The sequence below is a fragment of the Puma concolor genome, chromosome A1 (genome assembly GCF_028749965.1).
Source record: "Puma concolor isolate L17-30 chromosome A1, mPumCon1.1.hap2, whole genome shotgun sequence".
Classification (NCBI taxonomy): Eukaryota; Metazoa; Chordata; class Mammalia; order Carnivora; family Felidae; genus Puma; species Puma concolor.
Genome location: NC_141667.1, coordinates 66,834,870 through 66,905,140, shown reverse-complemented (window position 1 = coordinate 66,905,140; position 70,271 = coordinate 66,834,870). Strand labels below are relative to the sequence as shown.

The 70,271-nt window shown below is 46.8% G+C and overlaps 2 protein-coding genes across 13 annotated transcripts; both read right to left on the bottom strand.

Annotated features, from left to right (window-relative positions):
• Positions 1-11,532: 11,532 nt before the first annotated feature.
• FGFR4 (fibroblast growth factor receptor 4) lies at positions 11,533-22,006 on the bottom strand. 4 transcript variants are annotated; one of them, XM_086677769.1, is made up of 18 exons: positions 21,849-22,006; positions 19,323-19,466; positions 18,371-18,634; positions 18,199-18,279; positions 17,909-18,075; positions 17,218-17,341; positions 16,517-16,707; positions 16,246-16,384; positions 15,727-15,920; positions 15,473-15,618; positions 15,265-15,386; positions 13,988-14,098; positions 13,711-13,901; positions 13,190-13,312; positions 13,030-13,100; positions 12,669-12,806; positions 12,315-12,420; positions 11,533-12,216 (listed from the first exon to the last, which is right to left on the bottom strand). In XM_086677769.1, exons 2-18 carry the CDS (start codon positions 19,411-19,413, stop codon positions 12,070-12,072), a joined length of 2,406 nt encoding a protein of 801 aa, XP_086533895.1. In that variant the 5' UTR covers positions 19,414-19,466; positions 21,849-22,006; the 3' UTR covers positions 11,533-12,069. The 4 variants fall into 4 exon arrangements, with proteins under 4 accessions (XP_086533895.1, XP_086533772.1, XP_025779963.2 ...); XM_086677646.1 differs by having other exon boundaries at positions 19,323-19,850; positions 21,849-22,002; XM_025924178.2 differs by lacking the exon at positions 21,849-22,006 and adding an exon at positions 19,804-19,821.
• A 15,201-nt stretch (positions 22,007-37,207) lies between these two features.
• Positions 37,208-68,183, bottom strand: ZNF346 (zinc finger protein 346). Of its 9 annotated transcripts, none has more exons than XR_015241415.1 (8): positions 67,962-68,183; positions 55,098-55,201; positions 54,434-54,526; positions 52,538-52,682; positions 48,480-48,713; positions 42,428-42,518; positions 41,331-41,424; positions 38,566-38,641 (listed from the first exon to the last, which is right to left on the bottom strand). XR_015241415.1 is itself a non-coding variant. In XM_086679446.1 (7 exons), exons 1-7 carry the CDS (start codon positions 68,134-68,136, stop codon positions 38,554-38,556), a joined length of 966 nt encoding a protein of 321 aa, XP_086535572.1. In that variant the 5' UTR covers positions 68,137-68,183; the 3' UTR covers positions 37,208-38,553. The 9 variants fall into 9 exon arrangements, 7 of the variants coding, with proteins under 7 accessions (XP_086535572.1, XP_025780258.1, XP_025780259.1 ...); XR_015241401.1 differs by lacking the exon at positions 42,428-42,518 and adding an exon at positions 40,174-40,696 and having other exon boundaries at positions 38,566-39,942; XM_086679446.1 differs by lacking the exons at positions 41,331-41,424; positions 42,428-42,518 and adding an exon at positions 46,499-46,625 and having other exon boundaries at positions 37,208-38,641.
• Positions 68,184-70,271: the final 2,088 nt, after the last annotated feature.

The window sequence follows — 70,271 nt, the reverse complement described above, 5'->3', positions numbered from 1 at the left end:
CAGCCTGGGAAGAGCTCCCTGGACTCAAGTTTGAGGATTGAGAATGTGCTCCCTGCTGCCAGTGCCCTCCTCTGCTGTCCTAGCTCCCTTGGGCCTCCAAGGCCAGTGCTGTCACCTGTAGAGGAGACAGCATCCCACCCCTGGGTGTAGGAACTATCTGCACCTTCTCTGACTCCAAAATTTTGGGGGCTCCTTGATGTGACATTCAAGGCCTTCAGAGCTGGTGCCCTTGACACCTGCTCTGTGCTTGGAACTCAGGGCATCCTAGCTCCAGACTTGCTCTGAGATGCTCCCTTTGCTTTCTTCTCCCTTCCCAGCTTGTCCCCTACCCCACAAGCTTTGTTTGTCCTCCCCTGATTCAAGACTCTGAAACACATTTCCCCAATGAGCATGTTAAGTTCCTGTGACAGTATTCATGTGAACAGCAACCTTTTATTGAGCATCTAATATGTGCCTGGTGCTGTGCTGGGCCCCTTATGGACATTTTATTTCTTCACAGACCCCATAGAACAATTTACTGTGATTACTCCAATTTTGTAGAAGACTTGAATAATCTCTGCTGAGTCAGAGAAAGGTAAAGCCAGCCACCTAAAATCAGCCAGCTGTGAGGTGACAGAGCCCTGCCAGTAACTGCTAGGCCACCTAGTGTAGTGGAGGAGGCAGATGGGCAAACAGACTCTGGTTCATCATCTTTGCCACTCAGTACTGACTTCCCAACTTTGAGCCTAGTGTCCTGTCCTGCTCTAAAATGGGATGGCAGCTCCCACAGTACACAGGTTCTAGGTCTGAGGGGCGGGCAGCACTGGAAAACTAGCACCAGGAGATGAGAAGTTGGGTGCAGGGGGTTGGAGCAGGCAGCCAGAGCTGGTGTGGAACACACTGAAGTAAGTAGGGATCCCCTCTGGGAGGCTACGGCCAAAAACTGGGAGTCTCAACTCAGAACCCAGACAGCAAGAAGTAGGGGTTCAAAGGTCCACCCATCATTTCCCACCTTGCAACCCCTGCCTGTTCTCCCCACACCCACTTTAGCCTCTTCAATGCCTTTCTCACTTGGCATTTCTCACCTGGCTTTGGCTTACTTTCATGTGGGCCTTTCCAAACATACATCTGATCAGAAAATCTTGTCACTCACCAGGAATCAACCCTTCAACTGGCCAGGCCATGTGGAGGTCTGTGGCTGCAGTGTGCCAGCTCTGTCCTTTTTTCTGGTCTCTAGCCCCCTCCCATTTCCTTGAAAGCATTGTAGGCTTTGCACATGCCATTCCCACCGCCTGAAACACTCTTTCCCTCCCCTCTTTGCCTAGTTAATATTGGGGTGCTGGAAGATCTCCTCCTGATAGATATGGAATTTGAGATCTGAAAGAAGAGTAGGAGTTTGGAAAACCAGTAGGGAGAAGGAGAGTGTTCTAGGAAGAGAGAACAACCTGTAAAAAGGGGCGGAGATGCTTGGGGGAGTGTTGGGAAGGGGGGAGGGAGAGCAGAAGGAGGAGGTTGGGATTGAAACTAATAGGAATGAAGCGTTTCTAAGGCCAGGTCCAAATCCTCAAATGCTTTGTTAAAGAGCCTGGACCCAGGGGTACCTGGCTGGCTCAGTCGGAAGAGAATGCAACTCTTGGTCTCAGGGTCGTGAGTTCGAGCCCCAAGTTGTGTATAGAGATTACTAAAAAAAAAAAATAAATAAACTTAAAAAAAAAAAAAGATCTTGGACCCAATTCTGAGGGCAGTGGAAGGTTTTTGACCAGGGATAATTTAAATTTTTAAAAAATGTTTATTTATTGTATGGAAACCAATTTGACAATAAATTTCATATATTAAATGAATAAATAAAAAGTTTGTTTATCTTTGAGAGAGAGACAGAGTACAAGCAGGGGAGGGGCAGACAGTGGGAGACACAGAATCCGAAGCAGGATCCAGGCTCTGAGCTGTCAGCACAGCTGACGTGGGGCTCGAACTTGTGAACTGAGAGATCATGACCTGAGGTGAAGTCAGACAACCTCAACGGACTGAGCCACCCAGGCGCCGTGAGCAGGGATAAAAATTATAGTAGTTTTGCTTACCAGTGATTCCCCTGGGTGGGGTGGAGAGGAGCTTATCAGCACCACGCTTAAAAATACAGCACCCAGAACTGAATAGTCCTCTAGGAATGACCTGATCACCAGCAGGAGAAGACATCTCTTCACAGGATCCCCTCATGAAACCTCTGTATAGCCCAAGGGACGCAAACCTCACTCCACAGGATGAGGTGGGATGCTGCACTTCTTGTAGCTTCCAGTAGGTGGCACCGTCACCCTACTGTATCCCCCTCCACTCTTTTCTCTCTCTCTCTCTCTCTCTCTCTCTCTCTCTCTCTCTGTGCTGGAGACCTCTCCCAGGACACAATTACAAGGCAGAGACCAGAGAGGAAAGAAGAGGTGGATGAGGAAAGGAAAGGAAGAGGCCCAGGCATGAAGCTGGGAGAGGTTGGGATGCAAGGCACAAGGATGGGGGTGTTGGGGTGGTGTTGGGTCCCTATTAGTTTTTTTCAGGGTTGAGCACAGTGCATTCGTCTTAGATTTTCACCATTATCTGCCCTGCCTACTTCCTTGTTACCCTTCTTCAGGTGCCTAAAACACATGTGGACTCTACCTGGTCTCCCAATTCTTGGCCCTTTTCCATCTACAAGTTTTTGACCACCTTCCTCTCCTTCCTGTCCCCATTAGCAAATCCTTTTATTCTACATCTTAGATAAATTTCTACTTCTTTCCATCCTCTACCAGCACCCGCCCCCCCCCCCCCCCCCCCCCCCGCCCACACACACACCCTTCCAAGCCTAGGCCACCCCCCTACCTCTGGTGGAAGCCTAGGGGACTGCAATGCAGCTGTGCAGGATAGTGCTGGTCCCAGGTCAGAGAATAAGAGGGGAAGTGGACAGTTCCTTTGTAGACTCTCTGGGGCTCATTATTTCTGACCCCTTGGGAGACCATGTGTATATTTGGGAGTGCTGTTCCTGTTCCCAGCTCTGTAGCATCCAGAATCAATTAGATTCTGTGGCAGTCTCCTCATCCATCTCCCCACATCTGCATTGTAGCCCCTTGCTTTCTGGCCTCTTCACTCTCCTGGGAATGAAATCCACAGCCTGCAAGGCTGTCTGTAGTGTGGCCGCATTTGGCATCATGTTCTCCTTTACTCTGTATATGCTCTGCCCAAGTGACTGGAATTGAATGCCTCAAATTCTCCCCACTCCTCTGCCTGCTTCCAGACCTTCATGGAGACTGTTCCTCTGCCTGGAATGCTTAACACTAACCACAAGGCCAAGTGCTCCCCTCCTTCATCACAAATATCACTTCCTCATGGAGCCCTTCTCTGAGCCAGGTCAGGATCAGTCACCATTGTAGTCACCATCAGAGCTGCAGACAATTGGCCTTGAGAGTCTGTATTTACTTAGCACTTTCCTAGGAGTTGGTGTAATGTCTGTCTCCATCTCTAGATTTTACCTGTCTTTATCACAGGGTATACCCAATGAGTAGAATGGCACCTGGCCTATAGTAGGTGCTCAATAAACATTTGTTGATTTATTGCACCTTCTGCCCCCCAACACACACACTTAGACCTTCTTCTGTCTGGTTAGCTCTTCATTCTTCCCAACATGAGCACCCGGGTCACCTCCCCTAGAAGTATCACTGACCCCTCACCTGGGCACCTGCTTCTCCTGGGCCTCATTCTTTTGTCTGTTTTTGAATTCCCTTTGATCCTCATTCCCCACTCTTACCACCCTGCCCTTTAGGTAGTTGTGCTAATGATTTTGTGTGTGCTCTCATAATGTGTGGTTTCTGTGTCATTTCATTTGTCCAAATGGCTTTATGCTTTAGAGCTCATTCTACTTCTTATCTTTTCCCCTCAGCACTAGGTTTCTGAGGTCCCTCCATGTGGCTATGTCCATTGGGTCCTCCATACATGTTACTGATTCATTTCCCAGTAATGAACTCCAGAGTGCCTCCAACCCCATCCCAAGCTTTTCTGTGTGGTCATTTGTGAGGATTGGGGGTTGGAGGTGTGCATTCAGGGCAGAATTGCTAGATCATAGGATATATATTTATGTAATTAGCTGCAAGCTCCCAGACGGCTCTGGGATGGCTATACCTACAGTCTAGAAAGGTCCCCCATATTCCTGCCAATACCTCGCATTCTCTAGCTTTCTAAATTTTGAGAGAGAGAGAGAGAGAGAGAGAGAGAGAGCAAGCAGGAGAGGGGCAGAGAGAGAGGGAGACACAGACTCCGAAGCAGGCTTCAGGCTCTGAGCTCCAAGCTGTCAGCACAGAGCCTGATGTGGGGCTCAAACTCATGAACTGTGAGATCATGACCTGAGCTGAAGTTGGACACTTAACTGACTGAGCCACTGAGGTGCCCCTCTTGGACTCTTCTTGTTAGGATCTTCTCACATGCTTGTATCCTTATCGGTCAATTACCTTATCATATGCTCTCTGTATTTGCATCTGGAGGTGTCTTTTTCTTGTATATTTACAGTCCTTTCTTAGAGATTGGTCCCTTATCTCCCATGCTATCCTCAACACTGTGGGGGAATGCTGGTTTACAAGCAGAAACCCTGAGTCTGGAGGTCCTTTAAGGGCACTGGCAGTCCTGAGGCCTCCCTGGGTTTCCAGCTCCACATCAGGACCGGGCCCCAAGTCAGAGGATGGGTTGACCATCTCTTTTGTGGATACTGTGGGGCCCATCACTGTGGTTCCCTCAGGAGGCTACATGTACATTACAGGTGCATTGTCTCAGCTCCCAGTGGGTTTGGGAGGCCTCTTTGAGATCAGTTTGCCAACCTGGGATTTGAATTTTGAACTTGGGAATTTCATTCAACATGTATTCATTCCATGAGCATCTATGGACTACTTACTATGTGAAACACCCCATTGTAGACATTTGAGATACACTTGTGGACAGAACAGCCCTTTAGCTTCTCAGAGCTCACCTTCTAATGAGGTGGCAGCTGGTAAAGAATGAGCAAATAAGATAGTTACAGAAGAAAACAAATAAAGGGCTAAAATATGGAATAACAGAGGGAGGACTTTAGCCAGGGTGTTCAGGAGAGGACACTCTTAAGAGGTGACCTTTGTTCTGAGAGCCAGCCAAAAGAACCAGGGGACAAGCATTACAGGCACAGACCTATAAGTGCAAAGGCCCTGAGGTTCATGTAAGCTTGGGGTGGTACAAAAAGAGAAAGACAATTAGTGGGGCTGGAGACTAGGTGGAGGAGGGGTAAGCGAGGGATTTGGGGAGTGGGCGGGGATCAGTTCCAGCTGCATCTAGTAGGCCTTGGTTTCAGCCTGAGCTGGTGTAGAAAGCAGGCAGAAGGACGGTGTGGCTGTCTAGGAGGGTGCTAGACCCTGCAGGTTCTGAATCTGGCAATGGGGCAGCCTGAGGTTTGGGCCAGCCAGCCTTGGAAGCTGGTGTGTACCCAAAGGGAATACTTTTCTTCTCTGGTGATTTTTCTTTACTTTTTAAAGAAAAAATTTCTATTTTTAATCTTTGTAAACAAGTAATGCACGTACCATGTACAAAAATATAAAGAAACAAAGGTCCCCTCCCTCCCTTACCTTAGCTGCCTAGTTCCCCTCCCCAGAAGCAACCTTTGTGACCACTTGCCCACCGTTCCCCAACCATTGCATCCCTACAACCTCAGGCACTTATTTCACATGGATATGAATGCCCTAGGCACACCGTACCTCCCATTTCCCCCTCAGTAGTTTAAGTTGGAGAGAACTCCCCATGTGTGCATTTAGAGCAGCCCCTTTGTGAAGGCTCTAGAGCTGTCCTGTCCATACACAGCTGCTTATATTTATGTTTAAATTAACTAAATGAATCAGTTCCTCAGTCGCAGGAGCCACATTTGGTTAGTGGCCACTGTCTTGGACAGTACAGATCTGGAACATTTCTATCATTATGGAAAGTTCTGTTGGACTGTGCTGAGCTAGAGAATTCCATGCTACCCGTCATTTATTTTTAACCTCTCTTCAGGGGTTGCTCAGAAGGCCCCCCCCGCCCCCCCACCACACACACAGGGTTAGAAGCTCTGCCGTGTTGGTGAAGCTCTCCTAAGCATGTGTGCTGGGTCCCCCAACAACAATAATAATCTTGGTCCCCAGGATCTAAGAGCTGTTCCTTTTTAAAGATTCTAGAGCTGTGCCCCCTGATACTGGTCTCATTGTCTCAGTCCTGCCAGCCAACCCACCTCTCCTGGGCTTCAGTTGTTGGAGAAAAGGACCTGTCTGGCTGGGAACCACGTTGTCACCCTTACCAGACCATACGGTTATTTGACAAGCCTTAGAGTGGCCTGCTCTGCACTAGGCCTGAGTTCCCAGAGGTGGAGCCTGAGAGGCCCCTGCCCTGAGTGGGACAGAAGGAGACATCAGTGGGTCATACCAGTTGTGCAAAGCAGTGGAATGCCTAGGCTGTGCTGTGAGTTCAGCATGGACTTTCTGGAGGAGGAGATAGCTGAGTTCTGAAGGGTACAAGGGTGACTTGGAGTTTCAAGAGCTGTGAGGAATCCACAGCCATCCCATGCAGGGCCAGGTGGCAAGACCAGCAGGGCCATGTCAGGCTGCGCCCCAAGTACCCACACAAGAACATGAGCCTGGCACTGGGGGGCCCGGAAAGAGCTGGTGCTATGGAATGTGAACAGCCACTGGGTTGGAGAGGATGTGGGGAAAGGCTGGGTGTGTTCAGCTGTTGGCAATTTCACGCCCCCTCCTCAGCCACTTCTTGGGGACAGACCCCAGCCGTGGGGCCCAGGTGCAGACAAAGGTCAGATTTCCATAGCAAGAGAATACAAGGAGATTTCCTCCAGAGGGGAGCCCTCTCCCCTCAGAGAGAGCTGCAGCTGCCTTAAGCACATACTCAGGGATTAGGCTAAATCCTGCAGCAGGTGGAGGAGTGGGAGGGGAGACTCTCAGGGAGCTGGGGTTTGGGAAGGGGTGGGCAGTGGCAGGCCTAGGGTGTGCACCTGAGTGTCTGTACCTGGGAATGGGTCTCTTTATGTTCCTTCAGCACTATACTGCCCCTTAGTTCTGCCAGGCGAGGCCCTGGATTTTAGGGGCAAGGATAGTAACCACTAAGTTGGATCTAGGGCTATACAAACAGGAGGAGGGGGGAGCATGCAAGAAGACACAGTTTCCCCTGGGGAGCAAAGAAAGTGGTATAAGGGGTTGCTTCTCATTGAAAATCCTTTATGCCAGTGGAGTTTTTGTTTAAATTGTTTAAACTGTATGCCTCTTTAAAACTGTCCTTTCCATGGGGCGCCTGGGTGGCTCAGTCGGTTAAGCGTCCGACTTCAGCTCAGGTCATGATCTCGCGGTCCGTGAGTTCGAGCCCCACGTTGGGCTCTGTGCTGACAGCTCAGAGCCTGGAGCCTGTTTCAGATTCTGTGTCTCCCTCTCTCTCTGACCCTCCCCCATTCATGCTCTGTCTCTCTCTGTCTCAAAAATAAATAAACGTTAAAAAATTAAAAAAAATAAAAATAAAAAATAAAACTGTCCTTTCCAAAGTGGTGCCCATCCCCTGAGAACTCATTAGAAATGCAGATTTCCAGACTTCACCTCAAACCTGCCAAATACAAAATTCAGGGGTGGAGCCCAGCAATCCAAGCCCTCCAGGTGATTTTTTTTAAGTTTATTTTTTTTTATTATTTTAATGTTTATTTATTTATTTTGGGAGAGAGAGAGAGAGAGAGAGAGAGAGAGAGAGAGAGAGAGAATCCAAGCAGGCTCTGTTCTGTCAGAGCCCAATGCAGGGTTTGACCTTACCAACTGAGATCATGACCTGAGCTGAAATCAAGAGTTGGACGCTTAACTGACTGAGCCACCCAGACACCCCAATCTCCAGGTGATTCTGATATGTGTTAAGGTTTCAGAACTACTGATTAAAAAACCTGTTAAAGCAGTGCTTGCTTCCTGGTGTTCAGTTTAGGGGAAGGAGATTATTATTATTATTATTATTATTATTATTATTTTAATGTTTATTCATTTTTTTGAGAGAGAGACACAGAACATGAGTGAGGGAGGCTCAGACAAAGAGGGAGACACAGAATCTGAAACAGGTTCCAGGCTCTGAGCTGTCAGCACAAAGCCCGACATGGGGTTTGAACCCACGAACTGCAAGATCATGACCTGAGCTGAAGTGGGACACTTAACCCACTGTGCCACCCAGGGGCCCCATGGGGAAGGAGATAATTGAGAGCATCTCTTCTCTAGCCTCTGAATAGCGGGACTCATCAGGAGGAGGAGCCCAGGCTGGAAAGGAGAAGCAGGGAGGCCTCCTGGAGAAATTAGGTTTGAGTGAGATCAACAGGGCAAGAAGGGTTTAGCTAAAGAGTGTGGCCCAAGAAGACACAGCCCATGTGAGGTGACAGGGATGGAAGTCAAAGGGCTGGGGCTCAAAGAGCTCTGTGCTTGGGTGTCATGAAGGTCCATCCGCCTGCGTGCATGGACGTTTCATTAGTAGATGTCTCTTCATGAAAACCTGGTCCTTGGAACAGTGGGCATTTGGGGCTGTGAGAATGAGTTCTGCACTAGGACAGAGCACCTAGTCCAAAGCACTGACTCTCTCAATTGCCCCCATGTAACCCTGGCCCAGTCACTTCATTCTTCTGAGCCTCAGTGTCCTCATCTGGGCAGCAGGAACAAAAATGCCTTCCAGGAAGGGCTGCCATGAGGAGAGAATGAGATCATGGCAACCCAGCCCTGGGGGCCATTCCCTCCTAATTTCTGAGTAACAACAGCCATTGTCTTTTGTTTTTTTTTAATGTTTATTTATTTTTGACAGAGAGAGACAGAGCATGAACAGGGGAGGGGCAGAGAGAGAGGGAGACACAGAATCTGAAACAGGCTCCAGGCTCTGAGCTGTCAGCACAGAGCCCAATGCGGGGCTCGAACTCACGGACCGTGAGATCATGACCTGAGCCGAAGTCGGACGCTTAACCGACCGAGCCACCCAGGCTCCCCACAACAGCCATTGTTGACTGAGGGCTTCTAACAGTTCTCTGAGACGTGTCATCATTTCTGTGCTTCAGGCTCAGAGAGGGTAACTTCAGTTGTAACATCCCTAGCGACCCGCCCCCCCCTCCCCCCAGACAACCTGACCTTCCCTCCCAGGTGCTGATTCCCTCCCAGTAGACTCCTGTTCCTTGGCTTGGACTTTCCAGATTGGTGTGACTATCTACCTGTTGCTCCTACCAGAGCCCTGACTAATACACACACAACCAACAAATGGCAGAGTCTGGAGATAACCCTGTGCTTTTTCTGCAAGCTCCTGAAGCCAGCATCACTGGGTAGGAAGCCATTCAGAACTCTGGCAGACTGAGAGGGCCAGGCTCCAGATGCTGCCATGCTGGTCTGAGAGGCTCGGGGGAGGGAAGCTGGAATGGAAAGCTTGCATGGGGGAATTAGCAGCATCTGTCTCATTCTGACTTGGGATGTCAGGAATGTGGCAAGCGGGTGCCTGCCAAGGAGGCTGGCAGGGAGGGGGCACAGGGTGGGTAGCGGAACCCCTCCTGGCCCCCGAGACCTACAAGGCACCATCTGCCTCTGTCATTCTGAGTGACCTGACTCTGGTCTCCCATGTGCACAGGACCTTCTGGGAACCTGGGCTCTGGGGAAGGTTGGGGGAGGTGGGGGGCAGGGGTCAACTCAGCTCCTTCCTTAGTCTCCCATCCTTGTGATCCTAGGCCTATCACATTCTTAGTTTCCCCATCGTTAAATTGGGAAGGCTGATGTTTGTCTGGTGAGACTGTAGTGAGGGACAGTGGTGGGTGGCTGAGCCCAGCTCAGCCGTGGGCTTACAATGGAAAAGTGGAAAAATGGGAGTTCTCATCATCATTCCCTGTCTTTGTCACTACTCTAGCCTCCCAACACTTTCCTCCCCCAGGTGAGTTCTTAGGGACCTGCCTGTCATGTGATTGATTGGGCTAGGCATAGTGACCTCCTGTGGAAGACTAGGTTTGGGAGTGGGGCTCAGAAAGTTTGCATGCTCTTGGAAGCTAGCAGGGGTCCTTGAATGCAGGGGAAGCATAAGCCAAGAGCTGCTTGTGGAAGCTGCCTCCCAAGCCACCTGCAGGGAAATGGGAGAGAAGGGGAGGGAGGAGGCCTTGGGCTGGGAGGAGGTCACTTAGGAGGAGGACACACAGGGCTGCTGTGAAGCCCAAGTACCAGTTCTCAGTGCAATGCTCAATAAAACCCATGTGAACTCTGCATGGCATCCTTTCCCAAGTATGTGCTCATCCAAGACTCATTTCATCGTAAACTCCTAGCCCTGGGAGGTAGGCAGAGTAGGCGTACCCCACTGGTGAAGAAAGTGACAATCAGAGAAATAATAGCATTGGCCTGGGGACACTGGAAGTGGCAGGCTTTGAACTTCCTGGCTCCAAGTCTGGAGTTCTCTCCATCCCATTAGGGAATAGAGTTCCAACGGAAAGGAAGTAGTCAGGGATGACTCCCTGGTTTCTGGCCTGGTGCCTTTCCCTGAGATGAGGGGTAGGGGTCCTCATGGAGGTGGCTTTGTGTGGGAAGATGAGTAGTTCAGTTTGGGACATGGTGAGTCAGAGGGGGCACTGGTGGGAGTGCGAAGAGACTTGGAACAGGAAGAGAAGCATGGCCAGAAGCTGCTGCTCAGTCTCAGGCTGCTCCCAGCCCCAGATTCTTACATCCTGTCCCTTCTGACCCTGTATGTATTTTCAGCTGCCACCCCCTGGGAGGCCATGAGGCAATCCAGGTGGCCCCCACAAAGGGTCTGTCCTGTCCCAGGAGGACAGGGCAGGAGGGAGCACCAGGCACTGGGTCAGGTAACTCCACCCTGGTTCAGGGGCTGGAGAACAGCAGTAACTGCCTGGATGGACCCCGGGAAGGTTCCAGGCTCAGAGCTCTGGGAAACTGATCTCCTCACCCCCTCCCCAGAGGGTGTTTGAGAACAGGGCCATGACGGTCTCTCCAGGGGAGGACCAGGCAGGCAGGGACAGCTGCAGCTTGGCTGGGCGGCAACCAGCTGCTGCCCGGGAGACTGGCCAGGGTGGGGCAGGCGGGGCAGGCACAGCCCCCACAAGCCCCCAGCCTGAGCAGCAGAGCGTGGGAGCAGGCAGCAGCCTTGAAGCTGTGTTTCAGGCTTTCACGCTGTGTTAACGGTCAGCTTGGTTAATGCTGAGCAGATGGGGGAGGGGTGCTGCCAGCTCCCTTGGGGACAGTCCCAGGGCAGGCACATGCACATGCATGTGCAGAGGGTATAAGAGTTCCATCCAGTGGATGGTGCCATGTGGACTCCTCTGCCATTAGCACTCGTTCACACCATCACGTGCACAAGATGGGGCAAGACAGACAGACCAAGTCAGAGGTGCACACAGGTTCCTGGGTTCGCCCTGAGGTAGCTGGAAGTGGATGCAAACCCAAGGCCTGGCACAAAGCCCTCAGTCTGTGTCACTTAGGCAAGGCTCCCAGCTTGGGGATCCCTCCACCCTGTTTCCCCTCCATCCACTGCAGGGAAGACACCAGGAACACAGAGGTGTATTTCAAAAAATAATTTATAAAAGGCCATTTGCTTCTGTGTTTTCGGCAGGCTTCCAGCCACTCAGCTGGGAACACAGGGGCCAATGCTCTTGCCACCAAGATGCTGGGACAAACAGCAAAGGAGAGGCAGGGGAGGCCTGGGGAAATGGGGTTCGGAGGCCCAAGACCTCTCTTGGTGCAGGGAAGCAGGGAGGTTTAGGACAGTTCTATAGCCAGGTCCAGCCAAACCCCTGGACTAAGTGCTAAGGGCCAGGAGGCCAGGCAGAACCCTAACACTCAGGCCACTAGGACACCTGGGTCACGACTCCAAAGACTGGGGTTGAAGTCTGGTTTGGGAATCTGAGGCCAGAGCTGGAAGCCTCATCGAGGGGCCCCCGGAACAAGGACAGACCTCCCCAAGGCAGAACTAGAGATCTGGGACACTACCCTAAGGTTGGGGCCTGAGGCTGCCAAGGTCAAGCACTGCCAGGTTGCCGCTAAACCAGGAGGCTGAAGGCTGCTGGCCTGCCTGCCTATAACAACCTTGTGGCCCTGCTCATGTCTGCACTCCGGGGAAGGAGAAGGAGCTGGGCCCCAGTGGCAGGGGGTCATGGCAGAAGACAGAGTCGTTGGAGGAGCAGGTGCTGCTGGCATCCCCTCCAGCAGGGGAGTAGGGTCCAAAGGTCAGGCGGAGGTCCAGGTACTATGGGGAACAGTGCTGGTCAGTCCTGGTAGTCGGCTGAGATGAGGCCCAGAGGGGGGAGGGCAGAGGGAGGTCATGGGACAAGAGGAGAGCAGTACCTCCTCGGAGACGGCCAGCAGGACCTTGTCCAGTGCCTCCACCAGCTGCTTGAAAGTAGGCCTCTGAGAAGGTGCTGCGTGCCAGCATTCACGCATCAGCCCATACCTGGTGGAGAGGGTGGAGGGTCAGAAGAGTCTCAGGACTGAATGTGGGGGGAGACCTTATGGCAAGGGTATGATAAAGGGGCAGAGTTTGATAAGGATTAGGTGGGGCTACTCAGAGGAAGGGTCACAGAAACTAGGCTAGGATCTCCCCTCGGATGGTGACAGTGAGTTAGGGGACCAGGTCCTAAGGACAAGGTCAGAGCAGAGGATGAGGACTGTAAAGTGGGAGAGAAGGGAGTGAGGTCTCACAGCTCTGGGGGACAGTTTGGGGGCCGGTCCATCCGATGCCCTTCCCGCAGAAGTGAGAACAGCTCCTCCACAGGGATGCCGGGGTATGGGGAACCCCCGAGAGTGAAGATCTCCCACAGCAGGATCCCAAACGACCACCTAGAGGCAGGAACAGTGCTCAGCAGGGCAGAGCTTTGCTCCCTACTCCTGGGGCTGGGATGGGGGTCCTCACAGGCATGATCCACCATGGAGGGTGGGGATTGGAGTCTGGGCCCACTCAGGTCCTAGGGTTGTGTGGCCTTGGGCAAGTGCTTTGCACCTTTTGTGGGGTAGGACAATGATTGCTGGCAGCTACTCCAGAGCCCCAACCTCCAGGACTCACACGTCACTCTGGTGTGTATAGACTCGGTCAAACAAGGCCTCGGGTGCCATCCACTTTACAGGCAGGCGGCCCTGGATGGGAGAAGTGGGGGCATTGATGCCAAGTCCCATAGGTCCTGGTGCCCCCCACCTCCTTTCCAACTTTGCCCTGCCTCCCTTACGTTGCTGGTTTTCTTGTAGTAGTCAATGTGGTGGACGCCACGGGCCAGCCCAAAGTCTGCTATCTTCATCACATTGTCCTCTGTCACCAGTACGTTTCGGGCAGCCAGGTCCCGGTGGATGCACTAGGGGCAGGGCAGGGGACTTAGGTTTATTAGGACACATGGCTGGATGCTGGGCACACTGCACTTCACAGTAACCCTGGGGGTAGGCATCATCCACTCATTCTACGAATGAAGACGTCAAGATGCAGAGAGGGGGAAACCAAAGCTAACTTCAGGGCCCCACCTCTCTCTTGCATGGTCTCTTCCCTTGCCCGATGAGTTAGGGATTGTGTGAGGAAGGAATAGGGACATGCAGTGTCAACTGTGTATGGATGGGGGGTACAGAAGGACTTGGGAACATTTAGACAGGATAATGGAAAGGGGAAAGAGGGAGAAGATGGGGACATTCAGTGCCAGTGGCAGGAAAGTACGCAGGTGGAGCAGTTAGAATGGTCCAGAGTGCTGCCCACTGCCCATACCTTCCTTGACTCCAGATACTGCATGCCTCTGGCCACCTGGTAGGCACAGGAAACCAGAGCAGGGAAGGAAAGCGGCCCTTCGCTGCTCCTTGGCCCATCAGGGCTGAGGTCGGGGCCTGGGGGACGCCGGGCCCGCAGGAACTCCCGCAGGTTTCCCTTGGCGGCACACTCCACAATCACATACAGAGGCCCTGTAGAGGTGAGAATGGACAGGGAGGCTGCTGAGGCTGTGGCTACATACCCCACTGTCCCGGTCCTTAGCCCCATTCCAACCCACCTTCCTGAGTACAGACACCCAACAGGTTGATAATGTTCTTATGTCGGCCGATCAGCTTCATCACCTCCATCTCAGAGACCAGGTCTGCCAAGTCCTTGTCGGAGGCATTGTCTGCAAGGGTGACAGCCAGGGTGACTATACGTGGGGGAGGTGCAGGGTTGACTATATAGGACATTGAGTGCTGGACCTGGAGTCAGGAAGCTCTGGGCCTGAATTCGTGCTAGGCTCTGCGGCCTTTAAAAAGTCTTCTAACGTCTCTGAACCTCAGGATCATCTTGTATAAAATGGGGCAATGGATCATGCCCTACCTCTCACAGCAGTTGCAAGGATGAAACGAGATCAAGGATCTACAGGAGGTAGGCCTCTCTGTGAGTGGGACGAGGAAACAGAGGAGAGGAGGAAGAACTCTGAACAGGAAGACGCTGTGTCTGGAGGTTTGGCATTCGTTCTTGATGGGGTAAGAGCTCCTGGGGGCGGGAAGCAGGCTGGCGCCCTGAGGCCTGTCTGACTGGGGCCTGGTGTCCTTTTGGCCTGAGAATTCAGGGAGCTGCCCGTGAAGTACAGCTAGGGGAGGCTGAGAAAAAGCTGCTCCAGATCTTCTTGGGAAGGCTGAGGACCAGGGCTGACCTGTGGCCCTTGGCCAATGACATACCCTCCCTGCCAAACCTCACAATGCACATTTCTCAATCCCTGCCTCCCAGAAAGCACCAGGTGGCCCCAGCTGTGCAGAGAGGAGGGGGTGGGGGAGCAGAACAATGGTTTTGGCTGCTGTTGTAGAGGAAGTGGGGGATAGCAGTGAGAAGACCCGATGGCAGGTCCCAGGTGTGTCCTGGGCACTTTTGGGCTGGTGCTTGGGCTGTTCTAGAGTGGTGGACATGGGGAGAGACTTGGGGGAGGGCCCAGATGGGGAGGCTGAAGGTATGGCCTGTGAGGCTGACATGGTTATCTGAGACCCAGGCTGACGTGGGGCCAGGGCTAACGTGGGGGTGCCTAACCCCAGTCATCCCAAATCCTTGTAGTTCTCATCATTCAAGTGGTTAAGGTTTTATGTACCAGGCACTTTCCACGAGCCTCAGCCTGGGAACTATTGTTTACCCCATGTGACATGTGAGGAAACAATCTCAGAAATGGCTAGCCAGGGTCGGTAGCAGAGTTGGGCCCTAGGCCCAAGAGTGGCATCTTGCAGCCCTTCTGGCCACCACTGCTCAACTGGTAGCACCATGAGCCCCTTCTGTTAGTCTCACGGCCACAGCACCTCCCCCGGCGTCACCACTCACCCTTGAGCATCTTGACAGCCACAGTGCTGGCTTGGTCAGGCCGGGCGGGGTCCATGCCGAAGGCCTCTGCACGCACCACCTGCCCGAAGCAGCCCTCACCCAGGGGCTTCCCAAGCACCAACCTGGAAATTAGAAAGCCGAGGCCTCAGCCATATGAACATCATTCCTGCCTGGAACCTGAACCTTATGCTCACTCCATGCAGCATACCTGTCCCGGGGGAACTCCCACAGAGGGTCGAGAGGTAGGTCTAGACTCACAAGGCCAGCGAGCAAGGGAGGGCCACTGGAGGAGAGATGAACACCCCGCACCAAGGACGAGCTTGACTTGGCTGAAGAACCTGACTCCAGGGAGAACTGTAAGGTGGGTGACTTGGTAAGCCTGCTGGAGCTGAGCTGGGTTGGGAAGGCAGGCCAAGAGCCTCGCTATGGGGACACAGGAAGGCGTGGGTGACAGCAAGGTACCTGTCGGGCCAGAGGGAAGCGGGACAGCTTCTGCACAGTGGCGGGCCGCCTAGGGTGCCGGCTGATGAGTATCTGCCCTCGATATAGCCCGGCCAGCAGCAGGAGGACAACCAATGCCAGAGAGCCTGACACGTACAGGATGATGTCCGTGTACCTGGCTTCAGGTGCTGGTGCTGTCCATGTGAGGTCCTCCTCTGTCCACAGACAGACACATATATAGACAGAAAACTGACAGGTCAGTGGTCAGATGGCCAGCTCCACATCTTCTAACTCAGGCCCTCTCAGCTCCCAGCACACATGGGGACATTTGACAAGCAAGCTGGAGCTATACCCAGTCCTGCACATCCATACCCCAGAGGCTCACAAGGCAATCATATGTGGACATGCACAGAAGGACCGCTAATGAGGGATGAAAAACACACAAATCCGCATGCTATGTCCCAAGCCCCACAGGACACAGCCCACTGCTGGATCAGAGCAGGGTTCCTGCAGCCTCTCCTGGCCCCCTCAAGTGCTCACCTGGCAGCACTGTGAGCCAGGCTGACTGGTAGGAGAGGCCAATGGAGTTGCCTGCCAGGCAGGTGTATTCGCCTGCGTCCTCGGCTGACACGTTCCGAAGGTATAGGACCTCCACCTCTGAGCTATTGATGTCTGCTGTCTGGGGACCGGGGACATAATCAGGGGTCACCACAGGGCCTGGGGCGATATTGTGGCTAGGAAGGAGGCTGGGGACCAACCCCCCACACCCCATGGGAGAGTAGTAGGCTTCAGGTGCTGGTGGGGGCTAGACCTTCAGGACTTGCACGTAGGGGAAGCCGTCGGCACCGAAACTGCTGCCATTGATGACGATGTGCTTCAGCCACTGGATGTGGGGTTGGGCGTCGCTGTATACCTTGCACAGCAGCTCTACGTCGCTGCCTACCACAGCTGTGGTGTTGGCTGGGAGCCCCGCCTGCAGGATGGGCCGGTGCGGGGACCGCTCTGGGGGCCGGGCCAGGTGGTCAACCCTGACCAGTGGCACCCACAGAAGCACCCTGGTCATCTGCCTCCTGCCTCCCCCCAGCTCCAGGGAAGGAACTTCCTGATATGCAGCTCAGATCTTGTCCACCCCCTGCTTACCATAGCTCCCCATTGCCTTTGCAGTCAAGGACAGCTTCACGGTCTATCATTTAAAGCCCTCCACGACATGGCTCCCCACTTACATGCCACACTCCAGGCATACAGCTCTTCACAAATGCATTGTATCTGTCACACCTAGGACCTTTATTTAGCCTGTGCCCTCTGCCTGGATGTCTTCCTCACTTTTTCTCTCAGCTGACCCTATTCCTCCAGGCCAACATTACCCCCTGTGCTTCCCTCTGACCCACTAGGACACTTAGGGCAGCTTGAGCCATCTAAGACCAAGTCCATGTTGCCTGCCAGACTGGGCCCTACCCGAGGGCAGTGTCAGGGCTCCCACCCCCATACCGCCTTGCCTGCCCGTCCGCTCACCCAGCACATCCAGCAGATAGCTGTAGCGGATGCTGCCCATAGAGTTCTCCACGAGGCAAGTGTATGTGCCACGGTCCGAGGGCACCACACTTTCCATCACCAGGCTCCAGTGCTGGTGGCGCAGCTGGGGACAGGGGAAGTGTCCATGAGGGGCCACTCACCTGTGCCCATCCAGGGGTCAAGGGAATGAGGGGGCTAGATCCCACTCACAGGGGTCTTCTCAAGCTTTCTAGGCCCTGGGGAAGCCAGGCCAAGGCCAGAGACCCTGAGATGAAGAAGAAGGCTCCAGGAAGTTTCTGAGCCCTGGGTCTGGGTCTTTGAGTTTTAGCAGGGGCTCTTCCTGGCTGTACCACCTTGGGCCAGTTTTTGCCCTCTCTCAGTTTCAGCTTCCTCACTACAGCCTGGAGCAGGCTCTGCAGGGTCTTATCATGAGAATTAGTTGCTGAAACTCAATACCTGCCAGTTATTGATCCTTCCCACTTCCCACAGAAAGCTAAGGCTGCGAGATTAAGTCATTTGCCGCAGGGTGGCAGAGTGGGTACTTGAATCAGAGCTGTCCAAGTCCACAGTTTAGTGCTGCTAGGGCCCACAGCTGCCTTCCTCATTAGAGAAGGAACGACTTATAGGTATGAGGGGACCAAGAGGGGAGTGAAAATGGAGGAACAGATGGTCTTGGAACCTGGAGACTCACCCGAATGCCTCCAATGCGATGCTCCCCGTGGAAATCCTTTCCGTCCTTGAGCCAGCGGATGGTGGGCATGGGGTTGCCTGCAGCTGGACAGCGGAACTTTACAGTGTTCCCAGCAGGCACTGCATGCAGTTTCTTCTCCATGCGCTGAGGGTGTGTCCAGTAGGGTGCTGGAGAGGAGGGGAAAGGAGAACTTAGTGTCCCCAGGATGACCACCTGCTTCCACACAGGTCTCTTCTTCTCAGTGACCAGCTGGGAAGTAGGAAAATGAGTCCTTGAGGACTCATACTGACCTTGCTGGGGGTAAATGTGCCCATTCGAGGGGTTCCCGTGGGCCTTAGGGTCCTTATTACCATTGCTGGAGGTCAAGGAGTCTGTGTCAAGAATAAAAAGAGATGTCTGAGGTCTAGGATGGGGAGGATCTCTCTCCCCAGGCACCCTTTAGCCCCTTCTAGACCCCCTTACCATCCACAACCAAGGTAACATTCTGCAGGACAAGCATGGAGCCTCGTGCCAGGCAGAGGTAGCAGCCAGCATCCTCCGGTAGGAAGCTGGCGATCTCCAAGCGGCCCCTCCAGCCTCGTACCCGGCCAGCAGGTGCTAGGCGACTGCCCTCCTTGTACCAGTGGCCACCACGCTCAGCCCGCCCACAGCATAACCGCACAGGCTGCCCAAGGGCCACGGTCAGCTCCTGCTCTTGCTGCTCTGGGCTGGGGGCCAGGCAGGGCTCTGTGGGCCAAGGGCAGAGGTCAGTGAGCCCCACAGCCCCAGCTGAGGGAGCCCCCTGCATATGGGGAACATGCTGCACAGGCAGGGCACAAGCACCTCTCGACACATGCTGGACACCTGCTGCTCCTCAACTTACACACACATAATCACATGCTACAGATGCTCTGTGTAAGGCAATTACCACGCCTCTGGTGCACATCACACACACAGTGCAGAGCACACATGCTGAACTGGTCATGCCATTGCCTGACACACACATACATACACACACACATACAACACATGCTATAGATGCCACATACAGGGCACATGCCACATCTCCCAGGCATACCACACTCACAGTGCATATACCATACATGCTGTCTGGGCCTCCCAAACCCAGTGCATAGAACACACACACACCCACACACCCACCCGCACACACACGTACACACACACAGCCGACGGGCTCACCACCAGTTCTGCAGCCCAGCACAGGACCCTTCACCCTGCAAGGTCAGTCCTCTCTCGTGGACACAGAGATAGGTGGATGCTTGCTGGGAGCCAGACACTTTGTCTCAAATGGTTGGGCCCTGCCCTGCTGTCACCTCTTCAAGGGACTGGGCCAGGATCTTCTCCTGCTTTTCTCAGCTAGTAGCCCCCTCCATGTGCCCACCCCTGCCATCCTCTCTCACCTTAAAGGCCATACCTAGCTCCATTTCCTCAGAGGTCTCAAGGGACAAAGCTGGAGCCCCAGGCACCTCCAGCAGGACCCCCAACAGGGCCAACAGCAGCTGCATATCCTTCCTGCTGCTCACAAGGACCCAGGCTGGGCTTCCCACCAACTGCCTTCCTGAAAAGGAGGGAGAAGAACCCCTGCTATGCATGCACCTTTGTTGGTACTATTCCCCTATTTTGCAGATGAAGAAACTGAGACAGGAAGTGGTTAGAAGTCTTGTACAACCCCCCCCCCCCCCCCCCCACCACACAGCAGCAAGGCAGAGACTGGAAGCAGCTTTGCTGTTGCCAGAGCCCAAAGCTTCTTCACAGTAGGTTGTGCAGGGGGGCAGGGCTGGGCTTCCTGCTCTCCTCCGGTCCTGCTGAGACCTTGGCACAAGTTCACAGAAAGGGCAGTTTGGGGATTCTTTCCTTGGAGGAAAGCAGAGAACGGAGACAGATCTTCTGCTCACTCTCAGCACACATCATTTATTTTTTTGCTGAATAAATGAATTTATTGCTGGAGAACAAAAAAAATATATATGAAATACAATACAAGGCCAAACCTCAGCATCTGGATGTTATCTGATCTGACCCACACTTCTTATAGCATTACTGACATTTTCGTGACCAGCTTTGAATACCTCTGGTGGCAGGGCGCTCACTACTGACAAGGCAGTACATTCCATGGCAAGCAGTTCTTCCTCATGCTGAACCAGAAATGCATGCTGGGAATACCTCTGCTTTTTGTGTCCTCACAACTCTATTTGAGGCAACACGGGCTCTTGCGTCCAACAAAGTGAAGTTCAAATCCTGACTCTAACCAACTTGCAAGTTCCAGTCCCTCTCTGGGTGCTGTCCTCACAGGACTGCTTTGAGGATAAAAGAGAACATATGTAGGGAACACAGAGAGCACAGGATGTTGGAATGTTCTCCTCCCCCTTCCTCCCCACGATCTGGGTCTGCCCTTGGCCAATCACCTCTGATTCTGGTGCAGTTCAGGTGTGATGTACACACCCACCCTATCTGGTTATCCTCCTCCATATGCCACCAAGGATGTCTGCATCCTTGGTGACCAGTATAGTCCCAGGGGCTACTGGCTATTACCTGGGGCTGAATAAGAGTCACTAGACACTGGTGTCTCTGAATTTACCTTGCCCAGGAAGCCAACTGCACCCTTCTCATCAGCTGCTGCCCCCCTTCCAGCTCTGGCTCTGAGGCAGGGGGCACGTAGTTTGTCTTGGCCAAAGCCATTATCTCCCCCTTCAAACTGCTCCTTCCCTGGGTTGCCCCTGAAGCTGGGGTATCATCTCATCTCATGCCCCCTCACCCCTCCTCCACCTCCAGTCCATCTGCCTCCTCAATCCTTCTGTGGTCCATCCCATCACCGTTGCTTGGACCCAGGGCAGGCCATAGTCATCTCTAGCTTGGGCCTTTGCAGACATCTCCCTTGACTCTCCAGCCTCCACTCTCCAGCAGGGCTTTAAAAATTACATATTTTTGCCATGTCACCACCCCACACCCCCTCAGCTTTCAAACCCTTAATGGCTGCCCTTGTCCAGTAGGATCCAATCTACAGTTTATCCAGCATCCCAAGCCGCCCTCCTTGCCTTTGTCAATCCTCTTTGCACAGTCTGCTCCTTCAGCCTCTTCAGCACTGAAACCACTGACTTTCAAAACTGGGCATATCTTCTCTCTTGCACATACACACCTCTGCGTCCCCATTTCTCTTCTTCATCGGACTCAGATGCTACTGTCCCTGCACACACCCCCAGTTTCTATGGCTCTCCTCCACAAAATCCCTCCACCCTGCTCTGCTCTGCAGGGAGTGTGGCTCTCAGGGTCCACAGCTCTAGTTGGGAAAGGAGTGGGGAGGCCCAGGATTTTATTCCCATTCCGGGCTGCCCTGATCTTGTAACCTCAGGACACTTAGTCGGATCACACGCGGCGGCAGACAGACCGACCCACTGCCTTGTTCAGGGGCTGAAGGGCCTGACACTGTCATCAGACAGTCCTGGGTTCTCCTTCAGCTTTCCGCACTAAAGCATTGGGGGACCCGGGGCAAATGACGGCACGTATCGGATCCTCAGCTTCCTCATCTCTACTCGGGGAGCGCAGACAGTCCAGCGCGCGGCCAAGGGACCAGCGCGCGTTTTCCTCCTCCCCCCCTACCCGGCCACCCTGGGGGGAGGTGCAAGCAGGCAGGTCCAGAGGGGAGCAGCAGAGACAGCCGGCCCGCCCCCGCCCCGGTGGGCAATGAGTAACCAGCTCCGCGGCCAGGGTGCTCTTTGGACGGAGCGGGACAAAAGGCCCTGTGTGCGCTGCGGGTTACTGATTTACCGTCCCCTCCACCCCCCTTCCGAGAGGACGCCCAGGTCCCCAGTGCTGGGAGGGGGCAGTCCCTGAGCCCCGCCGCCGCTCGCCCCCTGGCGGCTGGGAGCGCAACCTGGGTCCTCAAGGGTTCCCGGCTCACTTCGAGCCTCCATGGTCCCTCTCCAGGCACAGGGTCCCAGCTCACCTGGGTCCTCCGCGGCCGCGCTCCCAGCTCCGGCCAGCCCCGACACCCGCTCCTAGTGGGGACTGCAGACTCAGCCAGGGCGCTCCTCCGCCCCGGGCCAGAGAGCCAGGAATGCACCCGCGACAGTGGCGTGGCCGCTGGAGGCCCAGCGCCCCGCCCACCTTGGGCCCCGCCCCTCCTGGACCAGCTCTAACCTGACAGTGACTTGGCGGGGGACAACCCAAGGCCCCGCCCACCTTGGGCCCGCCCCTCCTGGATCAGCACTATCAGGACCACCGCCAAAGCTGCTGGAAGTACAGTGTCCCGTCCGCTTGGACATCAGTCCCCAAACCCAACAGAGCCTAGTGGCCATCTGGGTCAGCCCAATCCCGGGGCCCCGCCCCAGGTTGCTGCACACCCCATCAGACTCCGCCTCTTTTCGATGCACCCAGACCAGGCTTCCAAGTTCTAGTTATTTGCTCTATCCTCTGCTAGTCACCCCTTAGACAGCAAGACCGAGCAGTCCTGAACAGCCATCCTCGCCAGACCTTGATCCTGCCTGCCTACTTCTGTCTTCTGTAAGTGGCTGGGAGATCCCATCTGCCCCCAACCCACTCTGTCCGTTCTCTGCACAACTCTCAGGGTGATATTTGCAAAACAAATCTGGGGGCTGCTGGCTGGCTCAGTAGGTGGAGCATGGGGCTCTTGATCTCGCGGTTGTGAGTTCAAGCCTCACGTTGGGTGTGGAGATTGCTTAAATAAACTTTTAAAAAATCTTAAAAAAAAAATACAAATCTGAATGTGTCCATCACCCCTTTAAAACTTTCTGGCAGTTTTCTATGATGATTCTTGGCATGACCAGGCCCCTATCCACATCTCCTGATGAATTCTTTATTTCTTCCTTGCTCCCACTCTACCTCTGGGCCTTTGCACATATGATTCCTTCTTCCTGGAATGATCTTTCCCCTCTAGGTCTGGTTGATTCCATTTCATTCTTAGATGTCAGCTCACTTCCTCAGAGAAGCCCTCTGGACCTGTCAGGCTCCACTTAGATGCCTTCTGTCCTGTGGGCATGGAGAAAGAGGCAGGAAGTAAAGCACAGATTTCAGGACTCAAATCTCAGTGCCATCACACTTGGAGTAACCTTGGCAGGTTAGTCCATCCCTGTGTTTTCATTTTCTCAACAGTAGAGTAAGTATAATGATAGTATCATCCTCATGAATTTTTTTGTGAAAAGTAAACATGTGTAAGCCTTTAGAACATTGCCTGGTGTTCAACATTTGCTTTGTAATGTTCACTATGATTATTTAGGACCTGTTAGTTTTTCAACTTCATGGAACATTCCAGAACTGTAACTAAAACAGTTGTGTAAATAGAAGCCAGGAACTGCCTATAGACTTCAACACCTGCACACAGTAGGTGCTGCTCCACCTTGCTCAGGTCTGCCTCGCTTGTAAGTACCCCTCCTCTTGAGCATCTAGATAGTGGCCAAATGAGGAGGTCAGCTGCCCTTTGTCTTCTGCCCCATCCTCACCTGAAGTCTAAGCCCTCCACTCCTAAGAAGGAGAAGAAAACCCCGTAGCTGGGGTCTCAGACTCACCTCCCAATTCCTCTGGCAGGTGGAGACTTGCCCCAGGGGAACCAGCTTCCTTTTCCATTGTTATGCGAAGGAGTCTAGTTCTCATTAACATTATTCCCAATGGAATAGACGTCTTTCCTTTGCATAACTAAAAAGCCCATCAAAGGGATTTTTTTTTCCTTCTCAAAAAAATAATGGTCTCCTCCCAAAGATTAATCAGAAAATAATTGGCTATCTTTTTTTGTTTTTTGTTTATTTTTGAGAGAGAGAGAACCCAAGTGGGGCAGGGGCAGAGAGAAAGAAGGGGACAGAGGATCCAAAGCAGGCTCCATGCTGACAGCAGCATGCCCAATGTGGGGCTCAAACTAGAACTGTGAGATCATGACCTGAGCTGAAGTCAGACAATCAACCTGCTGAGCCACTTGGGCACCCAGGTGCCCCTTGGCTATCTTTTAAAACCAACTCATTCTGATTCCTTCTCAGGGTCCTTCCTTGCTGGAACACCTGGAAAGGATAAAGCTCCTGGCACTGGGGGTGCCCAGCAAATGGAAGCCTCCTGCCCAGAGGGGCCTCACCAGACCTCCCAGACTCCTGGAGTGACTCAGCTCCCCAACTCTGGTCCTCTGCTGGCTCCCCTTAGTGAATGTGGTTGTTTGGGGTTGGGGTGAGCTGCCAGCAGGAGATGGACCCCACACAGCTTTCATTCAACTTCAGGCACTTCTCAGGTTTACTGGAGCCAAAGGCAGAGGAAAGGTTTTCATAGCCCAGCCTGTGCATACTCCTTGCCTCCTGAGATGCCCAAGTCCCTTAGACTGGCAACCCTATACCCCACACACCCTGAGTCTGCACATGCCCTGTTTGCCTCCCATCCCACACTCAACGACCTCTCACACTGACCCTCTGTGGCATGTGATGCTCTTTCACGTCGTTCATTCATACACACATTCATTTGCCAGGTGTCAATTAAAGGTTCACTATATGGTATGCATTGTTCCAAATCGTGGGGATAAAGCAGTAATCCGACCCAACCTCTCCCCTTCAAGGAGCTGCTGACACTGTAGTGGGGAGAGATAGATATGTAAACAAAGCACAGAAGGAGACATGCTGAGGGAGTCTGGGAGAGGCATCCAAGCCTGTCTCCTCATCACGGCCTCACTCTCTTGGTAACGATCTTCCACCAGTTACATTTGCAGTCTTTCTCTCAAAACCTTTCAAACACAACCACACACACACACACACACACACACACACACACACACACACACGCCTAGCAGGGGCTCACGAGCCTGACGTCCTAAGATCCTGCCTTTAGCCTGCCTCTGCCTTAGTTTCTCCATCCAGAAAATGGGCACACTCCTGCTTCCTTTGCCCCAGGGATGTTGGAGGAAGTGAATGAATTAAGAGATGGGACTGGGTTTCATCAAAACAGGAAGTAGGGGAGGAAGCTCTTGTCTTGGATCAGCTCCCACTATCTGCCAAGTGATATGCTAAGCTAGGTGTTATATATGCATTATATCCTTTGACCTCCCCGTAAGCCAAATGGGGGTTGGAATCCTTAGCTCCATTTTGCAGGTAAGGAAACAGAAGCTCAGGCAGATGGAATGACTTGTCTAAAGTCATGTAGCAGGGTAGCTGGCTGGCTACATGATACAACTCTACAGACCAAGAGTTGCATGCTCGGTTGAGTATGCAATTCTTGATCTCAGGGTCATGAGTTCAAGCCCCATTAGAGCTTACTTAAAAAAATAATAAAAAAAATAAAGTCACAAAGCAAGTGAACAACAGAACTGAGACTTGAACATTGATCTTCTGGGACAAAGAGAGAGAGCTCAGGGTGACTCTCCACAGAGCTGGGACTTTTGATGCTACTGCATCAGCCTGCTTTCTGCCCCCATTCTTAACTTCAGCCCTGGAAGATACAGATTCACCTGAAGGTGAGTTTGAGAGGGAGCTGGGGCTGGGCACTGATCTCCCTGTCCATTTGGCTAATACTGATGGGACACGTACGAAGTACCAGGCCCTAGGCAGGGGTTTGCAGACTCTGGGCTCCTGAAGTGCAAGGCTAGGCCAGGAGGGACTCCTGAGGCCAGGCCCTGCCCCCCACCTGCCTGGGAGCAGAGTTGGGGGGAGGGGGCAGACGTTGCCTGGTGCCGACCATGTTGCTCTTGGATGGTAGCCGGACCCAGGGAACACTGGGGCTCTTGTGCGGAAGAGCTGCCCTGAGCCCCTGCCCAGGCCCCATTCCAGCCCAGGCCTGGCCCAAGCCCTGGCCCCTGAGCCAGTCCTGTGCTTTCTTGTCTTCTTTCCTTTATTTCTTTCCTTTAAAATGAGGTTTATTTTGAGAAAGTTTTAAAATATAGAAAAAATGCACAGGGTTATATCATATACTTGCTACTCAATTGACAATTGTTATTACTTTACCATTTTTTCCAACCCTTTTTCACCCGGGCTTCTCCCACAGACTCCAGGGAGGTCTGGCTTGGCTTGTCAGAATGGAGGTGACACTGACAGCAACTGAGTGGTGAGAAGTTGGGTGTTAGAGCCAGACTGATGCAGGTTTGAATCCTGAAAGCTTGTGACCTTTGACAAGTCACTTAATATTAAACCTCAGTTTCATTTTCTGTAAAGTGGGAATAGTAACTTTTCTGTGAGGACTCAATGTAGTGATGTATTAAGCCTTATGCCAATGCCTGGCACATAGCCCATGCTCAGTAAAAAGTGGCCAATATTCATATTAGTAGCTATGGGTCTAGGTAGGACCTACCCAAATGTATGGGTAACCTACTTTTGTGACCAAGAGGGAGGGACTATTAGGGTCACCCCTCCTCCAGCCCTTATATCTCCTCATTCCCCACTCTTTCAACACATCTATGTCCAATTTCTATGGGAGACAACAAAGCCAGGAATTGCAAGCTGCCCAGGACATTATGGTAGAGGCAGGGAACCTGGCACTGATGTTGGCAGCCTTAGAGAGCTCTTGGGGAGGCCCCTCAGACGAAGCCAGATAGAGGGGAATGGGCTAGGAGGAAGCTGAGGCTCTTTCTGGGATATTCTGGTGCTTCCCAGAGTCTCAGCAGCACCCTTGGCCCCCTTGTCAGTTGGTCCCAGACACTGTGGATCCATGTCTTGGGAGGCTTTCAGGGTTTGCCAGACTCAGCTCTCTCTAGACTTGGGCCTACAAACATCATACCTACTGGGGCTTGACAGACACATATTTTTGGAGGAGAGAGAGGGCCAGGACAGCTGTGAAGTGGCAGAAGCTGGGCATGCAGGGTTAGAGGGTTGATAGTCTGAAAGGAATCAAGAAAGAAGCCTCAGAGGGGCCCTCAACCTCCTCCACCTTGCCTGATGTCCACCTGGACCATGTAGGATTTTGTTTGGGCATAAAACAAAACAAAACAAAACAAAACAAAACAAAACAAAACAAAACAACCAAAAACCAGAAAACCTAAATGTCAAGGGCTTAAACAAAACAGGTTAATTCATCCCTATTAGTCCCAGGTCTCCCAAGTCTGGAGATGGGTGAAGGCGGGTCTGAAATCAGGGTGGAGGTCTCTTAAATTCTCTACACCTTCCCCTAATGGTGGCAAGATGGTGGCTTCAGCTCCTGCCATCACATTTGTGTTTACGCAGAGTTAAAAAGAAGCCACAAAGAGTTGAATCTGTATCCAGCAACTTCTGATCTTATTTCTTTGGCCAGACTGTGACACATGGGCACCTCTAACTACAATGGAGGTCAGGAAGGTCTGCTAAAAAGAAGGGGTGACTGAGAATTTGGCAGGTAGCTCATAGTCTCTGTATCATCACTCTTCAGCACCAAAATGACTTTTTCTTTCTTTCTTTCTTTCTTTCTTTCTTTCTTTCTTTCTTTCTTTCTTTCTTTCAGTGAGGGCACAGGTAAGTGAAGGGCAGAGAGAAAGAGAGGAGAAAGGGAGGGAGAGAGAGAGAATCCCATGAGGGGCAGAGAGGGGGAAGTGGGCAAGGGAGAGAGAGAGTGAGAGAAGCAGGGCTTGTGCTCACCCGAAGTGGGACTCAAGCTCACAGGATGCACTTATGAACTTATGAACTGTGAGATTATGACCTGAGCCAAAGTCAGATGCTTAACTGACTGAGCCACCTAGGTGCTCCTATTTTTTTTATTTATAGTTTTTTAAAACTTCTATCCCCTCCCTGATGGGGGCTTGAACTCATGATTCAGAGATCGTGAGTTGCATACTCCACTGACTGAGCCAGCCAGGAACCCCAACAAAATGACTTTTTGAAAACACAGATTTAGGGGCACCTGAGTGGCTCAGTTGGTTAAGTGTCTGACTTTGGCTTGGGTCAAGATCGCATGATTTGTGAGTTCCAGCCCCGCATTAGGCTCTGCCCTGATAGCTTGGAGCCTACTTCAGATCCTCTGTCTCCCTCTCTCTGCCACCCAACCTCCCTGCTCTGTGCACCAGCCCCCCAGCCCCGTGCACATTCTCTCAAAAATAAACATTAAAAAATAAAACACAGATTTAACCAACTTACTCCTCAGCTTTACTCTCTCCCTACCTCCCAGTGGCATCCCCAGCTCCTCAGCCTGGCCCTCAGTGTCCTTCAAGACTGGCCTCTACTGCTCTCTCCTGTCCTATCTCCCCTCTCACCAGAGATATGGGTTCTGTGTTCCAGCTGCACTGAACTCCAGGCAAGCCCTCCCGAAGGTGTCTGGTTGGTTCACACACCTTGGTGCCTTTGCTCTTGCTGCTCTTGTTGCTGGGAGTATCACTTCCTTGGTCCTACCTCCCCTCCTCTCTTCCCTCCGGCCGTCACATCAGATGCCTGCCATTCAGCTTTCTGACTCCTCTCAGGACTTCCCTCTTCTCTGAGAACCTTCCTGACCACCTTGAGCTGGACATTCAAACACACTTCCTCTCTCTGAAAACAGCTCTTCCATTTTCTTTGAAGTCCTAGACTTCCTCTACTCCCGGGCCAACCAGGATTTGGGTGGAGCCAACTTCTCCCTGGTTCCTGTGGTGGGACTCCCCTGGACTTGGCTAATGAGAATATTCCATCCCCCAGGCTATTATTATTGGGTCAGGGATGAGGATGTGACCCAAGCAGGGCTAATGAGAGCCAATCTGGGTCTTTTTTTTTTTTTTTTCCCTCAACGTTTTTATTTATTTTTGGGACAGAGAGAGACAGAGCATGAACGGGGGAGGGGCAGAGAGAGAGGGAGACACAGAATCGGAAACAGGCTCCAGGCTCCGAGCCATCCATCAGCCCAGAGCCTGACGCAGGGCTCGAACTCAGGGACCGCGAGATCGTGACCTGGCTGAAGTCGGACGCTTAACCGACTGCGCCACCCAGGCGCCCCCAGTCTGGGTCTTTTATTGGAACTAATGGGAAACTAACACTCTCAGAGGTTACTGAGGCGTGAATATGGAAGCCTAGAACTTCTTGAGAGAGGCTGCTTATGAATGAGGCCAACACAGGAAACAAGAAGGCCAAGAGATGGAACATGCCTGGATTTAGCTATGTCTAAAGGCAAAAATTACTACTTTGTCTCATTAATGTGAGACAAATAATTTTTCTTAAGCTGATTTGCCTTTTTCTTTCTTTCTTTTCTTTTTTTTTTTTTTTTTACTCTTTATAAATGAAAGGCCCCTAATAAATGTCCTCCCCAGTAGAAATGACTCCTCTCCCATGGAGCACCTGGGTGGCTCAGTCAAGTTAAGCATCTGACTTTGGCTCAGCTCATGATCTTACAGTGAGTTGGAGCCCCCCGTTGGGCTCTATGCTGACAGCTCAGAGCCTGGAGCCTGGAGCCTGCTTCGGATTCTGTGTCTCCATCTGTCTCTGCCCCTCCCCTGTTCACCCTCTGTCTGTCTCTCTCTGAAATAAACATTAAAAAAAATTTATAAAAAAAGCAAAAGAGGGGCATCTGTGTGGCTCAGTCGGTTAAGCGTCCGACTTCAACTCAGGTCACAATCTCACGGTCCGTGAGTTCGAGCCCCGCGTCGGGCTCTGGGCTGATGGCTCAGAGCCTGGAGCCTGCTTCCGATTCTGTCTCCCTCTCTCTCTGCCCCTCCCCCGTTCATGCTCTCTCTCTGTCTCAAAAATAAATAAACATTAAAAAAAATTAAAAAAAAAAAAAAAGCAAAAGAAATGACTCCTCCCTCCATTGTGTCTCCACTATCCTCTGTTGGCTCCCATGCCATCCCATTCACCTGTTCACATGTCAGTGAATTCATCATGTCATTGCTCCTATTTGTTTAAAATCTTTTTTTTTTTAATGTTTGTTATTTTTGAAAGGCAGTGGGGAGGAGGGGCAGAGAGGGAAGGGGAAAGAGGATCCGAAGGGGGCCCTGCACTGACAGCAGTGAGCTGGATGTGGGGCTTGAACTCACAAACTGTGAGATCATGACCTGAGCCAAAGTCAGTTGCTCAACAGACTGAGCCACTCAGGTGCCCATTTAAAATCTTTCAACAGCTTCCTGTTGCTTTTAGGACCTGTATTAGTTATCTGTTGCTGCATAACAAATTACCCCAAAACTTAAGGCTTTAGGTAACAAATATTTGGCTGGCTGTTGGCAGGAGACTTCCATTTCTCTCCACACAAGCCTCTCCACGAGGCTGCATGAACATCTTCATGACATGTCAGCTGGTTTCCCTCAGAGCCAGTGAGTGAAGACAGAAAGACTAACACTGCAATGTCTTTTATAACTTACACACAGAAGTCACACTTCATCATTTCTGCTTTTATTATTTTTTTAAATTTAAGTAGGCTTCACGCCCAGTGTGGAGCCCAATGCAGGGCTTGAACTCACGACCCTGAGATCAAGACCTGAGCTGAGAGCAAGAGTTGGTTGCTTAACTGACTGAGCCACCCAGGTGCCCCTCATTTCTGCTTTCTTCTATTTGTCTGAAGTGAGTCACTAATTATAGTTCCCTAGGAGTAGGTGGTGTAGTAGGGGGAGAGAGATTAAACTTGACCTTTTGAGGAGAGGACTATAAGAAATTTGTAGACATATTTTAGAACAACCACAAGGCCATCATACCCTGGCCTAGAACAACCTGTAGAGGGATATGAACCCTTTTGTTTGTTTGTTCATGTTTGTCATATGAACCCTTTTCTGGGTTTGGGGAATACCCCCATTTCATGTGGCAGCATTCACCTTTCACAATAGAAGCTGAAAATGTTAGCTATTCCCCCAGTTTCTCTTCCAGCTGAGGCCTAAGTTCTGCAAATTCATAACATCCATTCCAGAGAGCCAGTGATGCCCAGGTATAGGGCTTGGAAGGCCCAAGAGGAATGTTCTCTGGTAGGGGGCTGTGGTAACAAGACTGAGCTCTTGGGCACAGGGTGGTGATTTCTTGATCAGTATCTGGATTGGCTGGGCTAGTGGCACAGGCAGCAGAGTCCAGCATTTTAGTGTTGGTAGAGATAATGGTGTCCTTCCTCCATGGTCCTGTCCTTCCATTCTGTGATGTGACACAGGCAGGATGCTGGTCTTCTAGCCCACGCCTCATTCTTTAGTGTTTTTGGTAGTTCTGTGAACTTAAACTTGCTAGAGTTTGTTTCTTTTGCTTTCAGCTGAAAATCTTGATACACCCTGAGGGACCTGGCTTCCCCAGCTTTCTTATCTGGTGACATATTCTCCCTCTTTCAAGGTGCTAGGCATCATCTTGCCGTAGGGCCTTAGCAAATGCTGTTCCCTCTACCTGGAACATCCTCTCCCCACCTCTCTCTACTTACCCATGGACTAATTCCTATTCAGCCTTCAAGTTTCAGCTTGCATGTCACCTGCCCTGCCCCGCCCCCAGCTTAGGCTCTGTCCTTCTATTTTATGCTTCGTCTACATTGGCATTTTCCTTTGTAGCATTTTATCACAGTTGGAATGAGGTCCTCTATGACATGAAACTGTGTCTCATTCCAGGGTTCTAGCATACAGTGGGGGCTAAGGAAAAATAAATTTCCCTTCCCACCTCTCTAGGGACCTCTGTCCTATCTTAATAGCCCTCTGCCAGGCACTGCTCAGCCTCTATTAAATTTCCTGACTTTCAAGGAATATTTTCATTCAGGTGCAAGTAAGATATCCCAACTCAAATGGACTTACAAAAAATAGTGAGTTTATTGACTTAAGCAATTTAAAAATGTTGGTTTATTTATTTTGAGAGAGAGTGAGCATGAGTGGGGGAGGGGCAGAAAGCGAGCAAGAAAGAGAAAATTCCAAGCAGGCTCTGTGCTGTCAGCGCAGAGCCCTATGTGGGGCTTGAATTCATGAGTCATGAGATCATGACCTGAACTGATATCAAGAGTTGGACGCTTAACCAACTGGGTCAACCAGGTGCCCCTGGCTTATGCAATTTTAAAGTCCAGAGGTGGATCAGGCTTTAGGAATAGCTAGACCAAGACTCTCTCTTTTTCTTTCTTTCCTCTGGCTCCATTCTGTGGCAGGTGCTTCCCAAGAAGTAACAAAGAAGACTAACCAACAGCTCTGCGCTCAAAACCTTCCCATTTAGCAACTCTTTCCCAATTGTTTTAGCAGAAGCCAGGGGGGTGGAGGTCATCTCGAGCCAGACCACATCAGCTGAGGGTGGGATTCCTCAAGGAAGAAGAAAGGTAAATAGATACCAGGAGACCAAAACAAGGTATGGTTACTAGGTGTGATTCTGGAAGTCTTTCTGCAAAATAAACCATTCCCACACATAGTGATTTGAAACATTTACTATTTGTCAAAATTCTGTGGATTAGGTGGGCTCAGCTTGGCAGTTCTCTGGCTAGTCTCTTCTGAGGTTGTTTATGCTGGTGGCATATATATCTTCTTAGGTAAGTGGAGGTCACTGGGTTGATGAAGAAGCTGAAACATGTATTAGTACTCCTGGGGTGGGGGGAAACAGTACTCCTGGTTATGATAGAAATCCAACTTAAGTTGACTTAAAGAAAAAGAGTATTGACTGGTAACTAAAAAGTCCTGAGAGTATTAGCTTCAGGCCTCGTTAGATCTAGGTGTTCATCAGAAACCAGTCTCTTCCCAACTCTCAGCTGTTTTCTCCTGTGATTTAATTTTCACACAGATTGTCTTTATGTAGTGGCAAAGATGACTACTAACAGCTCCAGAATTATTCTGATTGCCCAGGCTTGGGTCACAAGTTCATCCCTGGAACTAGGGACTGGGGTCAGTCTCTCAGAACCACAGGATAGAAGAATGGAAGAGAGATGTTACCCAAGGTAAAAGAGTGAAAGAAAGGCTGATGAGTAGGGCCAACATCAGGTGTCCTCCCAAGCAGCTGACTAAATTACAGTCTTCAAACAGTGTCCTCTGGAAGGAAATGTTCTGAGGGAAGGGCAAGATGGCCTTTGGAAGTAGAGGTGTGCTAACAAAGACTTGGGAACACAGGGGTCAAATCCCTCCATGATTACTTCTTGGTTGTGTAAGCTCTGCAAGGTTTCACCTCTGAATTTCTGCTGTGAAATCAAGCCTTTTTCAGGTTGTCTTGAGGGCTAAATGAAATACCAAATACAGGAGCTCAGAAGTCATCCTATTCTCTTCAGTATTCAAATAGTAAGGTCCTGGCGCAGGTCTACTTTGCCCAGAAAAAAAAAAAAAAAAAAAAAAAAAGGAGCGTTCTCCACCTAGTGGCCATCAGGGTCACCGCGCTGTAGCATTGACCCATTTACAGAACCCTCTAAGGTTTCTTGTGAGCCCCTGGACAGATAGATGAAGCACAATTTGTGGAGGACAGTGAGCCTGCGAGTGCCAGAACAGGGATATGCCTGCCCTTTCTGTAATGTGGACTTGCATGGGGCAGAGTAGGTGAGGTTGTTAGGTGGACAAATGGTCAGAAGTAGAAATTGTTTTTTCCTATTCTATTTGACACTAATGACGGCTGATCAGAAGGTCTGGATAGGGATGGGAACAGCTCATCTGGTAGAGGCTTTGGTGAAGGGTTTCTTTGTTACCTGCTTTGGGAAGAACCCCTAGCTGCCCATCACTGCCTCTGTAGTACTTGGGCTCAAACTGTGATTTCTTACAACTTCTGAGCCAGACAGAAAATAGGAGGCTTCGGGTCACATGAAGCTGGTGACAGGGTGCAAGACCAACACCCAAGAACCCTGAATCCCAGAGTAGTGTCCCCTGTGACACACTTCATGGTTGCTGTATGTCTACATACATAGCTCTATGTCTGCACTTACGGGTTATTACATCCCAACACCTGCTTTTCATCCAGCTCAGGGCTAAGAGCTTTACATGCATAATTCTCCTCAGGTGTCATTGGCTGCAGAACCTGAGGTGCCCCTGAGGTTCCTGGGATAAGATGAGGTTCCCTAGCAGTGAAAGGTGGCTTCTTGCTGGAGCCCAGGGAAGAACCACCTCTGGCCAGCACGTTGCCCCCCTCCTCTCATCAGATTGAATTAGGTTTCTGGCATTTCATAACTCATTGAGACTTAATACAGGACTCTGTGCCAGATGCCATCTGCCTCCAGACTCACCTCCCCAGGAAGACCCAGAGATTACTTCAGGCCAATAATAGAAGGAGCAGCAGTCATCATTTACATAGTATCTACCATATGTCAGGTACTGTAATTGTTTCATATGTATCTATTCTTTTCATTCCCACAATAACCCATACGGTAGGTACTAGTGTTTCACCCTTAAGTACAGGTTAGCTCATCAAGATCACACAGCCCCACAGAGCTAAGATCTGAACTGCAGCTGCCTGGTTCCAGAGCCTGTTTTTTTTTTTTGCTGTACACTAGACTGCCTCTCCCGCCATGAGACCTTCCTTAGCCACCAGAGCCATGAGCAGGAGCTCCCTCTGATGTTTACCTGCTGGATTGTGTATTGTGGGTCCTGGGCACTGACATCAGAGACCATTCCAGGCTAGAGAAATTCAAACCTGATCTCAGGAATGCTTAGAGTAAGAGGAGCTCTGATATGAAGTCAATATGAACCCTTGGGTTCAAATTCCCATGTGCCACCAGAATGTCCAAAATTAGAAAGACTGACAACACCAAATGCTGGTAAGTTGGTAGAACCACTGTGGAAAACCATTTGGTAGTATCTAGACAAATTAAACATACACCTATCCTATAATGCAGTGATTCTACTCCTGGATATATGTGTGCACATGCACACCAAATGACACATACAAAATTTTTCAGAAGAGCTTTATTTATAATAGTTCAAAACTAGAAATAACCCAATTGTCCATCAACAGAATGGCTAAATTGTGGTGTATTCATATAACGGACTACTACTACAGAGCATGAAAAAAAAAAAAAAAAAAACTTCTGACACACATACACACACAAACATGGATGAATCTCACAGACATAATATTGAGCAAAAGAGGATGTGATTCCATTTTTATAGAATTCAAGAGCAAGCAAAACTAATCTAGGGGGATAGAGGTGAAAATAGTGTTTACTTCTGGGAGATAATAACTAGGAAGGGAAACAAAGGAAACTTCTGGGGAGCTGGCAATGTTCTGTATCTTGATCTGGAGGGTGACCACCTAGATGTACACATACATGTAAGGATTCATCAAATTGTGCTCTAAAAACTGGAGCACGTTACTAAATATATCTCAAAAAGGGAAAAAGTGATATTTCAAATACAGACAACTTCTGGGTATGGCTGACAAGTTATTTTTGCCTACCCACATCCATTCTTCTCCCTTAGTCTGAAAGGAGCCCCATACTTTCCTCTTTTCTGTTTCAGTCAATGTGTTTTAGGTGTAGCTCACTCTTTCTCAGTCCCCAAATCAGGGGCCTAGTCGCAGTGATTGGTTTAAGAACTGGAACAGGGCCAAGCTGGTTAATGAATGAATCCCAGAATTTTTTTGTTGGAACTAGTAGGAAAAGATGATCTTTCCAATGTAGTTGCCTCTCCATCAGGAGACAAGCCTGGAGCTGCCAGTGGCCATCTTGCTACCTTCTGGAGAGAGTTGGCCTGAGAAAGAGGCCACACAGAGGAAAGCAGAGTGAAATTAAATTCTTCCTGATGACAGTGTGTCAGAACCTGGATCTAGCCATCCCTGTACTGAAATTTTTCATTAGGTGAATCAATAAATTTCCTTTTTTAGCTAACCACTTTGATTTCAGTATATTTTAATGTTTATTTTTGAGAGAGAGACAGAGTACGAGCAGGGGATGGGCAGAAAGAGAGAGAGACACAGAATCCGAAGCGGGCTCCAGGTTCTGAGCTGTCAGCACAGAGCTGGACTTGGGGCTCGAACTCACGAACTGTGAGATCATGACCTAAGCCGAAGTCGGACACTTAGCCAACTGAGCCACTCAGGCATCCATCAGTTTCTTACAGTTATAAACTGGAGTCTAATAAACTGGGAATCTTGGGTAAAATTATGAGAAATATGGGGGAGCTTGGAATAAAAAATAACCACTGACCCTTGTCCAATCTGTTTTGTGGCTGCTTGCTCTATGAGCCCATGGCCCTGTCAGATGGTAGGTGAGGCAGGCCCAGGGGTTATATCAGAAGGATTCTGGTCCTTTTTGGAAAGGGTACTGGACGAGGAATCTAGAGAACTGGATTCTACTCTCCATTTTGTTGCTTCTTAGTGCCAGGACCTTGGATAAAATAGTACATCACTTTGACCCTTTTCTATAAAATGAAGTATCATTACCTAGCTCAAAAGGCTGTTATGCAGATCAAATGCAAGTTTCCCAACTTTTGCAGCTTTTTCATACCCTGAGGTGAGTTAAGACCTTTATCCTGGGCATTCTTGCTGGGCTCTGTAGGACCCTCTGACCATTGCCATAATGATCTTTAACAAGTATGTGAGCTTCCCAAGAGCAAGAAAGTGTTCATCCCTGTGCCCTCTTGCCGAAAGGGCTGGGCACGCGGCTAACAGGGACTCCTGAATCCAGACTAAGGTCTTGCAGGCCAAGGTTCATGATACAGTAGCCCACCCACCCTTCTGCCCTTCATTTCCTTGCGTGATAGATGAGGCTGATTCGGACATCCTGGATAAATTAGAAGGATTGCAGGGAAATTGCTGAGACAGTCTGGGCTTTGGAAGCTGAGAGCTGAGAACCCACCATGGGGGCCACGTAGGGCCTTTCCCAGCTGGTCAAGAGCAGGTACCCAAGAAAGGCTTGCTGAGTGAAGAATGGGAGCTGAGGCTGCCTGGGAACCTTCCTCAGGTCTGGCTGTCTGAAACTAAGGTTGACAAAAGGCTCCTGAGGCCATCACACTCACTCCTTCCCTAGCTCATTTCTGGGTCATAGAAAAGCTTCCTGCAAGAATCTCCAGGCCTGTAAGTCCATGGAACAAACCTAGTGCTGAGTAAGAGCTGTGAGGGAAAAGGCCATCTTTCCTCATACTCATTCATTCATTCATTCAACAAACACTTCATGACACACCACTCCACATTACAGAAGTTGAGATGAAAAAGGTTAGGTCTCTATCCTGAAGGTATTAGCCTGGAGAGAGCCAGACTGGACACAACCTCCATTTTGGCTTCCTTATCTATCTCTTATCCTGCTCCCCTGCGTTCCTTCTCCACCTAACAGCCAAATGATCCTCTCAAACAAAGTAGATTCTCATCTTAAACCTTCTAACGACTTCCATGAGACCCTCTGTGACAGGGGGAGATGGATAAGTGGATGACGTTGTATTAAGTTTAGGGCACCTGGGAAGTCTCCCACAGGTTGCCAAATAATTAAAAGTTTATCTTTGTCCCACCTTCTTAGATCAGTATTTAGAGCCCTGGGAGTATGAGAGGGTTGAGGGTGAGGGGTCAAGACACACATACTAGATCCAACGGTAATATGGCCCCAAATCCCAGGTTTGTTAAGTTGCAGTCTGGCTCATGGGAGAAATTCTTTATTTAGATGCTTCAGTGACCAAGAGACAGAGCATAAGCACGCGCACACACACACCCATACACAATACATAAAGGCATTTCACAGGCAAAGGGATAGGCAATGGGGCGGGGGTGGGGGTGGGGGGGAGAGGCCACGACAGCAGCTAGGGGCTTCTTTGACTCAATGAAGGGGGGCCTATGATGGTGACACTCCTTGGAATTCCCGCTTGAAAGCTACAAGGAAATATCCACTCCCAGTGAAATCCCAGGCCGTAAAAGACAGCAGAGTTGGAGATATCTAGGTTTGGGGCCTGGGGAACACCTGTTTCCTCACTGCAGAAACCTGCACTGGCTCTCCTTTCTTTCCCTGGTACCCAGGAATCTCCTGGTGGATAATGGAAGAGGGCTAGCACCACAGCAACCTGGACAGGTGGTCTCCTACATGAGGAGGAGAGGGCTAGTAGAGCCAAGGAGCAGCATGGACCTTTGAGCTGGCTGGCATGAAATAGTTCACCTTTTAAGGGCACAGAATCATCAAGAAAACTTGCATGTGGGGGCTTTCCCACATGACCCTGGGTCAGAGCACCTCTCTGATGGGGGAGGGGAAAAGGCCCCCCTCTTAGAGCTTTCATAATCCCACTGGATACCGAGGCCTCCTCCAGCTCTAGCTTTTCCCCAGCTGATGCATATCCTTAGCACCATTCAGGAACTGTGGAGAAGAGGCAGAAGGACAGCACTGCTCTGCCAGGACTGTGTCATTGCTCCAGGAGGAGACTTCACAGTGGGCAGAAAACTGTGTAACTGGCCAGCATCCGGTCTCAGGCTCAGGAGAGCCTGCACTTTTTGGGGAAAGGGAGTGTGTCATGTCAGCTCCAAGCTCCCATAGGGCAGCCACTTCCATCTGCCCTTTCCTACCTAGGCAGAACTCTGGTGTGAAAGCTCCAGGTTTCACTGGAGCTGCCTGGAGCCCAGGGACAGCTCAGTTCTTTAGCCGCAGAGACTGGTTCAAAAATGACCTGCAAAGGAAAGACAGGCCTGGGGCTCATGACATATGGCCCAAAGAGGCTGGGGAAGGGGAAAGGCCATCCTCCAAACTACTATTCTGTGAGGCCCCAAGTCCTTTCAAGATCCACCCCCTTCCCTTGTCCTGACCTAGAGGGCCCATTCCAAAGGGGAAGAGCAGGAGTGGATTAGCCTGGACCAATCAGAGGCTATCTGTGGCCCACTCCTGCCTAAGGCCTATGTGTTCTCCAGGTATAAGAAAGGAGGAAGAGGGAGCCAAGGGCTGACCATGGTCACGGGAAGCTGGCTCACGGCTGGTTCAACCTGGGGTGCTGGACAGAAACACCTCTAGTCTTCCAAGGTGGCTGAGTCTTTCTGAATGGGCTGCCTTTGCATTGGAATCTGGCCCAGGGGTGATGCCATTGTTTTTGGTGACCTGTAGTTTGAGAAGGAATAAACACACAGGGTCAGTTTGTGGTGGTTATGATGGTGCTCCAGGTAATTTTCTAAAGATAGTACAGCTCTTCCAAGGCCTTGGAGTAATAAGGTGACCAGGTCTCCTTTACTGAGGGTCACTGCATGCTAGGCACAATGCTGGGTACTTTGCTTCTAGTATCCTATTTAATCTTCATGGCAATTCTACAAGGCGGGGATAGTACCCCTGTTTTGTATATAAGGAAACTAAAGTTCAGAAAGTCTAAGTCACCTGACCCCAGTAGGCTTTTTATTGTTGTTTTCTGTTTTGTTTTTTTTTAATTTTTAAAATTAAATAATTATGTTGTTGTTGTTGTTGTTGACCATCCCTCCATCCTTAAGCTTTTTAAAAGTGTGGCAGGTTCAGGACAGCAGCCCACATCTCTCCACTACCAAACCATTTATTCTGCCTATAGGGCCCTATATGACCTGGATAGTACAGACTGATCATTCTTTCCTTCACACTGAGTCAAAAGTGGCTCTCCAGTCACTCTATCCCACTTTCTGCGTACCTAGTAATAATTGATATTGTCTTATTTGTTTATGGATTTGTTTAGGATCTGCTTCTACCACTAGATGGGGATCCAAAAAAATCAGGGAACAGCATTGATCCTGGTTCCTACTGTAGCCCTAGTGCTCCATATAGGACCTGGCACATAGTAGGTACTCAATAAATATTTGTTGAATGAATGAAAGCTTACCTCTAATAGTTCCCTTTTCTGGTACCAGCATTTCACATACTTTATCTCTAACTCTCAGGTCATCCCATAAGGTGAGGATAATGAGCCCCATATGCAATGGCAGAGCAAAATAAATGTACTTTGGAATCAAAAGGTTTGAATTCTGGGTCTAACTCCAAGTAACTAAGTGGCTTGGGCAAGTTACTTAACCTACCTGACATTGGGTTTCCTCAGGTCGTAAAGGGGTGTGTGTGTGTGTGTGTCTTAATTCAGAGCTGCTACTGTGAATTAAATGAAATTAACTTAGGTGTTCAACAAATAGTAGCTATAATCTTACAGAAGAGGAAGTGGAGGCTCAGAGAAGTTTACTGACTCACCCAAAGTCACATAGCTGAAAATATAGAAAGAAAAGAGTAAATACTAGCATTTTCAAGACTGGGCACCCCCAGGGTAGGGCTCTGGTTGTCTCCAAGTTGTATGCTGAAACTGCCACCAGTCAAGCTGCAAGGGAGATGTGCTGAAATGGGAGTGAGCCCCAGGCTGGACTGTGCAGGCTTGTCTCAAGTCCATATCTAAAAGAAGCCTCAGGGGCGCCTGGGTGGCGCAGTCGGTTAAGCATCCGACTTCAGCCAGGTCACGATCTCGCGGTCCGTGAGTTCGAGCCCCGCGTCGGGCTCTGGGCTGATGGCTCAGAGCCTGGAGCCTGTTTCCGATTCTGTGTCTCCCTCTCTCTCTGCCCCTCCCCCGTTCATGCTCTGTCTCTCTCTGTCCCAAAAATAAATAAATGTTGAAAAAAAAAATTTTTAAAAGAAGCCTCAAAAGTCCTCAGATCTGCTGCAATGTGGGAGGGGAAACTTCAGTCAGAGTGGAGAGGACCAAGGACATTTTGACTAATATTTTGTGTTTCCACCACCTTTAGTTAATTCAGCTCTGTGAACAATGCAGAACCTACCATTTAAGTCAAAGAAATCAGTTTATTAGACTTGGTTGCCTGAAACTCAATTTCCTTATCTATAAAATGAGTATATTCTCATCTCAGAAAGTTATGTTGTAGCACACTGTCCACACTACCCAGTTCCCTTCTGAGAGGAAGAGACAGAACTGCATAAGCCCTCCCCTTACCAGGCCCTAGCCTCCTCATATCACACGGTGCCATAACCTCCTTGTTAGCATGATGCCCTAGAAAAGCATGCTGTGAGCCAGACAAGACTCAGTTTGAATTATAGGCTCTGTCTCATAGTATCACTTGAATGGTGGTTGCCTCTGTCTATAATAATAATACCTTCTTCCTAGGGTTGTTGTGTGGATTACCTGAGAGGATTTGCTTGGCATATGCCCTGCAACAGAACAGGGGTTCAAAGAGTGTTAGTCATTTTCAAGGTTATCATGAACAGATGACAGTGTTTACCTCTTCCCTTCAAAGCACTTATCAGAATTTGTAATTATTGGTTGTTTACTCGTTTATTGTTTGTCTCCTCCCATCAGAACGTAAGGTCACAAGAGCAGGGACTGGATCTGTTTTGGCCACCACCCAGAGGGTGTTCAATAAATACTTGATCAATGAATGAACAAATCTGGTCATATTTGGTAATAACCTGGAGAGGGAGCTTTTGCCATAGAACTGATGGCAGTAGAGACTAGGTTCTTAGGCCAGTGACAGGCTTGAGGGAAGGGAAACTTCCCTAGTCAGACTGCTATAGGGCAGGAAATCTAAGTACTTTTAGGAGACCGCCAAGGAAAGTGTCTTAAGTTTCTCTACTCAAACCTTCAGTGGCAGGTCCAAAGGCTGTGGAGAAGCTGATGGGAGGAAAAACTTACAGAGGAGACACTTTTGTTAACTGATTGATTTTCTGTTGACTGAGAAAAGGCTGCCAGGATTCCATTTTAGCAAAGTAGTACCTGGCTTTGTTTTGATTTAGAAGCCTTGAGTTCTTGTAGCAGACCCTTGAATTTCAAAGGAAGATTACTCACTGGTTCTTGTGTTTGAAGCCGCTGACATGAGCTTGATACTGTTCTATGGAGTTCAGCACTATCTTACACGTCTTGCAGGGGTAACCCTTCCCAGCTGAAACACACATAAAAGTCAAGATACTTAGTTATCCAGGAACAAGGGACCTGGGGACTGCTGCTTTTGACAGTAAATGCCCTTCTGAGGATGGATGGTGGGGTGAGATTAGGTGGTTGGCCCTGATGAGAATCCCAGAGGCCTCAATGCTCAGGGGACACTGGCTGTGTGCCTATGTGCTTTCTGGGGTTGGGAACCTCCTCACTCCCCTCTGTACCCCCAAGTCCCAGAATCGAACCTGGTCTACAGTAGCTGTCTGTTGAGTAAATAAAAGATTGACAGAACAAAGAGGTGACATTTGGTGTATCTTTTTACCTGGACTGTGCTAAGTGGCCTCATTAAGGATGCCCTTCACTGAGAGATCTCTGGGAAACTGCCACTCTCCCTAGGCTTGCAATAACAGTAATTAATGAGAATGCCTGCTATGAAAATTAATCTAGTCTTCCTATCTTGGGGCTCACAGACACTCTTACTACCAGGGCTGATCCAATGACAAAGTGGCCTTTGTCCACATGGCCAAGATATGGAGCTGGACTCCTGGCTCTGCCTTCATGTGATCTTGACTAAACCCCTTCCCCTTTCTGATCCTCAGCTTTTCTCAACTGTAAGTCAATTATACCATAACTTATAACCATAATACTTATAATAAAAGCCAGTATCATTAACTAAGTACCTGATATAGGCCATGCACGCTTTATAATTTTGCTTGGCCCTCATAATGATTTTCTTGGGAAAATCATTATCATTATTTTATAAAGGAAAATAAGGCAAAGTCACATGTCTAAGAACACAGTGTTAGTAAGTGGCAAACTCAGGCTTGGCTGACCACAAAGGCTGTACTTATTCTAGCGTGACAGATGTTAGCTGTACAAGAAAGGCAGCTGTACACATGACTTCAAGAGCCCTCTGGTTCTGACACTCTTCTAACCATCTGCCACCCTAAAGTTTCACAGCTCTGGAGTAAGATCACCTAGGCTCAAATCCCAGCTCTATCATTTCTTACCTGTAGGACCACAGGCCAGTTACTTAACCTCTCTGAGATTTGGTTTCCTCATTTGTAAAAGTGGGGCTTCTCTGAGACTCAGGTTCCTTACCTATAAAATGAGGTTAATATTAGTATCAACCTCATAAAGTTACTGTAATGATTTAAATAAAAGCATTTGACACATAGTAAGTGCTCAACAAATGTGAGCTCTTATTACTAGTATTTTTTCACTCTTATGGGCTCCATGCATCAGTCTGGCAAAGAGGTGGAGAGTATCTTTTAACCAGCCTTCTATGGCAGCTGTAGCTGAGAACACCAATGATCTCCTCTACTCCAATTAGCTAGCCGATGTTCCTTTCTATCTTCAGGTATTTCCTGGAAGACACACCCCTTTAGAGCATTTAAGGGGAATATTACTGCAATCAGAATTCAGGTCCATTTTAGACATTTATGGCCAGCATTTGCAGAAGGCTTAATCTTAGACCCTCAGCTCTTCTCTTTCTAAACTCTCTAGGGGTTTCATTCATTCTGCTGACTTTCATTACCACCTAAAATATATGAAACCACTAATATTTAACAATTACTGACCTACCAAAATGGCAATATCTCTAACCCAGACCTCTCATTTGAGTTCTAGACCTATATATCCAACTGCCTACTTGGATATCTCATGGGCATCTTAACTCCAAGCTGACAAAACCTGGCTATCCACCTAATTGCTTAAGACTAAATCTGGTTATCATCTTCGACTATTCCCTCTCCTTCACCTCCCACATTTTTTTTTTTTTTTTTTTTTTTTTTGGTAAAGATCTTATTTTTATGTCATCTCTACACCCAATGTAGGGCTTGAACTCACAATCCCGAGATCAAGAATTGCACGCTCTGAAGGCTGACCCAGCCAGGCCCCCCTCACCTCCCACATTTGATGGCCAAATCCAGATAATTCTTTTTTCTTTTTTAAGTTCATTGATTTATTTTGAGTGAGAGAGGGAGAGTGTGAGCAAGGGTGCAGAGAGAGAGAGGGGGAGAGAGAATCCCCAGCAGGCTCCACACTGACAGCACGGAGCTGGATGTAGGGCTCAATCTTACAAACTGTGACATCATGATCCGAGCTGAAATCAAGAGTTGGATGTTTAACTGAGCCACCCAGACGCCCCTAAATCCTGACAATTCCACTTCCTACATAGCTCTTGAATCCATCTACTTCTGTCTATCTCCTCCACTGCTACCTTACTTAGTCCAAGCTCCCATCCTCTCTAGTATGAATTACTACAATACCGTCATTGCTGGGGTCTCCCCACTCCTCTTCCTCCCTTTTCCAAACCATTCTCCACTTTGTAAGCAGAATGATCTAATAATGCTTAAATTGTCATTGGCTTCCCAATGCTTTTAGGTTAAGGCCCAAATCCCTAACATGACCAACAATACCAGGACTGGATGCTCCATCATCTCCCCAGGATCGTTTTGCCCCACATTATCCTCCTTTCACTCTGGGAAACCTTCACTGATCCCTGTTCCAATTTAAGTTGTCCCATTTGTTTCCTTTCCTTTTTTTTTTTTTTTTTTTTTTTTATTTTATTTTTAAGTAATTTCTACACCTAACATGGGGCTTGAACTTACAACCCTGAGATCAAGAACTGTGTGCTCTGCCAACTGAGTCAGCCATGTGCCCCATTTGTTTCCTTTTCTAAAGCTTGTCACACTTGCAGTTATTTGCTCAATGCCTGTCTTTTCTACTAAACTCTAAGCTTCATGAGAACATGGACAACACCTGTCTTGTTTACTATCATATATACAATGCCTGACAAATATTAGGAAAGCACTTAGCAAATATTTCTTGACTATATATGATTTTTTGTTTTGAGAGAGAGAGTGCGTGTGAGTGAGTGCGTGCCTGAGTGGGGGAGGGGGGCAGAGGGAGAGGTGAAGAGGGAGAGAGGGAGAGAGGGAGAGAGAGAGAAAGGGAGAAAGGGAGAGGGAGAGGGAGAGAGAGACAGAAAGGGAGAGAGAGAGAAAGATAGAGAGAAAGAGAGAGAAAGAGAGAGAAAGAGAAAGAGAGAGAGAGAGAGAGAGAGAGAGAGAGAGAGAATCTTAAGCAGGCTCCATGCTCCAACACAGGGCTTGATCCCATGACCCTGGGATCATGACCTGAACTGAAATCAAGAGTTGGATACTGACTGAGCCACTCAGGCACTCTTTGACTATATACGAACTTAACAAGACCTGAAAACCTGTCCTAAGCATAGTTGAAGAGACTCGGGGATCAGCATGGGGCAGAGAAAGCAGCCCTGTTCTATGTAGGAGGCAAGGCCCTAAGCAGGGAAAGAAAGTGATGGGGTAAAGCAGAGGAGGATTCCAGTAACCTGGGGTGAGTGTTGAATGCTCTGACAGTTGGAAGGATTTGGCTGCCTGAATGATATGCAGGCTTTAGTTTTAGCATTCTTGGATAAATGAGAGAAATGTGAGCCAGGAATATAAAGCAAATTTCAAGTCTTTGATCTGCTTGGTAGACGCTGCATCTTCCCCTTGGGGAAGAGATCTGGACACTCTGGATCATCTCACATTTGACCCATACTTGTCATGAGACACTCTGACAGGAGCCCCATGGAAACTATTCTCTGGACCCACAATAGAATTTAACCCAAATTTCAATGTGGCTCAGGTGCTGCCTAGTGTGGGACCCAGGAAAAATCACCTCATCTTTCTGATCCTAATGACCTCATTTATAAAATGGGGACAATCAAACTTGCACAGCAGAGCTGCTGTGAGGATTAAATCCGGCAATTACATGTGAGAGTACCTAGCCTAAGGTCTGGACTGTAACAGCCACAGGTAAGTAAAGGATGACTGACTGACTGAATGAATGAACAAGCTTCAACAGAGGCCAGCAGGGAAAAGTCAAGCTGCTAACAAACCTAAAACCTTTGCTAAGGTGGAATCCCTGTTAGCTGAAGTCACTGCCTGCATATCCTAGGTCAACATTCCACCTCTGTGGGTAAGAAGGGGGTCAAAATGAGTTCAATGCCTCTGATGTCCTACAGTTGGAAAGCCTCCTGCCAAGTACACTCAGAGCTGGAGGCAGGAGGAAGGAGTGTAAGTTTTGGAGCCAGACAGAGCTAGAGACACATATTGATGTTCTCACTTATCAACATCAGGTCCTATCAGCACTATGACCTTGAGCAAGTCACTCTGAGTCTCAACTTCTTTATCTGTAAAATGCGAAAATCATACCTATTTTTAGGAATGCTGTGGGAATTAAATTATAATGTATATATTAATATCAAAAGGCATGTGATGCCCCTGCCTCCTGCCTAGGTTTTCATGAAAAATTGTGGCTGATCTGTAAAGCAGTCAGATGCCTTAAGCAAGAAAAAGCATCCAGGATACAGTTCTAGGATTAAGTTTGGTAATCAGCCTTAGGCAAAGGGAGGAGTAGATATAGGAAGGAGACTTTGGCTTGAGATAAAAGTATAGAATGGGGGAGTGCCTGGGTGGCTCAGTCGGTTAAGCATCTGACTTGCATCAGACTTCCGCTCAGGTCATGATCCGGTTCGTGGGTTCAAGCCTCGCATTGGGCTCCATGCTGACAGTGCAGGGCCTGCTTGGGATTGTCTCTCTCCCTTTCTCTCTGCCCCTTTCCCACTCATACTTTCTTTCTCTCAAAATAAATAAACTTAAAAAATAAAAAGAATAGAACGGGTACAAGTTAAGACAAGCAGCCTAAAATATGGCAGTGCCAAACGTTAAAAAAAAGGGGAGGGGCCTGGGTGGCTCAGTCGGTTAAGCTTTGGACTTCAGCTCAGGTCATGATCTCGCGGTTGGTGGGTTTGAGCCCCTCATTGGACTCTGTGCTGACAGCATGGAGCCTGGAGCCTGCTTCAGATTCTTTGTCCTCCTCTCTCTCTGCCCCTCACGCACTCATGCTCTCTCTCTCTCTCTCAAAAATAAATAAACATTAAAAAAAAAAAAATTAAACATGGCAGTGCCTGAGTCCTGCTAGTGGACAAGAGAGAATGAGGATATGACCAGAGTAGGGCCAAATAAAGATGGCCAAGAGCTGGAGCAAAGAAGAGTCAGCTGCAAGAGAACCCTGGGTCGTGCCAGCTGGATACTGTGTTGTCCCTATCAGTCTCAGGCCAAAATAGGAGGGTGTCACAGAGGGTTCTGAGGAGCTTGGTTCTGAAGTTCCCGTATTTCTCAGCATATGGGGCCGATCCTGTTAAAGAGGAAGGCACTGCCTGCATATGGGAACACCAAGCACTTAATTTTGAAGAGGTTTATAAAGCAGGGTCCTTCAGTGGCATTGGAAGAGCACTCCTTGGCACCCTGCTAAAGGGACCTTCCTTATTTCATAGCCACTATTTTGCACCCATCTCATCTGTGTCAGTATTGCTCAAGGACAACCTGTGTTGTAAGGCTGCTTTGGGTTTGGGGATTGATAGAGAGGCATGATCTCCCTTGCCCATATGTGGTCTGGAACATCTACAGTATCTGGGTGTTCACCTTTCTAAGACTGTGGCAAGAGCACAGATGACTCCAAGTAGCAGGTTCCCTGAGGCCAAGTTGTTTGTACTTGGATGCCATGGGGACCTCAAATGTTGACTGGTGCTGCATCTCCATGGCCTGAGTGGAAACCCTGAGGACTCATACGAATGTAGGCTCCATGAGACAGGCACTGTGTCCGTCTTGGTCACCACTGTACCCCAAAGAGGGTACACAGTAGGTACTCAATAAATACTTACTGACTGAATGAAAGAGAAAATAATAATCTCCCCTCCTACATTCTTATTATAAGCCCTGAGAAGTTAATGTGATGGGAAGGGCTCTTAACTCTTCATGAATACTTACTCCTGTGATGTTGACTGGCATCTAGAAGTCAGGGTAAAAGCTAATATTCTCTGAGTCAGAGTGGGGTATGGGCAGGCCTCAACTGCTGAGAAGTGAGGGGCCCTGAGGACACTCTAATATCTGGCAGAGGCTGCTGAGGGCCTTCACACAAGGAATATGGATGACAGGGAGCTTAAATCAGAGGTTGCAAACTGGTGGCCCTTGGCCCAAATCTGGCTTGCAGACAGATTTGGCTCATACACGGTTTAACATTTTTTAAATTTAGTAACACATTTATTTTTATTTTTTTTTTCTTTTTAAATTTAGTAACACATTTAAAATGGAGAGGATGGGGCGCCTGGGTGGCGCAGTCGGTTAAGAGGCCGACTTCAGCCAGGTCACGATCTCGCGGTCCGTGAGTTCGAGCCCCGCGTCAGGCTCTGGGCCGATGGCTCAGAGCCTGGAGCCTGTTTCCGATTCTGTGTCTCCCTCTCTCTCTGCCCCTCCCCCGTTCATGCTCTGTCTCTCTCTGTCCCAAAAATAAATAAATAAACGTTGAAAAAAAAAATTTAAAAAATAAAAAAATAAAATGGAGAGGAATTCTATTTTTTTTTTTTTTAAGATTATTTTTAAGTAATCTCTACATCCGACATGGGATTTCAACTCACAGCCCTGAGACCAAGAGTTGCATACTCTACCGACTGAGCCAGCCAGGCCCCCTAAAAATTAGGGAAATTCTTTTTTTTCAAAAATTTTTTTAATGTTTATTTATTTTTGAGAGAGAGACAGACAGACAGAATGTAAGTAGAGGAGGGGCAAAGAGAGAGACAGAGAGACACAGATTCCGAAGCAGGCTCTAGGCTCTGTTAGCACGGAGCCCAACGTGGGGCTTGAACTCACGAACTATGAGATCATAGCCTGAGCCAAAGTCAGACACTTAACTGACTGAGCCATTCAGGTGCCTCAAAAATGAGGGGAATTCTTAAACAAATCTGACTTTCTAGATTCCTTGAAAAACTGAAAGATCTGGTAATAACTAACTGGAGCTGGCTAGGAGAGGCATGCACTCTTCAGCTGGTCATGCTCATTTACTTATTTTTATTTCCTATCTGGTTTCTGCAGGCATTTGAGGGTGCAATGCCTGCGAGGGGAGATGTAAGGAGGAAAAGACAGCATTGGTAGTCTGGAGAACTCTAGTCCTCAAGCCCTGATCCAGCTCTCGGTGTGAGCTGGGCCCCCTTACCTGATGAGTCAGTGACAGCAGGGTCGGCCAGCCGCCCATAGTGTGCCATGAGTTTGAGCTTGGTTTCCTGTTTCCTGTGTTTCTTGCCCACATAATGTTGTTGAGCCATGACAGGATCGTTGAAAGTCGCATGGCAGAGGCTGCAGAACTTGTCTGGGTCTATCATTTCTCTATTCTGGTGCAAGGCTAAGGTGGAGGCCACAAGGAAAGGGTTTGTAAGGCGTTTCGACAGAGCTGCGGTGAGAGAGTTCAAACAGAAACAATGAAAAAAGACCCAGAAGGTGCCAAGCTTTCGAGTATGCTGAATGGAAAGAAAGGCTGGGTCACTAGTCACACTTGCAGATGTAGCACTGCCTGTGTGAATCACACAGTGAAAGTCTTATCTAATTGGGAAAACTGGCAAGATTTGGGAGAGCTCAAAGACCAGCTACTTTGGTCAGCAGTTTTCACTACTTTGGGCATATGAATCCTGATTTCCTCATATTCTGAGGAGGTTCTGCACTTCTGCTATCCAGTTGTCAAATTATAACAGTCTAGAAATGTACATGTTTCTAGTTCTTTTATCCCTCAGAATTCCCCAGAGCTTCACAGCAAGTGGGACAAAAAACTGGGAGCCAATGCACAGATGTAGTAATTGAGAGCCTGAGGATTGGGAGGGTCATTTAGAAAAGGTAACCGTACGAGGAGGCCTTTTGGGTTACACGGTCTTCTAGGCTGAGTAGGAGAAAGAGAGGATGATACTGACGTTAAGTTACATGCTTTGTACATATATTTCCTCCTTTGGTCCTCAGAACTACCCCATGAGATAAATATCATCTTACCACATTATAGAGAAAAATCAAGGCTCAGATGGGTAAAATGACTTGCCCAAGATTACCCTGGTAGTGAGTGAATCCATCTGCATGACCCTAAAGACTATGCCCTCTTCGCTATGCCAGGCTGAGAGTGTGATAGGGAAACCTGAGGGAGGGCTATAGTCCATGCTTTTACCTTCAGAAAACATCCTTGGTTCTGGTCAATGAATTCAGGTAATCAGAGTGTGTTATGAGTCCCCTGTGGGTCAACAAATGTCCTGATACTCCTGGCAGGCCACACAGCTGCTTTATAAAGTAGATGCCAAGACTCACGAATGAGTCCATGTGGCTAGAATGGTGTCAACCCAGTAACCACTGTTTTAAAAATGTGGCCTAGACCCCCCACCAATGGTGGAAGAGGAGTGGGGTTCAGCAGCACTCAGACAGATGGCTCAGATGCTTGCTCAGCAAGTTGCTTGAAAAGTAATGCACATGTTGTAGAATATTTGATAATATGAGAAAACATTCAATATGTGGTGTTACATTAAAAAGAAAGCAGGTTATACAGAAATCTGTTTCTTATGTCCTCAATTTTGTAAAACAAACGAAAAAACATACTGGTGATGCATGGAAAAAAGGCCAAAAGCATAGAGTAAAAGGGTGCTTTTCAGTAATATCCAACTTTTCTATAATGAATATAGACTTCTGACATCAGAAAAGAGATAATAATGGTCGTTAAAACATAAAAGGCAAAAAAAAAAAAAAAAAAAAGACATAAAAGGCCATTCTTTAAAAGATACTGAAGCATCAGAGGTGAATGGTTAAGTTGGAGGAACCGCTTCACGGACATCCAAAAAATAACTATGGGAGTCTTCTCTCAGGAAATAGCTTGAAATATGGAAAGAGTTTTCTACAGGGATGTTTGCTATACTGTTATTTATAAATATCAAAAAAGGGGAGGGGGAAAATGTTCAACATTAGAGGAATGGTGTTATGATAGGATATTATAAAGTCATTAAAATGTTTATGAAAAAGTTTTTAATAACATGGGGAAATACAAATGTTATATTAAACAGAAAGAGTATAAAAGAAAATTACACACAATATGATCTTACCATTGTTAAAAGATATATGCACAATCATATGTGGGTAGTAGCATTTTGAAATGTCACTAATATATTAACAGTGTTTCTCTGTGGTAGGATTTGGGGGATATTTTATTTTCTTCTTTGTACTTTTTTGCATCATTTCAGCTAGAATTATTCATAATGAGTATGCATCATTTTTATAAATATAAGGTTATTTAAAGTATTCTATGTTTATATGCACGTATATATGGATTTAATCTGTACATACATAAAACTATACACACAGATATACACACATACACATAACAAAAGATTATAGGAAAAACAATACTCCAAAATATTAACAGTGGTTACCTCTGAATGGCAAAATTAGGCGTACTTTCTCTTTTCGTATATCTGTATTTTCCATATTTTCTACAACATGCTTCTATTACTTTCACATTAGAAACATGTTTAACTTCATAAATATAGTTATAAACTCATGTAAAAACATAGAAATGTGCTTAAACTACAAAATTCAATGAAAAGTAAAAGCAGGATACAAACAGTACATGCACTATGATTACAACCATATAAAAGCATATCTGTACGTGGCAAAGGCTGAAAATGAATACGGAAAATAACCTCTTAAGTATGGAATCTTTGGGACCTGGCATATATCAGGGAATTTTCCCATTTATAGAAAAGATCAATCCATATAAAGACAAATAACCTTATAAAGTTTTTGTTCTTAAGCTATTTTCTCTTGGCCTAATGTTTTAATCTTTTTGGTACCATGAATGGTACCAACACTGACTTTATTATTTTTTTGAAGTAATCTCTACACACAGCATGGGGCTCGAACTCATGACCAAAAGATCAAGAGTTGTATGTTCCACTGACTGAGCCAGACAGGCACCCCCCAACACCGACTTCAAACAAAAGCAATTAGTACTAGTATAACTTAATGATGAACAAACCATAAGCAAGGCCAATGACATGCTCCAGGTGGTAGATGCCTCACCAAAGACTTCATTTTATAAGGGGATTCCACTTGTGGGCTATCTTAATGACAGTGATAATACTAATGATAGCAGCTGTCATTTACTAAGCATCTATTATGTCTTAGATTCCTTAAATACATTTCATCCTCACAACCTATAGATAGTATTATTAACATCTTACAGGTGAGGAAACTTAGGCACAAAGAAGTTAAGTCATATAGATAGTAAATAGCAGCATCAGGATTTAAACCTGCATGTCTGTGGCTTCAAAGTCCATATTCTGTTGTTTCATAGCATGAATAACCAGATTTGGGTGTGTTAAGAGGGTATAATTATGAGTAATTTTTCACCTTATCTTCAAAGTCTTCTAAAACATTGTTGTCTTGTTTTCATGATACAGTATTATAAAAAAGAATAAGTATTATAAATAGTATAGTCAGTCTACTTCCTGGTCCAAGATAAAGAAGCAAAAATTACAAAAAAAAAAAAAAAAAAGACATAAAAATCAAAGAACTTTCACTCTTGACTAACTGCAGTTAGTGGAGGTTAAAAATCCCAGAAAGTCAGGAGTTAATGAGATGAAAGCGAGGGTTGAGCAACAGTGGTGACAAGATAAAGGGGACTATTTTAGAAGTCAACGCACTGGAATGAATTCATGGTAGTTGCAAACATGGCTTGCTGGGCAGTAGTGGCAGCACTCAAGTATTCAGCTTTGAAAAGCAAGTCCCTGTCTTGAGAACAGGCAGCTTTGAGGATTAAAGAGAACAGGGCATAACCTGAGCACACAAAAAAGACAAGGATTTAGCTTTCAACTTGGAACACATGGTAATAATGGCAGGTGGATGCTGGGAGGGAAAAATCTAAGTGGGAGAGGTAAGAGATAGAATGCTCTCATGGTATGCATGGCCTGGAGGACTTTGACACTCTCGATTATAATTATTCATCAGGACAAAAGCTCAGGGCTAAGACACTTCTACAAAGAAAAACTGATGTAACCAAAGAAAGGGAAGTTAGGTGAGCACAACTCTGAGACTGCATTTCAATCTAGCTGGGCCTACTTTGGTATTTTTAAGGACTCTCAAAAGTTCGACCTCTCCAAGTCTGTGGCCCTAGGCATTGCATTCTGGACATTGGCATTGGTGCCCTGAGGATGGGAGGGGTACCGATACAGCACTACTCAGGAAAACCAGTACCTTCCACCTTAGTGGATTGCTGCTTCAGCTTTAAGTTCTTTGCGTGGGTCTTCCCCAGGTAGTGCGACTGGGCCACGACAGGGGAGGAAAAGGTCATGTTACAGATGGGGCAGCACTGGTTCTTGTCTTTGCTTCTGCTGTTCTTCTGGTTGGGAGAAAGAACACAGGTCTGATCACGCCACTGCCCAGCCAGAAAATCTTCCATGGTTCCCCATTGCCCACAGAAGAATGGGCATTCAAGGCCCCCTTCACACACTAACCCCAACCTACCTTTCTGGATCCTTCTCCAGCTACTTCATTTTAGGCTCTACTCACCATTCCCCACTTTATTCCCTGTTACTTCCTTGCTTTGTTTAGGTCATTCTTGCTCCCTAGAATGATCTTCCTTTTTTCCTGCCTGGCATATATCTGCTTAGCCTTCAAGACTCATACATATATGTCACTTCTTCTGGGAGACTTTTACTCAACTCAGTACACAATTATTGAGCTGCTTTGTGTGAGTATTCAGAAAATAATTAATCTTGTTCCTCCTCTGCATGCCTAGAGTACATTAAACAGATCTCTATCATAGCACTTGTCACCCAAACTGACAGTGTCATAGCTTAGGAGACTTTTCTGTGAACCAAAGTGCAGTGTTTGGGTATGGACCATTGGACTCATCTTTATTTCCTATCCTTAGCACCCTGCTGGAGTCTGACAAATAGTAGATACTCAGGATTTGTTGAACAAGCAGATATTATTTGTTGATTGTGATTACACCAGAAAACAATGTATTTCAAGCCTATGTTAAGAGCTCCCAGCCTCTCTCTGAGGTCTGATCTCTGAATAAAGTATTCATTCTAAGAGGATTTTTTAATCCCGGCACTATTGACATTTTGGAGTAAATAATTCTTTGTTGCAGAGGAAGAAGTCAGTCACTTCATTTGAACTACTGGGCCACCCTGAGAGTTGAAGTAATCAAGATACAAAGAGGTGAAGTGACTTGTCTAGGGTCCCAGAGTTGATCTTGTCTCTCTGAATTCTAAATCATAAGCAGAAGGGCAACTAGGGGATGGGTCCAGTGAATTTGGAGAAGGGATGAGCAAGGCCCTTCCACGCCTGTGAACACTGTAATAGGAGGCTATCTGTAAATTTTCATTCATTGAGCATCCATCAAGAATTGTAATTTTACCTTACAATACCCTTAAAAGGTAGGAATTATTATCTCCATTTTATGAATAAAGTACAGAGAGATTAAGTGATTTGCCCAAAGTCATCAAACCAATAAGTTGCAGAGCTAGTATAGGGCCCTAGTCTGCTACTTCTCATCCCATGACATTTGAACAACCTCCCATAAAACAAAATTAATGGTACCCTTGAGGGATTAGGATTGTTTCAGCATAATTCTCACAGTATTTCTAAGCCAAAAAGCAATGCATTTACACCTCAATCAGAACAGGCATTTGGAAAGTTGTTTCTTCCACCTGTTTATTCAAAACATTCAAGTGCTCAACTCAGCTCTTTCCCTCCCATTTCAAGAAAGCAAGCAGCTTGGCTTCCTTCCACTTTTTCTCCTTGAGTAGTAAATGAGAAGCTTTTGGTCCTGCTCCAATAAACCACTGGGTGGTAATGCATAACAATGGCTCCATATACTGAGCCGCTGTGTGTTTGGTGCTTTTGATAATTTTTCCCTCATTTTAGGTTGGAAAAATCCTAAAATGTTGATATTAACATCCTCATTTTTATGGAGGAAGAAATCAAGGCTCAGAGAAGTAACAACACTTGTCCAAGTCACACAACATGGCTAGGATTTGAAGCCAATTCAGTCTGACTCAAAGCCCACATTCTTTCCACCACACCAACCTGCCTGCTGGCTTCATCAGGAAGCGAGTGGTCTCAACATGGCAGCTGGATTACCTGATCTGAGTCTAGCTTCTTCGTTTCCCCCTTTAATGTCTCCATTCCATGGATTGCTAGGTATCTCTTCACTTTGTTGGCATGTTTTTTGCTCTGCAAGAACCCAGGAAAAAGATCAAAGATAGCCAAATGCCATTTCATATCTAACAAGGCACTCAAAAACACTAGATTTTCATTTGATTCATCCTCACAAAAATTTTGAGGAGAGGGTGGGAGAAGAAACCTAGTTTATTGAGTTCCTACTCTGTTTAAAGCACTTTAAATGCTATCAAATCTAATCTGCACAGCAATCTATGAGAAAATTATCATCATCTCTGTCGTACTGATAAGGAAACTAAGGCTGAAGATGGTGAGGTTTCTTGCCCAAGATGAGCAGCAGAGCTGTGATTCTAACTCGGTCTATTTAAAGCCAAAGTGCATACTTTCTACTACATTAAGCTGAGAAGGAAGACGTAAGTATAATGATCTTGATTTGGACGGGAGAAATGAGATGCAAAAAATTAAGTCAATCTTCAAGTCACAGTCAACATGCATGGAGGTGATGTCTGGGTGGCTAAGAAGGAAGTGAGGGCTTGGCACGGAGTGTGGAAAGTAAAGTTTTTCTTTTTTTTTGGTGTGTGTGTGTGGCGGGGGGAGTAAAGTATTTAAAGGTACAGTGGCATACCTGGTAGTGTGCCAGCTTCTGGGACTCAGAAATTAGCAAGGCGCAGCAAACCTTACACTGAGTATTGGTAAAGAGACACTGGTTCTTCTGGATCATGTGCTCCACTACAGAGAGGAAAATAAAAAAATCTTTGAGTTAAAAACCTGTTTCAACAGTGCCATCTTTGAACGCTCTCAAACATAGGCACTGAGTAACGGAATGCCATACCATCATATCTCGGCAAAGCTTTGTCACTCCTCACCTATGTTTTCATGACGCATGCTATGTTCTCACATCACTTACCTAATTACTTACTTTACAACTTCGTGTAAGGCAATTTTCTTTACTAAGTAATTTTTTTTGAAATATAATTGACATATAACACTGTATTAGTTTCAGGTATACAATATAATGATTTGATATTTGTATATATTACAAAACGGTCACCATGATAGATCCAGTTAACATCTGTCACCATACATAGTTATAAATCTTTTTCTCGTGATGAGAACTTTTCAGATTTACTCTCTTAGCAACTTTCAAATATACAATACAGCATTAACTATAATCACCATGCTATAAATTCTTTTAAAAAGGAATCTTTTTTTTTTTTTTTTTTTTTTAAATTTTTTTTTTCAACGTTTATTTTTATTTTTGGGACAGAGAGAGACAGAGCATGAACGGGAGAGGGGCAGAGAGAGAGGGAGACACAGAATCGGAAACAGGCTCCAGGCTCTGAGCCATCAGCCCAGAGCCTGACGCGGGGCTCGAACTCACGGACTGCGAGATCGTGACCTGGCTGAAGTCGGACGCTTAACCGACTGCGCCACCCAGGCGCCCCAAAAAAGGAATCTTTAAGGGCGCCTGGGTGGCTCAGTTGGTTAAGCGTATGACTCTTGATTATGGTTCGGGTCATGCTCCCAGGGTTGTGGGATTAAGCCCTGTGTTAGGGCTCAGTGTGGAGCCTGCTTGGAATTCTCTTTCTCCTTCTCTCTGTGCCTCTCCCCTCCTGTTTTTTTTTTTCTTTCTTTTTTAAAAAAATGAATCTTTAGATCATAAACTTAAACTAGATACCAATAAAAATGAAATAATTCTAGCCAGACACTGGTGACAGGCTTGGAGCTCTCCCTTAAAAGAATAAGAGAGCAGCAACTATGAAGAGAGGTGTTGAGACATGGCAGCACCTGAGACTCCTTCCCAGATAGAATCAGAAAGACTGAAAGACTTGAAAAGGGAATCATTTTTTCATTCTTTGTAAAAAAATTGTAATGATAAATTCTTTATCTTTTTATTATATGTGAACATTTTCTGTGGAATTAAAAATGAAGCCACCCCCAAATTTATTCCACTAGAAGATCAACAGCATTTGCTGATTTTACTATTTTATTGTATTTTATTTTTAAAATATTTTATGTAATCTCTACACCCCATGTGGGGCTCAAACTCACAACCCCAACATCAAGTGTTACATACTTGATGCCTACTGAGCCAGCTAGGTGCCCCACATTTTCTGATTTTAAGAATTTACATTGGTATAACTGTACACACAGAATTGGTTAGAAAATTGCATTGGGGTTTAGTTATTAAAAGACTAGAACATTCTTTTTGTATGGAAATAATGTGTTTGTTTATTAGGGAAACATTAAAAATTGGTTTCTTTTGAATAAATCAGAAGATTTGAAAAGAAGTTTTGGAGGATAAGTATCAATTAGAAGATGCTGCTGGATAATCTTTTACCTTCAGGAAAAAAGGTAAATTAATCCTGTTATTATATAGTAAACATAAACTATAATCTAATACCAGTTAAATGTGTATGGTACAAACCACGGTTAGGATCTTGGGTTCCCCAGGCATGTTGACTTGGGTTCAAATCCTGCAGCTGTTACTGTTACTGTGTGATTTTATAGAAATTGCTTAATCTCCTCCTGTGGTTTTCCTTTGTTTAAAATGGGGATACAGGGGCGCCTGGGTGGCGCAGTCGGTTAAGCGTCCGACTTCAGCCAGGTCACGATCTCGCGGTCCGTGAGTTCGAGCCCCGCGTTGGGCTCTGGGCTGATGGCTCAGAGCCTGGAGCCTGTTTCCGATTCTGTGTCTCCCTCTCTCTCTGACCCTCCCCCGTTCATGCTCTGTCTCTCTCTGTCCCAAAAATAAATAAACGTTGAAAAAAAAATTAAAAAAAAAAAATAAAAAAAAAATAATAAAATGGGGATACAGAAGTCCTACCTCATCTGCAGTTTCACTTCCTGTGATTTCAGTTACCCACAGTTAACCGCAGTCTGGAAGCAGATGATCTTCTTTCTTACACATCAATATAGTAGCCTAACGCTGTGTCACAATGCCTACGTCATTCACCTCACTTTATCTCACCATATAGGTATTTTATCATTTCACGTTACCACAGAGTAAGTACAGCACAGTAAGATATTTTGAGAGAGAAACAGAGATACCACATTCGCATGACTTTTATTACAGTATATATATTTTTATTTTTAATTTTTTTTAACGTTTATTTATTATTGAGAGAGAGACACACACAGAACATGAGCAGGGGAAGGGCAGAGAGAGGGGGAGACACAGAATTTGAAGCAGGCTCCAAGCTCCGAGCGGTAAGCACAGAGCCCGACACGGGGCTCGAACTCACAAACTGTGAGATCATGAGCTGAACCGAAGTCGGTCGCTCAACCAACTGAGCCACCCAGGCGCCCCACAGTATATCGTTATAATTGTTTTATTTTAATAAGTTATTGTTGTCAATCTCTTATTACTGTGCCTAATTTCTAAATTAAACTTTATCATAGGTATGTATGTATATAGGAAAAAACACAGTGTATATAGGGTTTGGTACAATCTGTGGTTTTAGGAATTCAGTAAGGGTCTTGGAATATATCCCTCATGAATAAAGGAGACTACTGTACTAGTAACTTGTATCTCATTGAATGTATTCTCCTTGTGGTTTTTCCATACAAAGCAGTGCAATGTCTGGCTTAGTGCATGCTCACTGTCAGTGTTATATGTCAAATTCTTTTTCGGGTCCTGTGGTTCTAAGCAAATTAATTATTTTCTATGTTGTACCTGTGAAGGTTTTTTTTTTTAAAAGATTTTATTTTAAGTAATCTTTATGCCCAACATGGGGCTTGAAGCCCAAGATCAAGAGTTGCATGCTCCACCAACTAAGTCAGCTAGATGCTCCAGGATATTTCTTTTTTTTTAATTTTTTAATGTTTATTTATTTTTGAGAGAGAGAGAGAGGAAGAGACAGAATCTGAAGCAGGCTCCAGGCTCTGAACTGTCAGCACAGAGCCTGATGCATGGCTCAAACTCACAAGCTGTGAGATCATGACCTGAGCTGAAGTTGGACACTTAACCGAATGAGCCAGCCAGGAGCCCCTCCAGGGTATTTCTTATGCTATAACTTGATATGTGTTAAATTTTTTCTCACTGTTCTTGATCTGACTTTGAAACACCTAAAATCAGCTAACATATTACACAAGTTCTACACTGTAGGTACCTATGATATTAACCTGTTCTTTTTTTTTTAAGTTTATTTTGAGAGAGAGTTAGAGAGAGAAGAGGGAGAGAGGGAAAGGAAAGGGTGGAAGAGGGAGGGAGGGAGAGAGAGGGAGGGAGAGGGAGAGAACGTGAGTGGTGGAGGGGGGGGAAGGGGGAGAGAGAGAGAGAAAGAAACCACGAGATCATGACCCTAGCCAAAACCAACAGTCGGATGCTCAACTGACTGAACCACCCAGGCACCCCCATATTAGCTTGTTTTTAATCACTGGGCCCAGAGAACTAAGCCTTACCTTTGGGGAGAAGTAAAATTTCACCCAAGGCATGAGTTCTATAATGACACCAATAATCTGAGGCAGGGCAGAGTTCAGAAAACCATGAGGGGACAGCAAGCCCATGTTTTATATTTTTCACTCTGGAGCAAAACATGGCCAAAATGCCTTGGAGGGAGATTCTTGGCAGGAAACTTTTAAGGTGACTTTCCCTACTCTACAAGATCTAAAGTTTATCTATGCCAGCCCTTTTGGGCAGAAAGGCTATTTATTGTCTGGCTGTATTTCTGCCCCTTAGAATCTGTTTATTTCCACATTTTTCTCCTATGGTGATTGGTAAATTTTTGTGAAAGACCTTGCCAGGCTCATCTGGGTTCAGAGAAACCAAGGAAAGTGGATCTGTCAACATATCTGGGCCAGAGTTAATTAATTAATTAATTTTTAAGTAGGCCCCACACTGGGTGTGGAGCCAAATTTGAGGCTTGAACTAACAACCCTGAGATCAAGACCTAAGCTGGTATCAAGACTTGGATGTTCTGTCCCAGAACTTTTATTTTAAAGGGAGAATGAGAGGCTACTCAGAATGCAAAGCTCAGGGCACCTGGGTGGCTCAATTGGTTTAGTGTCCAACTCTTGATTTTGGCTCAAGTCATGATATCACAGTTCCTGAGATTGAGCCCTATGTTGGGCTCTGTGCTGACAGCACAGAGTCTGCTTGGGATTCTCTCTTTCTCTCTCCCAAAATAAATAAACTTAAAAAAAAAAAGGGGGTGCCTGGGTGGCTCAGTCGGTTAAGCGGCCGACTTCGGCTCAGGTCATGATCTCGCGGTCAGTGACTTCAAGCCCCGCATCGGGCTTTGTGCTGACAGCTCAGAGCCTGGAGCCTGTTTCGGATTCTGTGTCTCCCTCTCTTTGACCCTCCCCCGTTCATGCTCTGTCTCTCTCTGTCTCAAAAAATAAATAAACGTTAAAAAAAAAAAAAAAAAAAAAAGGATTGCAAAGCCCACAAGGGGGAGATGGTACCCAGGAGTAAGAGTCCAGCCATCCTCTCCAGACCTGGAGATGCTGGATTTCTTTCTTTCTTTCTTTCTTCTTTTTTTTTTTTAATTAAAGGAGATGAAATTCTTTTACTGTTTTAAGTTTCTTTATTTCTTTTTTTTAAAATAATTTGTTAATGTTTATTTATTTTCGAGGGAGAAAGAGAGAGGGAGCGGCAGAGAGAGAGGGGACAGAGGATCTGAAGCAGGCTTCGCACCGACAGAAGAGAGCCCGATGCGGGGCTCGAACCTACAAACCGTGAGATCATGACCTGATCTGACGCTTAACTGACTGAGCCACCCAGGTGCCCCAATGAAATTCTTTTTCAAAGATATTCAGAATCTGACTTCCAAAGACTAAACAGGGCAGAGACCATGTTGTCTATGACTTTGTATCCCCAGTATCTAGTATGATACCTGACCCATAGCAGGAGCTTGGTAAATAACTACTAAATGAATAAAGAGGCACCTCTCTGGCCTCAGAGTATATCCACATAGTCCACAAATATATATTCAGAATACATCCTATGTGCCAGCACTGGGGCCATATCAACAAAACACAGTACAAAGTAAATAAAAAGCAAAATAGTGACAGAGAGGGAGAAATGCTATGAAAACAAAATCAGTGCTAGAGAATGATGGGGGCAACACAGTCAGTGAAGACCATCTTAGGAGACATCAGCCACAAGGAGGTCTGGGGGAAATAGTGTTGCAGCCTGAGACAGTGCCAAATCTCTGAGGCAGGGATGAGTTTGGCATATTCAAAGAAGGGAAAGGAGGTCAATGTGGCATGAGTATGGTGAATGAGACAAAAGTGGTATGAAATAAAGCTGGAGAGGCAGTGTGAGGCCTACAAGATCATTTTGGATGAATACAAGGCCTCAGAAGCCATGATTTGAACTATGGATTTTGTTTTTAGTGCAAGAAGAGGCAATAAGATCTGGCTTATGTTTTGGAAAGAATACTCTGATCATTGTGTCAGTAGACTGTATGGAGATGGCAATGGAGGTTGGCAATGGAGACAGAGAAAAGTGCATGGATTTGGAATTACGTTCTAGAAGTAGATCCGATACACAATTTCTTTGATTTGATGTGAGAGAATGAAGGAAGGAGTCAAGGGTAACTCTTAGGTTTTGAACTTGAGCAACTAAACTAAGATGAGATGAAAACTGGAGGAAGACAGCCTTGGAGGAGAATTTAAGACTTTTCTTTGGCTATGTTAAACATGAGTGGTCTATCAGATATATGTGTAGAGATATCAAGTAGTCAGTTGAAGATTCAAGTCTGGAGCTCAAGGGAGAGGTCAGAACTGGAGATATAAGTTGAGAATCATCAATATATCAATCATAAATAAGGCTATGGGCTAGAAAAGAATGCCTAGTGTAGATGGAAAAGGAAGGAGGCCCTGGGATAGAGTCTTAGAGCCCTCCAAACCCTGAGAGAGAACTGTCCAGCTAAGCCTTTCCTAAATTCCTGACCCATAAAAACCATGAGAGGTTCACAAGGTTGGAGGAAGCTAAGGTCCATGTTGGGAAAAAGAACTTCATAAATTATCAGAATTCTGAGAAGGTGGCCTGAATATGCATCTCGGTTGCCCTGATATCCATACGTAACACTACTACCTCTCCAAAATTGGTCAGATTTGATATAAGAAATCTGATGCTTAGAAAAATCATTGGAGGGGTGCCTGGGTAGCTCAGTTGGTTAAGTGTCCAACTTCAGGTCATGATCTCACAGTTGGTAGTTCAAGCTTTGCATTGGGCTCTATGCTGACAGCATGGAGTCTACTTGGGATTCTCTCTCTCCTCCTCTTTCTGTCCCTCCCCCACTCATGATTTCTCTCTCTCTCTCTCTCAAAATAAGTAAACTTAAAAAAAAAACAACAACAACATTGGACAGGCTGAAGGTACTAGGTTGGGCCTCCACAAATGTCTCTAGGAACAATATATGACTGTTTCAACAGAAGATCTATAGTGTCTGAGGCTTCCATCACAGCCTTGCTGGAAGTAAGAAGCTTCCATTGTCAATGACCCTACATCTCAGCCCATAAAGCTGGATAAAGGATGCTGATGCTGAAACACTGATGTAGGATGATCTCATAATGCAATGACCTTCCTTCCTTTCCTTTCCTTTTCTTTCCTTTCCTCTCCTCTCCTTTCCTTTCCTTTTCTTCCTTCCTTCCTTCCTTTCTTTTTCTTTCTTTCTTTTTCCCCCCCTATTTTAGAGAGAGGGAGAGAGAGCATGAGTGGGGGAGAGGATCAGAGGGAGGGAGGGGAAAAGGGAGGGAGGGAGGGAGAGAGAGAGAGAATATCTTAACAGACTCCATACTCAGCACAAAGCCTGACATGGGGCTTGATCCCATGATGCTGGGATCATGACCTGAGCCAAAGGGTCAGCCGCCCAACTGACTGAGTCACCCAGGCACCCCTCCATGACCTTTATTGACCATAACAATAGCCAACAGCCATATGAATTTGTGTCTTCCCTATATTATGATAAGACATGATTGGCAGGATTTAATTTGTATCCATATTGTAGCCAAGTATCTAGATGTATGGGGAAGAGACTAAGAGATCTGGCATAGGACTGATTTTCACAGGGTCAATGAAGTATGGACAGAGACAGCTGGTGTAGAGAAGCAAGATAATTCATAAACTTAAGGAATTTAGGGAAAGTAGTATTTGGGGGAGAAAATGATCGTGACACCTCAATTCAAGTTACAATTGTCTTTGGGTGATTTAATGTACCTTAAGTTGCCTTAGGATACTAGGGCCAGAATAGCTGGCGTGACTAAACCATCTCCAATATTCCAATTAATGGTGAACACCGCTAATCTATAATGACTTACTATTCGTTTTTTTTTTTTTTAAGTTTATTTATGTACTTTGACAGAGAGCAAGCTAGAGAGGGGTAGAAAGAGGGAGGGAGGGAGGGGGAGAGAGAGAGAGAGAGAGAGAGAGAGAGAGAGAGAATCCCAAGCAGGTTCCACACTTCCAGCAAGGAGCTCAATGTGGGGCTCAAACCCACAAACCGTGAGATCGTGACCTGAGTTGAAACACAGAGTCGGACACTTAACCAAATGAGCCACCCAGGCGCCCCATGACTTGCTATTCCTTGGGCCTTAGAATCTCAACTCAGCTCCACAGAAATTCATCAGTTGTCTGAAGTTGGTTCTCAGGGATAGATATAACCTATTTAGAACCCTGCTTCTTATTGCTTATTAGGAGGTAGTGGATTTCTAGGTACAGCTATAGTTAGAAAGCAGTAAACAACAAAAAATCCTAGTAAAAGCAAGCTGGACATAATCTACCAGTGGGTCAGACTGTTTAGGCAGTGTAGTCTAACAGGCAGGGTGGTCTACAAGAATGAATTGGACATTAGCCCCGTTAAGGTTATTTAGCTTCAGCACTTCTATCTATTTTGTGAATCCATACTGTTGATGGTGTGTAAAAACTCAAATTTTATTATCAAAAAAGGCATGAAGAAAACAAATGTAATGGCATTGATAATGTGGTGTTAAAAAGTTTTCTACTTAAAATACGTATAACACAGAGTTGAGCTGAAAGCACAATAAATGAAATGAAAAAAACACTAGAAAAAATCAGTATCAGTTTCTAAGTAGCAGAAGAATCAGTGAACTTGCAGATAAATCAACAGAAATACTCAAACTGAAGAAAAGAGAAAAAGAAAATTGATAATGAACAGAGCCACAGATACATGTGGGATACATCAAGCATACCAAACAAATACATACCAAACATATATATGGGGAGTCTCAGAAGAAGAGAAAGGAATAGGAAAAAACCCCACGTTTGAAGAAACAATGTCTGAAAACTTCCCATATTTGATCAAAGAAAAACATTAATCCATACAGCTAAAAGCCTCAAGGTACTCAAAATATGATAAATACCAAGAGATCTACACCTAGATACATCATAGTCAAGCTACTGGAAGATAGAAACTCTTTAAAGCAGCAAGAGAAAGATGACTCATCCTGTACAGTGGAATAATTTGATTAATGACTTACTTCTTATCTGTAACAATGAAAGCCAGAGAGCAGTGGAATAACATATTCAAAGTAGTGAGAAAGATCAACACTGTCAACTAATAATTCCATGTCCAGTAAAACTATCCTTCAAACAGTATGCTAAGTGACAGAAGCCAGTCACAAAAGGCCACATATTATACAATTCAATTTACATGAAACATCCAGAATAAGCAAATCTATAGAAACAGAAAGGAGATAAACAATTGTCAGAGGTGACTGCTAATGGGTGTAGGGTTTCTTTCCGGGGTGATGAAAATGTTCTAAAATTAGATAGTGGTGATGGTTGTACAATTCTGTGAATATACTAAAAACCACTAAATTATATATTTTACAAAGATGCATTTTATGGTATATGAATTATGTATCAATAAAGATGTTATTTTAAAAAATATATACTTTGGGGCACCTGGGCGGCTCAGTTGGCTGAGCGTCCGACTTTGGCTCAGGTCATGATCTCGCGGTTCGTGAGTTTGAGTCTGGTGTCGGGGTCTGTGCTGACAGCTCAGAGCCTGGAACCTGCTTCAGATTCTGTGTCTCCCTCTCTCTCTGCCCCTCCCCTGCTCACACTCTGTCTCCCCCCCCCCTCAAAAATAAATAAACATTAAAAACATTTTTTTAATAATAAAAAAAAATATATATATATACTTTAAGACTGAAAACACAATAAAGACATTCCCAGATAAAGACTCAGAGAATTCACTGTTAGCAGGTTTGCCTTGCAAGAAATACTAAAGAAAGCCCTGCTAGCTGAAAGGAAGTGGTAGTAAGTGGTAATGAATCCAGATGAAGAAAAAAGAACACCAGAAATGGTAAATATGTATGCTAATATAAAATACATTATAAATATTTTTTTAATATTTTTTAAATCTTTAAATAAAATCAATAAATAAAATCAATAGAAAAATTTTTTAATCTTTATTTACTTTTAAGAAAGAGAGAGACAGAGTATAGGGGAAGGGTAGAGGCAGAGACAGAGGGAGACACAGAATCTGAAGCAGGCTCCAGGCTCTGGCTGTCAGCACAGAGTCCAACACGGCACTTGAATTCACGAAACGCGAGTTCATGACCTGAGCTGAAGTTGGATGCTTAACTGACTGAGCCATCCAGGCGCCCACCCCAAAAAATTTTTTAATGTTTTTTTTTAAAGAGAGAGAGAGACAGAGTGTGAGTAGGGGAGGGGTAGATAAAGAGGGAGACACAGAATCCAAAGCAGGCTCCAGGCTCTGAGCTGTCAGCACAGAGCCAGATGAGGCACTCAAATCCACAAACTGTGAGATCATGACCTGAGCTGAAGTCGGAGGGTTAACTGACTGAGCCACCCAGGTGCCCCACAAATATACTTTTTTTAATAACTTCTCTTCACTTCTTTAGAAGAGATGTTGTATAAATCAATAATTATGACACTGAATAATTAGGTTTATAACATATATCAATGTAACAAATATGACAATAATAGTACAAAGGAGGGTGAGGAATGGAGCACTATTAGAGGAATGTTTTTATACATTTTATCAGATTTAAGTTAGTATTAATTTGAAGTAGACTGTGATGAGTTAAGATGCATCATATAGTCCCTCGAACACTAAGAAAATACAATTAAAAAGTAAGAAAAAAAAAAAAAAAGAGCACCTGGGTGTCTTGGTTGAGAGTCTGACTTCAGCTTAGGTCACAATCTCACGGTTCATGGATTTGAGCCCCACACTGGGCTCTGCTATCAGCACAAAGCCTGCTTCAGATCCTGTCTCCTTCTCACTCTGCCCCTTCTCTGCTTGTGCTCTCTTTCTCAAAAATAAATACATTAAAAAAAAAAGTATAAAAAATTGACAGAGGAAGTAAAATGGTCCACTAAAAAATACTAACCACAAAGGAAGTCAGTAAAGGAGAAAAGGAAGAACAAAATGAAAAGGAGATAAATAGCAAAATAGAAAATGTAAATCTAGCCATTATCAATAATTAAATTAAATGCAAACAGTCTAAACAGCCCACTCAAAAGCCAGAGACTGTCAAAGGATAAAAAGCAAGATCTATACAATGGGATTCTATTAGCAACAAAACATAATGAAGCACATAATGAATGCACGGTACAACGTGGCTGAACCTCAAAAACATGCTGAGAGAAGCCAAATGCATTCATATTGTATGATTTTATTTATATGAAATGTTCAGAAAAGGCAAATTTTAGAGACAGTGGTAGCCCAGGGCAGGAGGTAAGAGTGGAGATTTAATGTAAAGAAGCAGAAAGGAACTAACTGGAGTGACGGAAATATTCAAAAACAGAATTGTGGCTACACAACTCTATACTTTTAGCAAAAAATCATTGCATTGTACAGTTAGAATGGGTGAATTTTATGGTATATAAATTATAACTCAATAAAAGTGCTAAGAGAAAAACAAAACAAAAACCAAGATGAGTAGAACCTGGTGTTACAGGTATCTATCTAGACCTCATATAAATACTGGAAAGTGAGGACAGTAGGGAAATGAACTGGGTCCTAAGTGACATTGTACATTCATACACACATAAGCAATTCACTTTTTAGAGCACAGCTGCTGTGTTCTCTGCTTCAAGGTCCAGCAGATGCCTTCCCTGTCCCTCAAGGACAAAGGTCACTTCCTCTTTGTGCACGACCAATTCTTACACATTCCTCTTTACTGCACCCATTACATTATACTGAAACTGTTTTGGTGTCTGCTTCCTGGACTAGACTATAAACCCCTCCCAGGGGGAAGGACAGTATCTTCCTCATCTCTGTAGTTCTGATGCCCAGCCAGTCCTAGGAACTGAGCATACATCAATGATTGTCAAATTAGTGAAAGGAAAATTGGGGTGCGTTTGGGGGGATTTGTACCAAATAAGTTTGAAATTATGAGGGAGACAGAAGGCCCATATTAATTTAGTAGGAGTCAGACTAGACTAGTTTTCAAACTGGAGAAGTACATACAAGGGTATCGGTCTATGTACCACAGACCCCAAATTTAAACATATCTTCTTTGGATGTGGTCAAAAAGTCCATTTTATCCCAGGGCAATCAGTTCACAAGCAACATATTAAACTTTCCATGATTAGTCTGCTCAGCAAACAAACAAACCTTCTGATTTCCGAGATTACTTGACAGGATTAGCACAGAAGGCCAGACGGTTCTTGTACTTCTGGACTGGAGTTAAGCAGCTAGTGGTAAGGACCATGAAGGGAGTCACGCAACCAGGTCAGGCCAGCCCTTTCCATCCTCCTCTATCTCCATCTTACCCAGTGCCAGGTCAAATGCAGAGCAAGCTAGGAAGCTTCAGCCCAGAAGTGCCCCCCAGTGTACCCTGTTCTTCACAACTTCGGGACAAGCCTAGGATACAAAGAAGTTGGACCCAAAGTATACTCTGGCCAGTTTTTCAGGCTCCTGGCCCCCATCGCATAAAAAGGACCCAGGTAGTAGAAACTCGACAAATAGAAACAGGGATAAACCAGGTTCAGTCACCAAGGCCAGGAAGAACATGGGGTAAGAAGGCCTTCTGGAGTTCTTGCAAGTGTGGGGCATGAGAGAAGGGAGGCAAGATACACTAGGGGTGGGGGAACTTGGAGACTGGGACAATGGAGAGTCAGGGGAAAATGGTGGGGGGATAGCAGTCTGGCGGAGAAGGTTCTGTGGGTCTCCGGGAAGGCACGGATAGGAATTACAGTCCTCGAGTTTAGGGAAGAGCTGCGCTCTGGTGGATGAGAAAGGCGGGGGAGCCCCCACCCCCAACGGTGTGAGCATGAGAAGGCCCTTGACTACTGGAGAGCGGAGACCTCATTTGCTGGGTGCGGCGGCCTCAATTTTCCGTGGAGCTGGCCCACGGTACCCAGGCCCTGCTGGGCTGTACGAGTCAAGGAGTCCCGGGCGCGTCACGCAAGGGGGCGGGCCGGGCGCCAGGGGGTGTGACCAGAGACCCGGGGGCAGGCCCGCATTCCCAACCCGCGCTTCCTCCGCTCCCAGCGAAACGAGTGGGTGGGCGAGGGACTTACTGCCTCTGAGGTCCTCGGACTCACCTTCCTCCCTCCCCACTGGTTGGGCCCCGGACACTGCTTCCCACAGGCGGCGCGCCCTCTCGCGGTCGAAGCGCAGTCCGTCCGGTTCCCGGCCTTCTCGCTCCTCCGAGCTGTTGTATGGCAGGGCCCCTCCGCTGTCCGCGGCCTGCACGGTGCCCAACGCAGTATACTCCATCTTTCCTGCAAGCCGTAACCGGCAGATAGCCGCTCATAAACCTTGGTCTCGCGAGATGTGGGTAGGAGGGTGACTTTGCCGGGCCAACAAGTCTCGCGAGGTTTGGGAGCTGCAGCCCGCGTTGCAATGCGGGCCTTGGTGCTTCCCTTTGATCGCTGGTGAGCCTCGGAGCGTGTTCCGTGGAGCTGAAAGTTAGTCGCTGGTTTCACAGTAGCCCCCTTACTCTGATACAGGTTCGTGCAGGTTCTCACCTTGCTCACCATCAGCCTTTGACACTTCGAAATAGTTCTCTTGAAGGCCCTGTTACGTGGGAATATTTTCTCCGTTTTACTGTTAGGGAAACTGAGGCCTAGAACCTAAAAAAAGTTTACTCAAGTTTGCCACCAGAATGTAGTAGAGCTAGGACTCCATCTCCGTAATAAATACCAGTTGAGTTTCAACTTCTAACTCCTAGCCCAGACCCCACCCCCCCCTCCCCTTAAACTCTCAATGCAACTGTCAAACCTGAAATTTTATCTTCCATCCCCATAGATCCTCCCCTAGTCTTTCAGGAGCCACCATCTCTTGGCAAGGTTATTGTGGCATCTTCACTAGTCCTTTCCCTTGCCCTTCAGATATTCTCAGCACAACAGCCCTAGCAGTCCTCATAGCAAACCATGTCATGATACCCTGATGCTCATATTTTCCAACACTTTCCTATCCTACTCTTGATAAAAGCCAAAGAAAGTCCTTAGTTTAGCCAAAAGACCCTATACAGTCTGACTTTCTTTAACCTCCCTGATTTTATCTCCTACTGTGTTAGCCTCCGACATCTTCATTACTGTCCCAGTTACCCTGACCACCTGGATTGCATTTTCCCCATATATTCTCATGGCTCAGTCTTTCACTTCTTTCTCTGGCTACCCTATCTAAAACACGTCATGTTCTTCTTTCCTGCTTTATTATTTTTTCCTTCTTAACACTTAACATTATCAGACATAGTATGATTTTACTTTTTATCTTTTTTGTTTGTTTCCCCACTAGTAGGCACACCCCTAGAAAGTAGAGATTTTTGTCTATTTTGTTCTCAGATGGAACTCCAGCACCTTGAAATAGAGCCTGGGTTCTCATAGGTACATATAAAATATCTGTCAGTGAAATTTTTGATATAATTACCTTATTTCAACTTCATTTATTCAAATGCTTATTGAGAGTTTAATTATGAGTTAGATGTTGTTTTGAGCATTGGAATACAATGGTGAACAAGACAGAAAGGGAATCTCTGGTATTGTGTTTTTTATTCTACTGGAGGAGAGTGTAATAAGTCAACAGATTGTAATAAGTACTAAGAACATAAAACGAATATATATTGGGTGAATGATGTGCAAGAAACATTAGTCAGGGTGGTCAGAGAAGCCTCTAAAGAAATGACATTTTACCTAAGCCTGATTGATGAGAAGTGGGAGGCCATGTAAAGAACTGGTGAAGAATGTTCCAGGGAGAGGGAACAGGAGGTACAAAGCCCCTATGGCAGGAGTGAACTTGCTCTGTCGGAAGGAATAGGAAAAAGAACACTGTGGCTGGAGCCCAGTGAACAAGGGAGAAGTAATATCAGAGGAGGCAAAAAGAAAAAAAGAAAGAGACAGGTTTCTTGCCTGAGATCACACAGCTGACCAGCAAGAGATACTTATTTATACTGTAAATATTGAGCATTAGCTAGTGGCAGCCTTCATGCCTGACTCCTCTATAGTGTAATAGATGATTGATGTTTATGCAGTGTTTTATAGTTTATGAAGCACCTTTAACCTACATTATAACATTAAATCCTCAGAGTGGTTTTCCTATGAAGGATTCTTTCTTATTGGACAGTAAAGAAACAGACTGGGAGAAGTGAAAGTTTTATCAGGGTCACACAGCTAGTTAATGACAGAGTCCATACTTGAACACCAGTCCTCAGACTGCACATCCATGTCCTTTTGTCAGTACCAGATGACCAGCCTAAAAACCAAGGACTGTACATTACTTATTAATCTTAAAGAAAGTTTCTACTTATCCAAATTTCCATAGCCCGAGTTATTCACTAGAAATCCCAAGGTATAGAGGACATTTTAGTCAAAATCCCAGAATTCAAGCATATATATTTAACACAATGGAGC

Excerpts from the sequence above, each read along its gene's own strand:
- ZNF346 (XM_086679446.1), bottom strand. The coding sequence starts at position 68,136 with ATGGAGTATACTGCGTTGGGCACCGTGCAGGCCGCGGACAGCGGAGGG. Across the intron at positions 54,527-55,097 it reads AGAAGCTGGCACACTACCAG|AGCAAAAAACATGCCAACAA; the intron begins GTATGCCACTGT and ends GGGTTCTTGCAG. Across the intron at positions 38,642-46,498 it reads TCCAGCTGGCACGACCCAGG|GTCACCAAAAACAATGGCAT; the intron begins GTTCTCTTGCAG and ends CTCAAACTACAG.
- FGFR4 (XM_086677646.1), bottom strand. The coding sequence starts at position 19,500 with ATGCATAGCAGGGGTTCTTCTCCCTCCTTTTCAGGAAGGCAGTTGGTG. Across the intron at positions 18,076-18,198 it reads GCACATTTACCCCCAGCAAG|CACCCTACTGGACACACCCT; the intron begins GTCAGTATGAGT and ends CCTCCTCTCCAG. Across the intron at positions 12,807-13,029 it reads TATACACACCAGAGTGACGT|GTGGTCGTTTGGGATCCTGC; the intron begins GTGAGTCCTGGA and ends TCCTGCCTCTAG.